The 70,670-nt window shown below is 34.4% G+C and overlaps 9 protein-coding genes, 1 long non-coding RNA gene and 1 other non-coding gene across 12 annotated transcripts; 4 read left to right on the top strand and 7 right to left on the bottom strand.

Moving 5' to 3' along the window:
* Positions 1–4,112: 4,112 nt before the first annotated feature.
* Positions 4,113–5,687, top strand: LOC107796441 (putative acetyltransferase At3g50280). The gene has a single exon (XM_075225954.1). The coding sequence runs from the start codon at positions 4,269–4,271 to the stop codon at positions 5,685–5,687; it is 1,419 nt and encodes a 472-aa protein (XP_075082055.1). The 5' UTR covers positions 4,113–4,268.
* Positions 5,688–8,230: 2,543 nt separating this feature from the next.
* LOC142166592 (putative acetyltransferase At3g50280) lies at positions 8,231–9,847 on the bottom strand. The gene has a single exon (XM_075225955.1). It carries the CDS (start codon positions 9,763–9,765, stop codon positions 8,338–8,340), a length of 1,428 nt encoding a protein of 475 aa, XP_075082056.1. The 5' UTR covers positions 9,766–9,847; the 3' UTR covers positions 8,231–8,337.
* A 1,981-nt stretch (positions 9,848–11,828) lies between these two features.
* On the bottom strand, positions 11,829–18,037 carry LOC107796445 (eukaryotic translation initiation factor 3 subunit F). The gene is made up of 6 exons (XM_016619219.2): positions 17,707–18,037; positions 15,831–15,910; positions 13,350–13,579; positions 12,876–12,997; positions 12,679–12,792; positions 11,829–12,293 (listed from the first exon to the last, which is right to left on the bottom strand). The coding sequence occupies exons 1-6, from the start codon at positions 17,926–17,928 to the stop codon at positions 12,204–12,206; spliced, it is 858 nt and encodes a 285-aa protein (XP_016474705.1). The 5' UTR covers positions 17,929–18,037; the 3' UTR covers positions 11,829–12,203.
* Positions 18,038–25,476: 7,439 nt separating this feature from the next.
* On the top strand, positions 25,477–29,002 carry LOC107796444 (alternative NAD(P)H-ubiquinone oxidoreductase C1, chloroplastic/mitochondrial-like). Its single transcript, XM_016619217.2, has 2 exons — positions 25,477–25,673; positions 27,221–29,002. Exon 2 carries the CDS (start codon positions 27,236–27,238, stop codon positions 28,841–28,843), a length of 1,608 nt encoding a protein of 535 aa, XP_016474703.1. The 5' UTR covers positions 25,477–25,673; positions 27,221–27,235; the 3' UTR covers positions 28,844–29,002.
* A 169-nt stretch (positions 29,003–29,171) lies between these two features.
* On the bottom strand, positions 29,172–32,239 carry LOC107796440 (uncharacterized). 2 transcript variants are annotated; one of them, XM_016619213.2, is made up of 3 exons: positions 31,949–32,239; positions 30,803–31,841; positions 29,172–30,019 (listed from the first exon to the last, which is right to left on the bottom strand). In XM_016619213.2, the coding sequence occupies exons 2-3, from the start codon at positions 31,603–31,605 to the stop codon at positions 29,758–29,760; spliced, it is 1,065 nt and encodes a 354-aa protein (XP_016474699.1). In that variant the 5' UTR covers positions 31,606–31,841; positions 31,949–32,239; the 3' UTR covers positions 29,172–29,757. The 2 variants fall into 2 exon arrangements, with proteins under 2 accessions (XP_016474699.1, XP_016474698.1); XM_016619212.2 differs by having other exon boundaries at positions 30,803–32,224.
* Positions 32,240–41,577: 9,338 nt separating this feature from the next.
* On the top strand, positions 41,578–42,813 carry LOC107796443 (small ribosomal subunit protein bTHXc). The gene is made up of 3 exons (XM_016619216.2): positions 41,578–41,795; positions 41,880–41,944; positions 42,569–42,813. Exons 1-3 carry the CDS (start codon positions 41,648–41,650, stop codon positions 42,689–42,691), a joined length of 336 nt encoding a protein of 111 aa, XP_016474702.1. The 5' UTR covers positions 41,578–41,647; the 3' UTR covers positions 42,692–42,813.
* A 3,831-nt stretch (positions 42,814–46,644) lies between these two features.
* Positions 46,645–47,079, bottom strand: LOC107796442 (pleckstrin homology domain-containing protein 1-like). The gene has a single exon (XM_016619215.2). The coding sequence runs from the start codon at positions 47,077–47,079 to the stop codon at positions 46,645–46,647; it is 435 nt and encodes a 144-aa protein (XP_016474701.1).
* A 1,576-nt stretch (positions 47,080–48,655) lies between these two features.
* Positions 48,656–53,556, bottom strand: LOC107816283 (uncharacterized). Its single transcript, XM_075225722.1, has 5 exons — positions 53,106–53,556; positions 52,512–52,623; positions 51,172–51,286; positions 49,463–50,527; positions 48,656–49,096 (listed from the first exon to the last, which is right to left on the bottom strand). Exons 1-5 carry the CDS (start codon positions 53,293–53,295, stop codon positions 48,839–48,841), a joined length of 1,740 nt encoding a protein of 579 aa, XP_075081823.1. The 5' UTR covers positions 53,296–53,556; the 3' UTR covers positions 48,656–48,838.
* A 1,908-nt stretch (positions 53,557–55,464) lies between these two features.
* Positions 55,465–55,538, bottom strand: TRNAV-AAC (transfer RNA valine (anticodon AAC)). Its single transcript has one exon. It is a non-coding gene; the product is annotated as a tRNA-Val (tRNA).
* Positions 55,539–61,274: 5,736 nt separating this feature from the next.
* LOC142166593 (uncharacterized) lies at positions 61,275–62,256 on the top strand. Its single transcript, XR_012697001.1, has 2 exons — positions 61,275–61,600; positions 61,828–62,256. It is a non-coding gene; the product is annotated as an uncharacterized LOC142166593 (long non-coding RNA).
* Positions 62,257–65,291: 3,035 nt separating this feature from the next.
* On the bottom strand, positions 65,292–67,927 carry LOC107816282 (uncharacterized). Its single transcript, XM_016641988.2, has 4 exons — positions 67,504–67,927; positions 66,583–66,860; positions 65,904–66,037; positions 65,292–65,548 (listed from the first exon to the last, which is right to left on the bottom strand). The coding sequence occupies exons 1-3, from the start codon at positions 67,778–67,780 to the stop codon at positions 65,939–65,941; spliced, it is 654 nt and encodes a 217-aa protein (XP_016497474.1). The 5' UTR covers positions 67,781–67,927; the 3' UTR covers positions 65,292–65,548; positions 65,904–65,938.
* Between the last annotated feature and the right edge of the window lie 2,743 nt (positions 67,928–70,670).

Here is a 70,670-nt window from a genome sequence, read left to right on the forward strand (position 1 = left end):
GCGTAGAATTAAAGTTAGCTTTGGTCCTGACTTCATTACTACTTTCTTGACTGAAAATATTGATCTTGATGTTTTGAGTGATGAATTAGTGTCAATCTATTTAATATGAGAAGACCTTAAGACATACAGTGAAGAAATGAGGTCAATAGATGCTAGTTTTTGAAAATAGGCCATAAAAAGTGAATTAGACTCTATAGTTTCTAATCACAGTTAGGACTTGTCTGATTTGCCCAAAGGTTGTAAACCCATAAGTAGCAAGTGGATATTTCAGAAGAAATTGAGACCTGATGGTACAATTGAGAAATATAAGGCCAAACTTGTTATTAGGGGTTTTAACCAAAAGAAAGACATTGATTACTTTGATACTTATTCTCCTGTGACTAAGATAGTGACTATTAGAACTCTTGTTGCTTTAGTCGCTATTCATAATTTAGTGATACATCAAATGGATGTTAAAATGGCCTTCATAAATAGTGATTTAAAAAAAGAGATCTATATGTCTCAACCTGAGGGATTTGTGATCCAAAGACAAGAGAACAAAGTATGCAAATTGAAAAAGTCTTTGTATAGTCTAAAGCAGGCACCTAAGCAATGGTACGAAAAGTTTAATAGTACATTAGTGGTAATGGTTTTGTTGTTAATGCATCTGATAGTTGTGTTTATTCCAAGATGATAAGATCAGATTTTGTTATTATATGTTTGTATGTGGATGACATATTGATCTTTGGCCCTAATGTGAATGTCATTAATGAGACTAAAAAAATTTTGCCTTCTAAATTTGAAATGAAAGATCTTGGAGAAGCAGATGTGATATTAGAGGTTAAAATCAAAAGAACTTCTGATGATTTTTCATTGTCTCAGTCTCATTATATTGAGAAAATATTGAAAAGGTTCAATAGTTTTGATGTAGCACATGTGAGAACTCATTATGATCCCAGCATACACTTGAAAAGGAATAAGGAATCTAGTATTTCTCAAATTGAGTATGCTAAGATAATTGGTAGTGTAATATTTCTCATGAATTTTACACGACCTGATATTGCTTATGATGTTAGTAGATTGAGTAGATATACTCATAGCCCTAGTAGTGAACACTGGATTGCTCTTCATCTTTTGCTAAGGTATTTGAGAGGTACTATGGATTGATGTTTGCATTTTAATAAATTTCCTGCTGTTTTAGAAGGATTTTGTGATGAAAACTGGGTTACTGACAATGATGAAGTTAGCTCCACTAGTGGCTATATGTTTACTTTGGGTGCAGGTGTTATTTCATGGAAGTTTTCAAAACAGACTTGTATAGAACGATCTACTATGGAGTCTGAATTCATTGCTCTTGAGTTATCAGAGCAAGAAGCCGAGTGGTTGAGAAACTTATTGGCAGACATGCCTTTGTAGGGAAGACAAGCTTCACTAGTTTCTCTATATTATGACTCACAGGCGGCAATTGAAATTGCCAAAAATAGTGTGTACAATGGAAAAAGAAGACATATCCGCATTAGGCATGGTACGGTAAAACACTTGTTGAAACATGGTGTTATTTCCTTGGAATATGTAATATCCGAAAGAAATTTGGCGGATCCTTTAACCAAGGGTTTGGCTAGGAGAGTTAACTTTGAAATGTCGAGGGGGATAGGGCTAAAGCCCATGGATTGAGGAAGTATGGTGGATATCCGTTTATGGTCAAACGAAGTCATATGAGACCTCAATATGCACTACACTTCCTATCCCTATGGCATGTGGTAGTGCTTTATAATATTGAGCTTACTTTGCTCTTAATGATTCCATAGCCTTAAGGTAGTCTATGTGTAGATAGACTTGATGGAATCACTTATCTGAGTGTAATGGTGCGGTCGCCTTTTATGAAAGACTTGGGATATTTTTCTAGAGCACTCATGAGACCCAAGGTATGTGCATGACCATAAAAACACTTTGTTAGTATCGCAGAGTTTGCATAAAATTAAGGATATAGTATGTGTTGTGGGGGTCTCAAATTCAGTTCAAGAGTACTTCACTTTGTGGATGTTAGTTGTTGCCTCATTTCACTACGTGTCAATTCATATCAAAAGATATTGACACTTAAGTACATGTTCCTTTTTTTGCCCAAAATTATTCTATTTTTGTCTTTGCATTAGCGGGGGATTGTTGGTATTATTTATAATGTAAAGTCAAAATTTTCTTTTTGAAAATCCATTTACAACCAATAGCCACGTGTCTTTTTATTTTTCAAGTGTTTCATCTATTTTCAAGTGGCTTCTTGCATGAAGCCTTAAAGCCAAGTGTTGAATGACTTTGATAAATGGCTATGCAAATCTATCATGTGTCTTCATATATGGAAGACTATGTACACTTGTTAATATTGAAGCCAAGTGGACTAATATATTTGGACAAGTGTTAAAAGACTCTCCACACTTGTCATACATGCAACCTCCCTAATTGCCAATAAATAGGATGATCATTAGCCATCAAATTCACTCAATTTCTTAATCAATAATTCATCTTGCTAATTATTATTTTCTTCCTACAATATTTTAATTTCTGTAACAACAACAGAAAATACCTTCATCTTCTCTTCTTTCTGGGCAACTGTTTTGTGCAAATTCTAAACTTCCATCCATGAGTGCACGTGTTTGGAGGTGCTGTAGAACCTTGGGGAGAGACCGGTTTTAACGATTTGCATCCAGTCGGGCCGAAATCGCTTTCAAAGAAGTGGCTTGCCATGACACAGTATTTTTTATAAGTTGTTCTTTCCTTCTTGTTCTTAGTCAATATTATCTACTCATTTTTCTTACCGTTAGATCTTTGGAGATCTTTTTCTCTTTTTTTCTTTGCTCCTTCCTTTTTTGTCTTCCTTCACAAATATTTGACAATCTTCCTTTCCTTTGCTCTTGGATTGTTCCTGCAAGTAGAAATACGTTATTTTTCATCATTAAAACTTGAATCTAACACTTGTTGCATTGCAATGTATGAGTTTCGTTTGGAAGTACAAAATTAAGTAATAGGCCGCAGCCCATTCTATTTGGGCCATTCCTTTTAATTCCTCTGATTAACAGTACTAATAGCTCAACTAATCAAAGAACCTAAGAAAAAGCGTGACTTCATTAGCTCTTCATGTTTGCTCTTGAACTGTCATTCACGTGGATGCTGGAAACAGTCCAAGTACTTTGTCAACTTAATTTGTTGTTAATTAATGAAGAGACTAATCATCAAGTCAGCCTACAAAATCAACCTCTAATTAAGTTATTTCATCCCGTCTACTTTAATTGATTTTTAAGTTGTTTTCACACATATTAAAGAATTTATATTTTAGTATTAATTAATGATAAAATTGACCATATTAACTTTAATTTGCTTATTGTAAATATAACAAATACTCCTAGTCTCATTATTCCAAGAGTAATTTTAAAAAGAAAAAGTTAATTTTTTTTTATATTTGAAAAAATCAAATATTGTAACTCACAAAAATATCAAAAAATCAATTAAAATGGATCGAATGGAGTATATAGTTTATCAACATAAATACATAGTAGTAGTAGTTTAATGAAAATGTGCTGCCATATACTATTGTGCTGTTTGTACATCAAATGTTCCTTGGATTAAAATAATAGCATACGCCGACGAATCTAAAATGCCGGCTTTGAGGATCGATCATCGGCACATTAATGAACCGACCTTTTACAGTGAATAATCTAAAACACAAGCGAAGCTCAAATACTCAAATATACTTTAATTACTAGTGGAATTAATTAATCCATTAATTACCAATATATGATTTGTGTGACAATTCAATTATCAATATTAACGTCTTGTTGTTTATAGTTGGTCACGTGCCAGCCAGTCATCATATGATTAAACCAGCAGTCCCCAATCAAATAATCAAAATGAATTCTGGGTCAACTCCCCAAAATATCAAATTTGCAAAGAGAGTCGGACCATAAGGGTTTATCGTACGCAAATTTATCCGATGCAAATGACTATTTCTCTGGCTCGAATGCGTGAGGCCACATGGCAGTAATGCTCCCTTCCGAGCAAAGCCAGAGAAAATCTCGTGGAAATTAAAGAAGACAGCCAACAAAAATCAAATCAAGAATCTCCATCTCATCAAATTCATGAACACAATCTCATAATATTTCAGTCCCAAAACCTATATAAAGCCCCTCTTACTACTACTACTCTCACTTCATCCTCAGCTCTCACATCATTCCTTATTCCAAGTGAAGCTGCAGCTGAGTACAAAGCCGCCATTAAAACTTAGCTACTGCTAATTAACAATGCCTTGCTCCGCCATGTCAAAGGCTTCTGGAGCTGTAACTTTGGTCAACAAATGCACCATTTTTCCCTCTCAAAAATCATCTTTTCCTAACCTCAAACTCTCTGTTTCTGACCTGCCTATGCTCTCTGTTCACTATATTCAAAAAGGTTGTCTCTTTACTCGTCCTTCTTTTTCCATCACTCACCTCATTTCCCTTCTCAAGCTCAGTCTTTCTCAAACACTCACTCACTTCCCTCCTTTGGCTGGTCGTCTATTGACCGACCAAGATGGTTACGCCTACATTTCTTGTAACGATGCTGGTGTTGATTTTGTACACGCTATTGCCACTGACATTTTCATTCGCGACGTTACTGGCTTTCTTGATGTTCCTGATCATGTTAAAGAGTTCTTCCCTTTTGATCGTACAGTGAGTTATCAAGGTCATTTTAGGCCTCTTCTTGCTGTTCAAGTGACCGAATTAGCTGACGGCGTCTTCATTGGCTGCGCCGTCAACCACTCCGTCACTGACGGCACCTCATTTTGGAACTTTTTAAATACCCTTGCTGAGGATAGTAGAGGTGTGAAAAGGATTACGAAGCAGCCGAATTTCAACCGTAATTCAATTTTGATCTCAAATGCCGTACTAAAACTCCCAGCTAATGGACCCACAGTCACCTTTGACGCTGACGCCCCATTGAGGGAGAGGATATTCAGTTTCAGCAGGGAATCAATTCAAAGACTCAAATCAAAGACGAACAATCAGAAATCGAATTTCGACGAAGAAATTAACATTGTTGAATTAATGGCCAAACAGAGCAACGATCCCTTGATACAATGTTCGCGGACAGAAAAGGCGGCTGTAATCTCAACGGCTGAGATTTCATCATTTCAATCGCTTTGCGCATTGCTATGGCGAGCAGTGACACGTGCGAGAAAATTCCCAGCTTCCAAAATGACGACATTTCGAATGGCTGTAAACTGCCGTCACCGTCTCCAGCCGAAACTTGATCCGTTATATTTCGGCAACGCAATTCAGAGCATTCCAACATACACATCAGCTGGAGACGTTTTATCACACGATTTGCGTTGGTGTGCGGAACAATTGAACAAGAATGTGAAGGCACACGATAATGTTATGGTAAGGAAGTATGTAGAGGATTGGGAGAAGGATCCACGGTGTTTTCCGCTAGGGAATTTCGACGGAGCTATGCTAACAATGGGGAGTTCGCCGAGATTTCCAATGTATGACAATGATTTCGGGTGGGGCAGACCCGTTGCTATTCGGAGCGGGCGGGCGAACAAGTTTGACGGGAAGATATCGGCGTTTCCGGGGAGAGAAGGAGGAGGAAGCGTTGATTTAGAGGTGGTTTTGTCACCGGAAACAATGAACGGGCTAGAGTTGAACACAAAGTACATGCAATACATTTCTGGGTATTGACTGTTGTAATTCTTACGTGAATTGGGACGGTTAAATGGGGAGCTTTGTATTGGGTTTGGGGAGGGGGTATTTTGAAGGTGGTGGTAAATGTGTGGTGAATTATGGAGGATACGGAAATGTGGGGTGAGGGAAGAATGACTCAAATGAGTGTAACATATTAGCTTTTTCTTGTGTTTTCTTCTCTGTTTGGGTTGTTTGATTAATTTTAATTGTATTTAATATGTTTCTTAATCTAAAAGAAATTGTCAACCTTTATAATAATTGCTTTAATTCATCTCTTTTTGTATAGGAAAGCACGTGGATCGTGGTGAAAGTAATTGTCTCTCCGTTTCAGTATATGAAATTATTTGACGGATGCAGTTTAAAAATAAAAGAAAAACTTGAAAATATGGCCTAAACAAAATTGTAGTTATAAATCATCGCATTAAGGAGTTGTTTGGTACAAAGGATAATGATAATAATCTCGGGATAGAATTTGAGATTGTATTTAGCCCATACTTGATTTATAAGTATATTAGTTAATCCCAGAATAAGTTTTACCGCAAAATGATGAAATTAGTTATCTCATATAGAAGGTAGGATAAGTAATTCCACGAGATATCTTATCCTTGTTTATCTCATCGTTGCACCAAACAAAAGGTAAAATACAAAGTTTTAAAATTAACTTGTTATTAAATATAAAATAGAATAGTATTAGTGTTTTTGGCCCGACTAAACAAGAAAATGAATATCACGTAATTTGGGACAGAGTATGTAATTAGCTAAGTACTTACAGAGTGGATATTACATATATGTCCATGTGATCCTTGATTAAAATTTTATTTAGAGTTGGTACTAGGGGTACTCAAACTCAGTCAGAAAACAGCAACGATTCGAAAAGTCAAATCAAACCGATTAAAAATAAGTTTGATTTGATATTGAGTAAAAAAATTCGAACCAACCAAATATATAAATATATAATTTGATTTGGTTTGGTAGGACGCTGCTTCTACTGGCAACTATTAGGACGCTTTTCATAGTGGCGACTAGTCGCCACAAATACTATTATACTTTCTGTGACAACTCTCGCCAGAATAGCCTGTGTTTTCGTGGCGACCAATGCGCCACTAATACTAATTGTTTTGGCGTCACAATAGTTTTTGTTGCAAATTTTTAGTCGCCACTAAAACCAGCTTTTTCAACAACTAAATTCTACATAGATTTCCAAGGGCAACCTAATTTTCCAAAATTAATATGGATGTAATATTTCTATCAACTTCCTGCTAATATTAAAAGCATCTGATATTATTTAACAAATATAAAAATATTTCCCATCTGAATATTATAGATACTTTCAATCGAAAAAACTAATGGGATTCGACCTCTACTATATAATACTCTATCTGTTTCAATTTATGTGAACCTATTTCCTTTTTAGTCCGTACAAAAAAGAATGACCTCTTTCCCTATTTGGAAACAATTTACCTTTATGCAATGATTTATAGTCACATAAAATATATGTGCCTCATTTTACACCACAAGTTTTTCATTTTTTCTTAAACTCCGTATCTAATTAAATAGTTCACATAAATTAAAACGGAGGGAGTATATATTTCACCCCAAAAAGAAACACTAGTATCCAAGTTTTTTGTTACATTAATCTTTCATTGACTAATAAAGAGGTTAAGAGACTAATAGCCTGTTTGGTCAAGCCGCAAAAATCGGCTTATTTTGAGAAGTGTTTTTTCTCAAAAGTACTTTTGGTGAGAAGCAGTGTGTTTGACTAATTAATTTGAAAAGCATTAGCGAAATTAGTGTTTGACAACTTTTAAAAATTACTTTTGAGTGTATTTTTCTCAACAAAAAAAATCAAAAAAGTAGTTTTGAAGATAAGCTACTTTTTCTACTTCTTCAAAGCTGCTTGTGTTTCTCTTCAAAAATACTTTTTTTCTTTCAAAAGTTTGGCGAAACACCTTAATTTTTAGAAAAAAATACTTTCGACTTAAAGAAAATGTACGTTTGGCCCCAAAAAAGCTTAGCCGATCAGGCTATAAACATCAACATTGACCTACTTAGCCAAATTAATATATAGTAATTAATAATGACAGTGTTTGGTTTATATCAAATGTTGACTGGATTAAAATAATAGCATACGCCGACAAATCGAAAAGGACGGCTGAAGATCACCATAGGGTTTAGCGGGCGTGTGGACATAAAAATTGTAAAATTTCAAAATATGGTGAAATTTTTTTTAAGTGAAAATAGTATTTAAAATTTTAAATTTTATTTGGATATAAATATAATTTTAGATTGTTTTTAAAGTTTTGTAAGTGATTTGAATAAAAAATTTTAGTGGATAATTTATAACACAAGCTATGATCAAATCGTTTTTATTAAAATTTTAATTAATTAATTAGTGTAAAAAGTGTGTCTAGCGACTGGTTGACTAGGAATTTTCTATTTTATATTTTAGCATAGCAGATTAGCAGTTATACAGAAGTGAGCTAAAATAAAAATAAAACAAAGAAGAAAACATATTGAATCAATTTTTTTTTTGGATGATATTCTTTTTTATTACGTACCCCTTTTAGCAAACCCACAAATTAGTTTATGAAACAAATTAAACAACAATTAATAATGAATACAAAGCTCACAATTTAGGTTATCCAATTTAATACCCAGAAACATATTGCATGAACTCAGTATCCAACTCAAGGCCGTCCATTGTTTCCGGTGACAAAACCACCTCTAAATCAACGCTTCCTCCTCCTCCTCCTCCTCTCCCCGGAAACGCTGATATCTTCCCGTCAAACTTGTTAGCCCGCCCGCTTCGAATAGCAACGGGTCTGCCCCACCCGAAATCATTGTCGTACATTGGAAATCTCGGCGAACTCCCCATTGTTAGCATAGCTCCGTCGAAATTCCCTAGCGGAAAACACCGTGGATCCTTCTCCCAATCCTCTACATACTTCCGTACCATAGCATTATCGTGCGCCTTCACGTTGTTGTTCAATTGTTCTGCGCACCAACGCAGATCGTGTGATAAAACGTCTCCAGCTGACGTGTATGTTGGAATGCTCTGAATTGCGTTGCCGAAATATAACGGATCGAGTTTCGGTTGGAGACGGTGACGACAGTTTACAGCCATTCGAAACGTCGTCATTTTGGAAGCTGGGAATTTTCTCGCACGTGTCACTGCTCGCCATAGCAATGCGCAAAGCGATTGAAATGATGAAATCTCAGCCGTTGAGATTACAGCCGCCTTTTCTGTCCGCGAACATTGTATCAAGGGATCGTTGCTCTGTTTGGCCATTAATTCAACAATGTTAATTTCTTCGTCGAAATTCGATTTCTGATTGTTCGTCTTTGATTTGAGTCTTTGAATTGATTCCCTGCTGAAACTGAATATCCTCTCCCTCAATGGGGCGTCAGCGTCAAAGGTGACTGTGGGTCCATTAGCTGGGAGTTTTAGTACGGCATTTGAGATCAAAATTGAATTACGGTTGAAATTCGGCTGCTTCGTAATCCTTTTCACACCTCTACTATCCTCAGCAAGGGTATTTAAAAAGTTCCAAAATGAGGTGCCGTCAGTGACGGAGTGGTTGACGGCGCAGCCAATGAAGACGCCGTCAGCTAATTCGGTCACTTGAACAGCAAGAAGAGGCCTAAAATGACCTTGATAACTCACTGTACGATCAAAAGGGAAGAACTCTTTAACATGATCAAGAACATCAATTGAGCCAATAACATCGCGAATGAAAATATCAGTAGCAGTGGCGTGTTCAAAATCAACACCAGCATCGTTGCAAGAAATGTAGACGTAACCATCTTGGTCAGTCAATAGACGACCGGCCAAAGGAGGGAAGTGAGTGAGTGTTTGAGAAAGACTGAGCTTGAGAAGCGAAATGAGGTGAGCGATGGAAAAAGGAGGACGAGTAAAGAGACAACCTTTTTGAATATAGTGAACAGAGAGCATAGGCAGGTCAGAAACAGAGAGTTTGAGGTCAGGAATAGATGATTTTTGAGAGGGAAAAATGGTACATTTCTTGATCAAAGTTACAGCTCCAGAAGCTGCTGTTAACATTGTGGAACAAGGCATTGTTAATTAATTTGCAGTTTGAGTTGGATTAAGGAGTGATGTGTGAAGGCTGAGGATGAAGTGAGAATAAGAAGAAGGGGTTTATATAGGGAGTGAATGGGGACTTGGATTCATGCATTTGAGGTGGCAGTTGCTGTATTGATATGTGTTGGCAAGTTTGAAACATGGGAGAGTTGACCTAAGCGTTCAATTTTTTTATTTTGATTATGATTTGGGGGACTGCTATTTCAAAGATATGACTGGCTGGCACGTGTCCAACAATTTCTTGACATAAACTTAAATTCTAAGATTGTCAACTTGTTGTTGGACCTCAAAATTAAACAATGAAAGTAACAAAAATAGAATGGAACAAGTATTATAATACTGATTCCTCCATCTCCGTTTACGTGAACTTATTTAGACGAGCACGAACTTTAAAAAAAGGAAAAAAATTATATGATCTTATAATATTGTTGCCTAAATTCATCAATTAAGTAAAAATAAAAATTTTAAAATCAATTTTTTTTTTTAGATATTTAAAGATATCTTTCTTTTCTAAACAAGCTAAAAAGAATATAGTGTTACCTCAAACATAGGAGAATATGTAATAAAAGCAACACTACATTTGCAGAGAGAACTATCATTAGTCTACTTAGCAATTATAACAATAACATAAACTATCGCACAAGTGAGATTTGGGAGAGGTAATATATACTTAAATCTCACTCCTGTTTTGGGAAGGGAAAGGAGTTGTTCCGAATAAACTTTTGACTCAAGAAAAATATAGTCACAACATAATTAAAAAAATATAATATAATAATAAAAAAGAAGCAGTAACACCAACATAACAATGATCTACTCAGCAACAAAAAAATTATTTGCATTGCTGTGAGAGATACAGAAAGAGTCAATGAGACAAATCCCTAATAATAATCCATAATTAAGCGCCGTCTTTTAGCGTTCTGTACGTGACCTGTCATTCTCCTTAGGATTAGAAAACTCAGTTTAGAATCTCCTCATTCCTAAAATACGTAACATTAATCAGAATACTTCTGCATATCCAAACTGTCCCCAATCCCATTTTTTAATTAATTAATCCCACTATTAATTTAATACTTGACCTTAGCTTCTAAATTAATTTGCTGACTGAAAAGTCAGCCTATTAATGTCAAGAATGATCCTTAAAACCGTCTTTTTGATTGGTCGGTGTATGCTATTATTTTAAACCAAATACATAATACAGTAGTATCTCATAATACTATATGATGTATTATTTAATGGTTTGACTATGTTTTACCACTTGAATCTATGCTGTCTTTTCATTAATTAGTAGCAACAAATTAAATTAGCAAAAATCTTAGACCTTACTGGCTTTCCAGCTTCCACGTGAACGACAGCTTACGAACAATTGTGAATAATTTAATTATTAAAAAGTCACAAATTATTGTTTGGACTATGCAATTAATCTAACTGTACTACTAAAGTTGAAGCAACAAACATATTGCCTTAGGATGTTAAAAATGCATAATTTTTAATGTACACTGAATGAGCTGAACTATGTACATTTCACTTAGTGAAGTTCCTTCATGTATTAGGACCCCTTTTCATCCTTCTCAGAAATTAAATAGAATTTCTGCAGAAAAAATGACACGAGCTTTAATATATCAAGGGTATATGTCACAGTAAATCGCCACTCATACTTCATTTTATGGGATTTCCTAAGCTAAAATAGAAAATTTGGAAGATTTATAGTAATAAAAGCATAGCATTCATGTTGTATTGTTACATACAATATGGTTTCTATAAGGATTAATTGATTATAAATCCGTATAACAAAATAAAGATATCAATAGGTAGATCCATGTTAAATCTCTAGTCGTTTTCCTTTGTTCCACATCTGATTTCTGTGTAATTCCAATATGCTTTCTTTTTATTTGTAAATTCTTCTGTAAGTTCCGCCTTTATCAAGAAAATCAAATTTGAAGCAATTAAGGTCAACGATAAGTAGGTGAATATGACAAATTTGTCACCTAATAAAGATAGTTTTTTTGTGCGAATTGTAAACTGAGCTAAATTTAAGAAAATTTTGCATATTAAACATACTATTTTATATTTGAAAAAGAAACTTTCGATCCTGCTCCCGTCAAAGCTACTGTCCATTTTCTGTGACTAACTATATTTCTAAAGATAAATACAGCAATCCAACAAACTGGAAGAAGTTATTTCTAGCTTAATTTCTTGAAAGACAGTTACAAAATGCTGGAAACTTACTGCATTCTAACGCGTATGTCAAGTATTCAGTATCTCGCACTACAAGTTGTCCGTCTAGTTCAAAGATCCCCCCCCCCCCCAAACCAAACATCTATAATGAGGATTGATCGCGTTGTGAAAAGTCAGACCAAACAGTCACCCGGACAAAAATCTGGCCTTGCATTACAAGAGCACGAAAGGATAATCAATCACAGGATCTGAGCAGCAGTGTTTAACTTTTCTGCAAAGCTGAGTTGAGTTCTCGTGAGGCTTGCCAAATACAACAAAAGCAATTGGTCCTACAAGTAAAGATTAAATCAGGGTAAGAAAACAGACCCAATATTAAGCTTCATTAAATATCATGATAACCAGCCGCAAGCATATTTTAGGACGCTACTAACAAAATTATTAGGTATGCATGCTATGGAGATCTCGCTTGTTTTCTTATTATCTTGTTGTCGTTACTGCGTTGCTACTGCTTTTTTTTTCACCTTTCCTTGAGCCAAGGGTCTATCCAAAACCGTCTCTCTACCCTCAAGGTAGGGGTAAGGTCTGCGTATACACTACCCTCCCTAGACCTCAACTTGTGAGATTATACTGGATTGTTTGTTGTTGCATGCCATGGAAATCACCAAAAAGGGGAAGGGAAGCAACGGCATAAACATACAAAGGGGAAAATGCTACCTGAAGACCATCATTCACAAGCTTATCAAAGGCTTGGGGTGAGAGTTTAGGAATGGCAGCCACAGTATCAGCTATAAATCTTCCGGTTCTGTTATCCTGGGGTAGACGTCCTTCCTACAAAGGCAAACCAATATGAGAACTTAAAGATGAAAAACACAGAAACTTACTAAATTCAATTATGGAAAAGTTCCTGTTACCACAACATCATCAACATATTTGTAGACATCATCAATAAGAGCAAGTAATCGCTGCATTGATGCTTCCATTCCTTCGAGATCATTCGGAAGTTTGTCTACGGTTGTTTTCTTGAGCTTATCAACTGCATCAAGGGGAAAAAGAATGTCCTAGTAAGAATTTTCATCGCGAATAGGAAATAAAGACTATTGCTCAAACCAAAAAGAATATATAACCAGACTCTACTTTACGACTTAAAATCATTAACATATGGCTACTATTGCACCATATCCTTAAGATAATTAGCTACTTGTTTACGTGAAAGTTACCAGACCAACTATTATTGTTGTTATGAGAATTACCACCAGCAGTTCACAATTACATATCGTCCAACCACACTTCCATCCAAGCTGACCAATGCACATGGACATAGCTAAGTCAATATGCAGTAAAATAGGGCCTATCCTATTTGGTATGGAAGGTAAGTAGAGACATACATCCAACCCTTTCAGCTTCAACCATGCGCAGGTCCAATGGAATTTCCTGAAATTGGGCAGCAAGTGGCTGATCTCCGAGAGACAAATGCACAGAGACAAAGCCTTTTATTGAAGCTTCACCATTTTGAAATCCAGTATCAACGGTCAGATGTATAGGATTAGAAGTTTCTCTAGAATAAAACTCTTGGATCAAAGCACTACCACCAGAGACTCCAAAACCAGTAGAAAACCTGGAAAATTCAAGACAAGTATTCACAATTGCGTCAGCTAGTAACCCATGTATTTGAATGTTGAATACTACACAAAATTGGAGGTCCATAAGTAACCAACCAAAATATAGAGTGGATGTAGTGGATGTTCAAGGAAAAAGAACCTGGAAAAGTCGAAAAGATGCCCCGTGTTTTATAATATATATAAAAGGAGGTACAAAGTATTGTATCTTGACAAATGCAGCCACTAGTTCATGGTTTCTACATGCAAAATATTACTCCCTCTGTCCCAATTTATGTGGTCGAGTTCGACTTTCGAGAGTCAACCGAGTTTTTTTTTACTATATTTTTTCATATGCCTTTTAGATATTTTGAGTTGCTAATTACGACTCGCATCAATATGATAATATGATCTAAATCTATACTATATTAAAAGCACGAAGGCACTTAGCGAAATATCGTTCGTCTTTTTTGCCCGTTTAAAAATAGAGTTCACACTAGACAAAATAGTCATTTAATTATCTTCCTAATATTTAGGAATTTTAATTCAACTAAAATTTTACTAATTAAATCTTTCCTTATTTAAACTATGTGAGAAATCCTAATGTTTTAGGACTTTATATTCCATTATGATTTTAGCTTATATAATAATTACGAAGCATGGACAATAAATATATGGTAAGTTTGAATTATCATAAAAAACTATTATCTCACTCATAGACGAGATTTCATAGGTAAACACTTACTTTTTACCAAGAATATTTTATAATCTTAACATTAATATATTCACAATCTCAAGGACAAAATCAAATACAACCCTCTACTTAACCGTAATAATATTTTTATTATCAATTTAGTAATAGGAAAAAAATTAATGTTTAACAATTATGATGCTATTTCATATTGGACAATCTTATAATTTAATTATTATTTTTAATATTTAGGACTGATTATTAAATTTTTCTTATTTGAAATATGTAGGAAGTCCTAAAATTTAGGACTTTAAAATGAATCAAGATTTTACCTTACTTAAATATTTTCCTTATTCCAACTATATAACATAATTATAACTTCGTCATATCACTTTTCCTAAAATTTGATGCCTTAAATTAACTAAAATTTATTTTATTAAAATTTTCATTATTTACAAAAGCTATAAATTCCACACAAAGTTAGAAAAAGCAACAAGTTCGTGCCAGTTTCAATACAAAGTACTCTTATAAAGGTGTACTTGTTTAAATATAGTACTTATTATTATTTAAATATTAAGTAATAATACATGAAGCAATCCGCCAGTTTCTCAATCAAAATATTATTGATATGAAGAAATCTCATCACATTGATATGTAGCTTTAGTTTTGATAATTATAAAAGTACCCTTATTTGTCAATTTCTTCCAAAACAATGAACTTAAAATATTCAAGCATATATACTTGATAGTACAAAAAACAATCAATTTACCTTTTTTTTACTGCATACATATTAGAAAAATACTTATTAGAAGGTAAATGTAAAACATATTATCAACATTAATATTATTTTAGTGATCACAAAGTATGTGGCTATACGACTGATTAGCCCCACTCGATAAGAAAAATTGCTATACCGAAAAATCATTATGAAGTTGAAGGCTATTAAAATCACCTCGTATCGTCTCGACTAAAAAGCAAGCTGAATGTAATCAAATTAAACAACCAAAAAAAATTATTTACATATAGGAGATTCGTTTTAAGTTTTTATGGGAGTCATGTAGCGTTCATTATTCTTATTAATCAAGACTGGGAGCCATCAAATTCTTTGGCTTCAGAATTGAATCGAGACAGTGAAAATAAAAGGGGTATAACGCAAACAAATCTTTTAAATATTCTATTAATTATATTGTTATTAAAAAGTTTATTCTCATTAATATTGATACACGCGCAACACGCGTACACTAATACTAGTTTTGTTTAAACAAACTTGAAGATTCTATGTCCGAATTTAAGGTCAAAATTGAGAAATTTGACTCTCAAAATCCGAGCTACGCCACATAATTTGGGACAGAGGGAGTAGTAGATGGTACTACTAAGCTATGAAGGCTCAAATCAGTTTATACTATTAAGGAAACATTTGATACAAAAGAATGCTGTCAGTTAAATCAAATGATCTCTCTATTTCATACTTTTCATTCTCTTACAATGTCATCCACCTATTTAACATCTCCCAAGCACTCTATACAGCAAAATGCATTACCCGCCATAACATAAGAAGGCATAAGCATATGGAGAATTACCATCCAACAATCACTTCCTTTGGATTCACCTTCTGATGAGATGACAACATGTTATGATGGTAATCAATATCCAGTGCAACCTTTAAAAGAACGTATGCCAAAAATTTCAGCGAAAGCAATAAAATAAAAACACATTTACAACAAAGGTCTATCACAAATCGGGATATCTTTCAAGAATCATGGAGTTAAGAATACCATCACGAGAGAAGAAACAACAACAACAACGACCCAGTAAAATCCCACTAAGTGGGATCTGGGGAGGGTAGTGTGTACGCAGACCTTACCCCTACCCCGATAGGGCAGAGGTTGTTTCTGATAGACCATTGGCTCAGGAAGATGGAAATAAAACAAGAAAACAAGAAAAGACAATTCATCAGTAACGTCAACATAACCATAGAAATAATGACAGCATCCTAAAAACCATAAAATAGATGACATGCAATAACAATAACCTGCAACTAAGGTCCAGAGCTATGGAAAACAGTAAGGTTAGAGTGAACTCTACATTAACCACAAGCCGTCTAGGACCAACCTACTCAAACTCGCTTCACCCCCGGAATGGAGAAGGAGAAGCTCGACAACCACTCTATCATACAACCCTAATGCTCGACCTCCAGACCTTCCTATCAAGGGCCATGTCCTCGGAAATCTGCAATCGTGCTATGTCATGCCTGATCACCTCTCCCCAATACTTCTTAGGCCGTCCTCTACCTCTTCTCATACCCCCTAAAGCCAGCAGCTCACACCTCTTCACCGAAGCATCCAGGCTTCTCCTCCGCACGTGCCCGAACCATCTGAGTCTCGCTTCCCGCATCTTGTCATCCACAGAGCCCACACCCACCTTCTCCCGAATATCTTCATTCCTAATCTTATCTATCCTAGTGTGCCCGCACATCTACCTGAATATCCTCATCTCAGCTACCTTCATCTTCTGAATATGAGAGTTCTTAACTGGCCAGCACTCAGCCTCATACAACATGGTCGATCTAACCACCGCCCTATAAAACTTACCTTTGAGTATCGGTGGCACTTTCTTGTCACATAAGACTCCAGATGCTAGCCTCCATTTCGTCCACCCCACTCCTATGCGGTGAGTGACGTCCTCGTCAATCTCTCCATCCCTTGAATAACTGACCCAAGGTACTTGAAACTACCTCTCTTGGGGATGACCTGTGATCCAAGCCTCACATCCATGCCTACTTCTCTCGACTCGGCGCTAAACTTGCACTCTAGGTACTCTGTCTTAGTCCTGCTCAATTTAAAACCCTTAGACTCGAGAGTCTGTCTCCAAACCTCCAACCTCTCATTAACACCATCCCGCGTCGAGAGAAGAAACATCAATTTGGCAAAATAAAATGGATTGGAAAAACAGCAAAACAGAGAATAGCCTCTCTTTTTATATGTTCTTCCTTTATTTGTTTGCCTTTGTGAGACAACAAAAATACTACTCCATTATCTATGTTGAAGTATGAGGTTCTGAAGCGACAAAATAAAATTCAAAGTCACACACACTACGTAACAAGTTCAATAAATTGGTACATAGCATAACTAGAATGTATCTATATTTATACAAAATGGATTCCTTTCTTATAGTATTTTCAGTGCATTTCCATGGTTCACACACATTTTATTACGTACAAACACAATGTGCACCCTAATCAACTATCATCTGTACATATTAACAATAAATTAGCAATTTAAGTAACATATAATGTTCTCTAAGTCCGAAGATTTACTCAAAATTGCTCAAAGAGACTTAAACCCTAAATTCAGCTCTTCTTAGACTATTTTGGGCCCAAAAAGGGTCTAACTTTAGCAAAACAAAATAGGAAAAATGACTAAATTTGACAGAATCAGTAATTATGAGAAGCAAAACCTGATCTTGAGACTCGCTGTGAGGAACGGCATAAGAATTGCGAATGTCAACAGTGCCGTCAGGCAATACAGAGCCGAGAAGAGTGCCAATGACCCGCTCGGCTTGGTCAGGTCGTCTTACGTAGCAATCGCAAATGTTGAAAATGACCAAAGGTTGAACCCTAGCTGATAAACTCGCTGAAGATGGTGAAAATTGCAACACAGTTTGATCGCTGGATGCCATTTTGTTTAGCTGTTCTTCGTATGTGAGTGAGCAAAAATTGAAGAAGTGGGCGAAATTGCTAGGGATTTGCTCGAGTCGAAACTCGAAAGTGAGAGGAGACTGAGTGGGCTTTGTTCTGTGCCATGGGCTTTTTTCTCTGAACTAAAAATCGGGCGATGTGCACAAACAGCCGTTTTTAGGACCCATATTTAATGAATAGCCAAATTTACAAAATTCTTAAAGTCTAGCCTATTCAGAACCAAACTCCAAACTACGGGGTTTGAAGCTTCAATCGCGGGTCTGAAGTTACCTAAGCCATTGATCTTTGGCTAGAAAAGTAAATACTTAGAGCTTGAGAAGCTTCTGGTCCAGTAGAGGGGCTTTAGCATCTATATCCGATTTTGGGGTCACAATTGAACTTATATCCACTTTGCAAAAAAAATTGTAAGTCTACACACTTTATAATCAACTTCAGACTTATCGGGTCTGAAGTTAAAAAAAAAATTAGCCTGAAGTGAAAAAATTGTATTTCATATGCACTTAAGGCCAAATAGGTCCGAAGTGCAAACAATGATTTTATGCACTTAAGGCCAAATAAAATCAGTGTTACTCAAGGAAGAAGAAGAAGAAGAAAAAGAAGAAGCTGGAGGAGGAGGAAAAGGCCTCAAGTTGCTTAAATAATGGGTACAAGTTAAAAATAATTTAAAAGTGAGTACATGTTAAATGGGGACGACTAAATATGGCGCCCGTGCAATTTTGGGGCATTTGCATCTATACCTGCTTTTTGGGTCACGTTTTAACTCGTGTCCGCTTTGCAAAAAAGAATTGCAAGCGTACCCACTTTTTCGCGTAACTTCAGTATACGGGGCTGAAGTAGCAAAGGCAATCACGCAAAACTTCAGCATTCTAGTAGACGGGCCTGAAGTAGCAAGTGTGTTGAACCAAGTGTGCTGAAGTTTTTGTTTGTAATTGCTGAACTTAAGCATAGTAGCTGAAGTTTTGTTCTCTATTTGCTGAAATTTTTGTTTGTAATTGCTGAACTTAAGCATAGTAGCTGAAGTTTTGTTCTCTATTTGCTAAAGTTTTTGTTTGTAACTGCACTAAATAAGTTGAAATTTTTTTGTTCTGGATTCTTTAGTTTTGTCATTAAGCTTTTTCAAAAGCTTCAGTAGAAGATGCTTAAGTTATTTAGTTCATTTATAAAAACTTCAGCACTATATAAGCTTAAGTTTTTTTGTCCTGGATAAGCTTTTTCAAAAACTTAAGCAGAAGATGCTGAAGTTATTTAGTTCATTTGTAAAAACTTCAACACTAAATAAGCTGAAGTTTTTTTTGTCCTGGATTCATTAGTTTTGTCATAAAGCTTTTTCAAAAACTTCACCAGAAGATGCTAAAGTTATTTAGTTCATTTGTAAAAATTTCAGCACTATATAAGCTGAAGTTTTTGAAAAAATCTTTCTAACATACTATATAAATAATCAGATTGCCAACAGTATCTAAATCATAAATTTCGGAAACAATAAACGTGAAAAGAACAGAATTATCGTGAAAAGAATCACTAAGTGTGGCCTTAAACTTCCCGTACGTGGAAATATTCACAAATTATTGTCTACTAACTTACGTAATTATTTATAATTTATTTTTAAATAATCTAATAAATATACTTATGGCAATCATCCCATGAACTGATGATTCATAGTAGCACCAACAACAGCAGAAGAAAGAAGAAAGAAGAAGAAGAAGAAGAAGAAGAAGAAGAAGAAGAGAAGGAGAAAGAGAGCTGAAATTGTTTAAAAAGTGGGTACAAGTTAAAACTTTTTTAAAAAATGGGTATAGGTTAAATGGAGGCGACCAAATAAGGCGCCCCGTGCAATTTTTACTCTAGTAGGTCTGTAAAAAAATTCAGATCTACTACTTCAAGTCTGAAAATTTAGCCCGTAGCATATTAACTTTGAGCCGAAACTTCTAAGGACTAAGGTAATAGGAACCCATACAGTTAAAGTCATAATAGACAAAGGCGAACTACTTTGACGGAGGGTTTGTGTATTTTTCTTTCTTAATAGAACGTTCACGCGCTATAATAATGCTTTACTATAATCTGAAACTAATTTTTCATATTATATTATAATATATATTTTCTATAATAGTATTGTTTATAATAATTAAAAAATATCACAACAAATAAAATTATTATAAAAAGGTTTAATTACAATAAGAAATCGAGCGAACCACACTCAAAGGTATTTGCACCTACAGATAAAAGAATGATCGATTAAAATAACTTTTATCGAAAAATTATAAGTTGTTATAAAATAAAGACGGTAAAGTAAAGACAAGTATAGAGAGAAACAGATATATTATTCGAATTCAAACTGATGTACATAATAAACTGAAATCTCTTCTATTTATAGAAGAACGGAAGTTGTTGTGTAAGCTGCTACTGTAAGCTGTTGTGTAAGCTGCTACTATAAGCTGCTACTATACCAGATATGGATAATCTTCTACTGAGAGTAATGTTTATCCATAACGAAATACTAAAAGGATAAGCTCATTGTACCAGGTATAGATAATCTTCTACTGGGGTAATGTTTATCAATAACGGAGTACTGAAAGAATAAGCTCATTGTACCCAGTATGGATAATCTTTTATCGAGGGTAATATTTATCCATAACGGAGTATCGAAAGGATAAGCTTATTATACCCAGTATGGATAATCTTCTACCGGGGGTAATATTTATCCATATCGGGTACCGAATTGATAAGCTTCTTTAGAAGGCTTATTTTCAATAGAGTACTAAATTGATAAACATATTTACGGCGGAGTCCCATATGGATAAGCTTCTTCGAGAAGCTTATTTACAACGGAGTACTAAATGAATATTCATAATATAATATATTTATAACATTCCCCCTTGGATGTTCGTTAAAAGATAATGTATCTCATTAAAACCTTATTAGGGAAAATATATGGGAAAAAAATCCTAGTGAAGGAAAAAGAGTACACATATTTAGTAATACACATTGCTAGGTGCCTCATTAAAAACCTTATAAGAAAAACCCTGTGGGAAAAAACTTTAGTAAGAAAAAAATAGTGCATCGCGTATTTTACTCCCCTTGATGAAAACCTTGTTTCAAATATTTGAGCCTCCGCATTCTAATCTTGTATCTGCAAAACCAATACGATATGCACCACCTATATATGCATAACAATTACATTGAGATAGAGTATTTTCAGGACCAAGGAGTTCATCGTCCTCTTCTAGAGGTCGGAACGGATTTTTATTCACTTCAAGTGATCGAACACCTATTGATATACTTAATGTGTGTGCTTTGTCCATGAAAAAGCGTTTAGGGCCCTTTATGTATAGACAAATTGATGGATAAAGATCTCGTCTGCTAAATATTCAATTTGCAGACCAAAGACAAATTTTTATTTTTCCAAGATCTTTCATCCCAAATTCTTTCTTAAGATATTCAATTGTCTTTTGAAGCTCTTCTGGAGTTCCAACAAATTTTATGTCATCAACATAAACATCAAGTATAACAAATTCTGATGACATTTTCTTTATAAAAATACATGGACAAATAACATCATTTATGTAATCTTCTTTCACCAAATATTTACTGATGCGATTATATATCACACACACACTAATTGCTTTAAACCGTACAAAGATCTTTATAATTTTATCGAGTACATTTCTTAAGACTTTTAATTATATGCTTCAAGTATTTTCAATCCTTCAAGGATCTTCATATAGATTTAATCAAATAAGTCATATAGGTTAAGACTTGTATCTAAATGGTATGACATCTTCAAGTGTCTGGACTGCTGGTCCGATCCTCACAATCTTTTACAATATTGTGCATTATATTGTATCAAATATATCGTCGACGATCATTTTGTGTCAGTTCCTAAGCGACATAACTTGTTGAGATCTCATCACTTTCTTTATTTTTAGGTACCTGAACTTCTTCGTGGGCTCTTCTAAAGCTTATTTCCTCCTTATTATGATCATTAGCTCCTACGATTTTTCAAGAATTGTTACCTTTGGAACCGATTGGTCTACCACGCTTCATGCATACAATAAAATTTATCCTTCAGGAACTTTAATTTTAATAGGAGCATTTGTAGCTGAAATATGATATTAAAGTTTGGATCAGCAAATGCTTTTGGCATTTGACTTGAATTATATTCTAAGTGAGGATCATATTAATGATAATTCGATTCATATAGCATATTTTTCCATCCCTCAAATGTTAGAAAAATTAATATATATCCCCAATGTTTTTTGGGAAACATATCTTTGTGTATTGTGGTAGAGAGATTAATCATATACCACACATCAAAAGATAGTAAAAATATTTGATTTCTGATCCTAAACCAATTGTGAGGGGAGGACTTTATCATATATTGTTGGTCTGATGCATACAAGTGTTGTTGTATGCAATTTAGAATATCTTAGACCAACACATGAAGCTTTGTTCTCATAAGCAATAGTTTAGCCATTAGTAGGAGGTATTCAATGCTAAAGCAGCTTGGATATAAACCAACGTTATCAAGATGAACTGTCTTGATTTCATAATCTAAAAGTTATGCTTTTAATTGAGAAAAGCAATCTCAAATGCTAAACTGCAGGTTGACAATAAACATACATGTAAACATCTTATATATGCATCTATAAGTGGTTCACATGACAGGTGAATGGGCCCATATTCACCTTTTATATATTTCAGAATCAGAAGTCTTAATCCCAACTTTAGTTGGTATAATCAATTTATTATGAGAACAAGCAACACAGGAGAATTCTTGAAGAATCTTCTAGTTCTTCAATATATGCTTATCTGAATTCTTAAATAGCTCATTCAAAAATGGCAAATGAAAACTTCAAGTTTATCATGGCATGTGCTATCTCTTAGTAGACTTCTGATTTACTATGCCATAAACTTTTGCATTAGTAAACTTCTGGTTTACCGTGACTGCTTTTGCATTAGTAAACTTCTGATTTACTATGATACATAATATAATATAAATTGAAGAATAAGGCGGATAACTTCTCACATACATATTATTTTATCCCCTATGATTGTGGAAACATGAAAATTTTCAATCTTCCAGTCATTTGTAGTCTCAATATGATAGTCATTTGTATTAGTAAACTTCAGGTTTAATACAACATATGTTTTGACCATAATCATATAATATGAATGACATATTTGTATATAAGATCTTCGAGAGCCTTCATTTATTATCCACAATCTAAAATTTATCGGACACCACTAGTGTCATGTATCTTCTAGGCAAACAGTTAGCTCTTTAGGAGTTGTTGATACATTTTGTACTATCAAATATTGCTCATACACTTATGGTATTATGAGAGAAAATCACAATCAAATAAACAATGTAAAACAATTGTTTAAGCACAAGAAAACTCTTCTTCATAATATTTTCCTACTTCATGAGGCAATTTCAATTGTGTTACTTCTTGAGAAGCAAATTCAAAATACGAAATATTGAGTATATATTCTCTTAATTATATTACCTCTTCTGGAGGTGAATTGTAATATATTCACATCAAGAGCACATTCATATTTACCAGATTTATTAATATTGTCACATTCACTTTAGGGAATGAATTAATATTATCAAAAGTTTTCATCATTCAGGAAATCGAACATAATTATCTGAATGCGCATTAATCACATCAAATTGTGATGCCTCAACCTCTTTTAAAATATTTACTACTTCAGGAGAAAATCGAGGCGTGCATTTAATATAGAGAATATTTATGTAGCTTATCTTCAATTATAACCATAGAAAGCCTAAATTATCACTTCTGGTGATCATAAGCATATACCACTTCTGGCGGTTAACAAAATTTAATTACAATGAGATATACGAAATATAACCACTTCTAGTGGTTATATATTTCTTGCAAACTCTGCTAGAGTTTAAGTTGATCTAATAATGTTATCCATATTCTTCAAAATGACATAAATAAGATATACTATAGTAAACATCATTATCAAATCATAATTTTTCTTTATGTACAACAATTACATAACCATACCATGATTAAAATTTCTTCCCCGACCACGGTCATGACCATGACTGGGGCCACGACCTCTTCCACGTCTAGCTTGGTGGAAGTTCGTCTCATTCACTTCAGGGAATAGACAAGAACCAGTAGGTCGGCTTTCATGGTTTTTCATTAATAGCCCATTATGTGCTCGGCTATAAGAAGATGTGAGATAAGTTCATAATACCTTTTAAATCTCATCTCTCGATATTGCTGCTGCAAGAGCATATTCGAGGCATGAAAAGTGGTGAAAGTTTTCTCCAACATATCATGATCAATAATATTATCACCACTTAATTTCAATTGGGAAATAATTCTGAACATAGCAGAATTATATTCACTTATAGATTTAAAATCTTGTAGGCTTAGATGAGTCCAATCATAACGTGTCTGTGGAAGAACGACCATCTTCAGGTGGTCATATCTATCTTTCAAATTATTCATAGTATGACTGGATCTTTAATAGTGAAATATTCTATTTTCAGGCCCTCATCAAGATGATGGCGTAGGAATATCATTGCTTTGGCACGGTTTTGGTTTGATGCTTAGTTTTTATCCTTGATGGTGTCTGCTAGACCCATCGCATCAAGATGAATTTCAACATCAAACACCCAAGACATGTAGCTTTTGCCCCCCGATATATCCAGGGCTACAAATTCAAGTTTAGAAAGATCTCACATTATATAGAAAAAGAAAGTTCGTACCTCAGATACTTTCAAAGTATTTGCTCGAGATGACAGAGTCTCGTGGTGATAACGTATTATAAAATAAAGACTGTAAAGTAAAGACAAGTATAGAGAGAAACAAATATATTATTCGAATTCAAACTGATGTACATAATGAACTGAAATTTCTTCTATTTATAGAAGAAAGGAAGCTGCTGTGTCAGCTGCTACTGTAAGCTGTTGTGTATGCCGTTACTATACCAGATATGGATAATCTTCTACTGAGAGTAATGCTTATCCATAACGGAATACTAAAAGGATAAGCTTATTGTACCAAGTATAGATAATGTACCCAGTATAGACAATCTTCTATTAGGGGTAATGATTCCATAACGGAGTACTGAAAGGATAAGCTCATTGTACCCGGTATGGATAATGTTTATCCATAACGGAGTATCGAAAGGATAAACTTATTATACCCGGTATAAATAATCTTCTATCGGGGTAATATTTATCCATAACTGGGTACCGAAGTAATAAGCTTCTTCAGGAGACTTATTTCCAATAGAGTACTAAATTGATAAACATATTTACGGCGGAGTCCCATATGAATAAGCTTCTTTAGGAGGCTTATTTCCAATAGAGTACTAAATAGATAAACATATTTACGGCGGAGTCCCATATGAATAAGCTTCTTCAGAAAACTTATTTACAACGAAGTACTAAATGAACATCCATAATATAATATAAATATTACTTTATAAAAAATAAAAAGCATTACTTTATACAAATGTAATAAATTTTGAACACCTAACACATAATTGAAACAGGTGAGTGGTGACCCAGCGGCCAACGGTGAAGGATGTCAAAATGCCATAAGAGGCGTAAGTTATCTTTTGAAGAAAAAAAAAAAGGAACTTTTCGCCATTGCTCAGCAGGCGCAACTCGCCAGAGCCACTCGAGTCTCGCCGTCGCCGGACTCTGTGAAGCTAGTTCGATTCTCCGGCAGTCTCCGTTGAGGTTCGATTCTATTCTCTCTTTAGGTAGAGATTATACGTTCATCTTGTCTTTCGTAGAGAACCTCACAGTAATATATATTCAATTTGATCCTTTACTTGTTCGCCACAAAATAGAGGAAGTGCCTTTACTGTTGTAATTAACTATTTGTTGCACTTGGAACCATTGGCTTTTCAAGTACAGCTCAACTCTACTTCTTTACTGCTCTAAATATCCACCATAGTTATAAATAAGCTGGTAATTAATTAACAACTAACCCAGGAAATACACCTATCTGAAGTCTTACGAGTTTGATTTGTGGGTGAAATGTGCTTTTACTTTCTTTTTCCTTTTGGTTATCGAACGATATCCTATAAATCAGTTAATTGATAAATGTTGATGGTTCAATAAGAAACTGGTTTACTTGTTAGAGAAAAGGAATTGAGAGCTTGATAAACATTATGCGCTTTATAAGTTATTTCAGTTCGAAGTTTCAATGAACTTGGAGAAACATTATCATAAAGTACCAAAAAACAACAACATACCCAGTAAAACCCACTAGTGGGGTCTGGAGAGTGGAGTGTACGCAGACCTTGCCCCTACCCCGAAAAAGGTAGAGAGACCGTTTCCGGGAGACTCTTGGCTCAACATGAGAGACAATAATATCAGAAAAGAAACAAGAGAAAAGGCATGTAACAACAAAAGATGCCAGAAAGAAAATAACAACAACGAATAAGTGAAAGGACAATAGCACAAAACTACGCAAAACAACAATGTGAACACAACATAGACCGTTAACAAACCTAAACAAAACTCTATCAGACTACCCGGTACAAAGAGAGAAGAACTCTCGACTACCCCCTAGCCTACCACCCTAATGCTCGACCTCCACATGTTCCTATCAAGAGTCATGTCCTCGAAAATCTGAAGCCGCGTCATGTCTTGCCTGCTCACCTCGCCCCAATACTTCTTAGGCCGCCCTCTGCCTCTTCTCATACCTGGCAAAGCAACCGCTCACATCTCCTAACCGGTGCATCTAGGCTTCTCCTCCGCACGTGTCCGAACCATCTAAGCCGCGCTTCCCGCATCTTGTCGTCCACGGGAGCCACACCCACCTTCTCCCGAATATCTTCATAAAGTACCAAAAACAAGTTCGCAATTGCCACTGCATCCATTGAAAGAGCCTTTTTTAAGATGAAGTTATCAAGAATGCCTTGCACAACCGAATGGATAAATAGATTTTTAGACGGTTGTGTAGTGCTTTATGTAAAAAGAAAACCATTTAGTGCTATTTCCAATAAGTCTCATAAATATATTCCAGGAGATAAAACCTCGTTGAGCATACTTGTAAAACATATTTGAATTATGCTTTCACTAGTAGATTTTCCTTTGTTGATTTATATTGTTAGTTCTATTACAAGTGTTTTACGACTTAGCAAAATATTACGCAGTTTGATTTAAAATTGTCAGTGCACCCATTCATCGAAGAAATTTTGTATTTACTTCCTCAAAGTTTGAACCACCTTAGCGAAATTCCTGACTTCGCCACTGTTTGCACATGCTACTATCAGATATCAATTGCTTCAATGGAGTGTGCTCTTGCATGTTCTGCTTCAGCGACAATTGCACTAGTCCGCTGCCGCCAAATGCGATGGGGAAAGACACGTTCACCTAAGTTACCCATGATTTGGAGCAGTTCGTGGTGTTCTGGTAGCTCAAAGAGGAATAGATCACTGCGCACTGTTGCCTTGAGCGCCACCGCAGGATTCGGAAGTACCATGGAAGCTCCTGCTGCAGCTGATGCTCCACGTCTTAATTATATTTGGCCTGATAACAAGCGGCCAAGGGTCTGCATAGTAGGTGGTGGATTTGGAGGTCTTTATACAGCATTGAGGTTAGAATCACTTGTTTGGCCTGATGGCAAGAAACCACAGGTAGTCCTCATAGACCAGTCAGAACGTTTCGTTTTTAAGCCAATGTTGTATGAACTTCTCTCTGGAGAAGTTGAGACATGGGAAATTGCTCCACAGTTCTCAGACTTGCTTGCCAATACAGATGTGCGGTTCCTCAAAGACAGGGTAAAATGCCTATATCCATGTGACCATTTAGGAACTAATGCACCTACAGCAGGGACTGTTCATCTCGAAAGCGGTCTCCTAATAGAATATGACTGGTTGGTCCTTGCTATAGGAGCTGAGGCCAAACTTGATATCGTACCAGGTGCTGCAGACTATGCCTTGCCATTTTATACCCTAGATGATGCTCTTAGGGTTGATAAAAAGCTAAAGGAATTAGAGCGCAAGAACTTTGGTAAGGACTCTGCAGTACGAGTAGCAGTGGTTGGATGTGGTTATGGTGGAGTTGAGTTAGCTGCCACGATATCAGAAAGGTTGAAAGAAAAGGGTATTGTACAAGCAATTAATGTTGAAAAGACAGTCTTGCCAAATGCTCCGGCAGGAAATAGGGAAGCAGCACTAAAAGTACTTTTGTCTAGGAAAGTTCAACTTCTACTTGGTTATTTTGTCCGATGCATAAAAAAGGAAGTTGAGTCTCAGACCTCTGATGCTGAATCTAAGAGCATGGACTCAGCAGCTGATCATTCTGAAAGCATAATACTTGAATTGCAGCCTGCTGAAAGGGGCTTAGAGGGTCAGATCATAACGGCAGATATAGTTTTATGGACTATTGGATCTAAGCCACTACTTCCTGAGTTGGAACCTAGTGATAAACCTTACGACATTCCTCTGAACGCTAGGGGACAAGCAGAAACTGATGAAACTCTTCGTGTCAAGGGTCATCCTCGTATATTTGCTGTTGGTGACTCTTCTGCATTAAGGGACGAAAATGGGAAGGTGCTACCGGCTACTGCACAAGTTGCTTTCCAGCAAGCAGATTTTGCTGGTTGGAATTTGTGGGCCGCAATTAATGACCGTCCACTGTTGCCTTTTAGGTATCAAAATTTAGGTGAGATGATGACTCTTGGCAGGCATGACGCTGCTGTTTCACCAAGCTTCACCGATGGGCTGACCTTAGAAGGTTTTGTTGGTCATACTGCAAGAAAAGTAGCCTATTTGATCAGATTACCAACTGATCAGCACCGCGTGAAAGTAGGAATCAGTTGGTTACTGAAGTCCACTGTGGATTCGGTTGCAACAGTACAGACAATGCTCGCGAAAGCTCAATCAGGATCTTAGATCAAGGTGTTCCGGGTTAGGATCATAATTTTAGAAATTCTGTATAGTATTGTTGATAAAACTGTTGTAAGTTGAACGGGCAATCTAATCAAGATGTTAAATTATGTAGTTACTTCTTGAGATCATTTAGTATTGAAAAAATTGATCATAAATTAAAAATATTTTTTACAGTTGTTATCCTGAGTTGAGCTTAAAGAAAGATGTGATGATTCATATAGCCATAGCCGACCTTAACTTGTCGGGACTGAGGCGTAGTTGTTGTTGTTTAGTTGTTTACTGTTGGTACTTTGAAAAGCCACAAAATTGAAAAGGTAAGCCATATAAAAAGATGAAAATACAATACTATTGTTATAGACTTCACAAGATTGATAAGAGAGATAAATCCACTACTATATATAGACCTCACAAAATTGATACAAAATGGCAAACTCCTAGCCATAGGCTTCACCAGACAACCAGAGAAGTTATGCTCTTTCCATATAACTTGAACTTTTTCTTTCTTCCGTTTCCTGAAGAGTTTAACTACTATACACTGACAGTGTAATACTTACACTATCAAGTCATCTAAAAGATAACTACTGGTGTTCGTACGATCAGGTCATCTAAAAGATAACTATGTTGTGCTAATAAAAGATATTCACGAGAGCATTTATTCAAATTGTAATATACAGGACAAAAACTTCTACTCTCCGTTGCAACACAGACGACGCTGCTTCACCCTTCTATCTGTGTTGTTGTGTTGAGCATCTTCTTCTCCACTCTGTAGTAAACATGTACCATAACACCATAGAAGAATAATAAGATCACCATTTCCTCGTAGTTAATGCATTTTTGTAGCCTCTTCCATCTTCTATGTCATTGGGAGGTTAATAGTATAAACGTGATACAACTTTGGATAATCTATTCTGTTATGATTAAACTTCTTTTCCCATTCTGTCATTGAAGGGGGTTATACTTGGAAGGAAACAGGTCTCTTCACCACCAGTGCTCCACAAGAAATTGGCATATGTAGATGCATAATAAGGATTCCTAGGCTCGGCTGCCACGGCCTGTTGGTATCTTTCTTCTGCTTCCCATAAGTTCTTCCTAACTGTCCACAAGAAGTTCGCGTACTGACATAGGACCTCTGCGTCTGGTGGTTCCACTTGAACTGCGTGTTTGAAGCACTCTTCAGCCCTGTAACAAGAAACAAGCCACTGTCTTAAGATCGTATAAAGGGCAGCCCGGTACGCAAGGCATTCAGTGTTCACGCAGGATCCTAGTTTCAGCATACTCTAGTAATCTTGTTGAGGGATTGCACATATCAAACAACTAACTTTTGACAATTTTAACACATTGTAGTGGTTTGGCTTTTCAATATGAAGAAATCTTCAACATGTTATAAAAGGGCAGGCCGAAGAAAAAGCATCACGCAGGGTATGGGGAAGGGCCGCACCCAAGGGGGTATAATGTAGGTAGTCTACCTTGACGCAAGCATCAATGACTGATCTCATGACTTAAACCCGTGACCTTATAGGTCACACAGAGATAGCTTTACCGTTCATGTAGTAAACTTTACCCTAGACCCTAAACACGTAGTAAAGTTTATCGTTTGCGCATGGAGACAACTTTACCCTTCGAGCGATGTAGTAAACCTATAGGAAATGACACAACCAAATCACAGGGATGAATAGTACTCGTCCATTTTAGCAATGTAGTACAACAACAACAAACTCAGTGTAATCCCACATGTGGGGTCCGGGGACGAATACTACTTGTCCATTTTAGCATTGTAGTACAACAACAACAACAAACTCATTTTAGCAATGTAGTAAAGCTAGCATATCCTCCTCTCCAATTGAATTAAATTACTAGAAACATATTTTACAGTTTTTAATCACTAAATGAAATAGGACAACAACATCCACAGGGTGTAATGCCTGCTACATTATATAACTCGAGAAATATGAAGAAATTTACCTATTATAGTCTCGAGCAGTAACTTGCAGAAACTGTGCATAATTGCATAGTAGAAGCGTGTTATAAGGCTCGTGAGACAGCGCCATCTGGTAAAGAAGATCTGTCTTAAAATACTCAACACTGTTATCTTGATCAATCTCCACAGATAATGGCGAAAAAAATCTTAACATGACTTCATGATCAAGCCCAACATCCCTTAAACCTCTCATATTTAAGGCTTCATCCTCTATCGAGTTCCACAATTCTATCTCTTCATCGTTCCTCAGTTCTTGATCTTCAAATCTTGACAATTCTTGAGAAATATGAGGATATTTGAAGAGTGTCGACGAATTACTCAAATCCCTTGTTTCTATTGTATTGACATGATCATAGGCTATTTCCATTTGTGGCATTGCAATAGCAACATTGTGAGATGTAGAGTATACACTAAAATTGGCCAAAAGGATCATAACATAGATCATTAACACAGGCGTACGACAAAATACTTGTCGAAAAAGCCAAATAAATGATGCATACATTTCTCTCTGTACTTCACCAATAATCATCTCCAAATCTTCATTGCATACTGATTCTCTCATTTGCAATGCATAAGTTTGCAACTCCACAATTATGAAAACAAATGAGGAAAATGCTTTTTTCATTGAGCAAAAACTGTACCGTTTTACGGGTAAATACTGATGTTTCTTTTTTATCATTCTAAGTGATAAAGGAAGTCCAAAACTCTTGGCCTTTTGTTCAATACTTAACCATAAAATAGCCTCTCTTTCTGGCCAATATGGTGGTTCTGGTTTAATACCAAGCATTCTTGGCTCTAGGGACTCAAATTCTGATTGCAAAAATGACCCTTTTTCCCCATATTTACTCTTATATGAACATCCCTCAGAATTTTCTTCTCCAAAATCTGCACATAATCTTGAACTACAACATGGTTGTATACTACTATGACTTTTACAGGAATTTTTGTTTAAGTATTGATACCTCAAGAATTTTCTTGATCTTACAGAAATAGCCAAGTTTACATTTTTAGCACCCCATTTTGCTGAAAAAGAAGATGGTAAACAGAACAGAGAAGTGCATGAATTAGAATTACAACATGGTAGTATACTACTATAACTTTTACAGAAATTTTTGTCTAAGTATTGATACCTTAAGAATTTTCTTGATCTTACAGAAATAGCCAGGTTTACATTTTTAGCACCCCATTTTGCTGAAAAAGAAGAAGGTAAACAGAAAAGAGAAGTAGATGAATGAGTAGATAATGGTTGAAACATAAAATTTTGAGGACATTGTACACTGATAGAAGGAATTTGGAGTTTCATAATTACTATTTTCTGGTCATAAAGAAGAGATGATACAAAATGTAAGTAGAGGAAGTAATGGAAATAATGAGAAGAAAATAGAAAAGAAGTGGTCAAAAGAGAAAACAGAAAGTCCGTGGAAAAGGGTACTTTTAAAAATCTTTTAAAACATATATATTAGTGGAATTTGAATCTAAAGTAGATCTTGAAATGAAAGTCAAAATAAACTCTAGAAGTTGCTGTGATTGCGTTAGATTCAATCCAACCTGTGAAATACAAGTGAAAAATAAATAAATCAAATTACTATAATGAAGACTCCAACGTGGCTGATCCAATTCACATTAGAAAACCAAATCCCAATAGAGAAAGTGTACACAAGATGTTTATACTTAACTATATTAATTTATTATAGTTAAGTAATATAATAAAGCAAAAATATGCAATAATTAACCATATTTAAATTGAAATGTGTATGTGTAAAAACATATCTTGCATCGGTTAGTGTAAAAATTATATGGGGTAGTCACTATTTAAAGTGGTATTTACTTTTTATCCAACATTTTTAATACTGAGCAAAAATAACCACTAGTTTATTAAAATTAATATGAAAGGACGTTGTTACCCTTTCCTTCCCAAACGAAATACAGGTTGGATAGATACGCAATTTTCAGATTCTTTCCTTGCTTCTACTTGTTCCTTTTTCACTTTCTTTCCTCGATATTTCAGTTCTTTTCTAGAATGTGACACTTTAAATGTTCATTTTCATGATCTGTATTCGTAGTAATTAAAGAGTTTTAGAAGAAAGTTGTTCAAGACATAATCTAAGATATGGCTGATCTGGACATTAGGAAAAACTTTTATAGTGAATCCTGATCCTATTCCTCGTGAGCCTTCCACCTAACTATTAGTTAAAGGATACTTGGTCCTTAACTTAGAATTACAAGTTCAAAAGTTAATGACACATGGTACTGAACTTAGACTAACAAACTCAAAAGTTAAGGACAATAGGTCTTGAACTTACAGTTACAAGTTCAAAAGTTAAGGACAATAGGTCCTGAAGTCCTTAACTTAGACTAACAAGCTCAAAAGTTAAGGACAATAGGTCGTGAACTTAGGCTAAGAAGCCCAAAAGTTAAGGACAATAGGTCTTGAACTTAGACTAACAAGTTCAAAAGTTAAGAAGACTTGGTCCTGAACTTAGACTAACAAGCGCAAAAGTTAATGACAATAGGTCCTGAACTTAGACTTACAAGTTCAAAAATTAAGAAGACTTGGTCCTGAACTTAGACTAACAAGCACAAAAGTTAATGACAATAGGTCCTGAACTTAGACTTACAAGTTCAAAAGTTAAGGACATGTAGTCCTTAACTTAGAGTTACAAGCACAGAAATTAAGGACAGGTGGTCCTGAACTTCGAGTTCCAAGTTCAAAAGTTAAGGACATGTAGTCCTGAAGTCCTGAACCTAGAGTTGCAAGTTCAACATGCATAGAAATTAAGGACAGACAATCCTTAACTTAGAGTTACAAGTTCAAAAGTTAAGGACACTTGGTCCTGAACTTAGACTAACAAGCTCAAAAGTTAAGGACAATGGGTCTTGAACTTACAGTTACAAGTTCAAAAGTTAAGGACAATAGGTCCTGAAGTCCTTAACTTAGACTAACAAGCTCAAAAGTTAAGGACAATAGGTCGTGAACTTAGGCTAAGAAGCCCAAAAGTTAAGGACAATAGGTCTTGAACTTAGACTAACAAGTTCAAAAGTTAAGAAGACTTGGTCCTGAACTTAGACTAACAAGCGCAAAAGTTAATGACAATAGGTCCTGAACTTAGACTTACAAGTTCAAAAGTTAAGAAGACTTGGTCCTGAACTTAGACTAATAAGCGCAAAAGTTAATGACAATAGGTCCTAAACTTAGACTTACAAGTTCAAAAGTTAAGGACATGTAGTCCTTAACTTAGAGTTACAAACACAGAAATTAAGGACAGGTGGTCCTGAACTTCGAGTTCCAAGTTCAAAAGTTAAGGACATGTAGTCCTGAAATCCTGAACTTAGAGTTATACGTTCAAAAGTTAAGAACATGTAGTCCTGAAGTCCTTAACTTAGAGTTACAAGTTCAAAAATTAAGGACACTTGGTCCTGAACTTTATGAGCAGAAGGGTGTTTTCGTCCGGACAGGTAAAGTTTATTAATGCAGTGGCTAAAGACTAAAGACATTTTAAACAGTGGCTTAAAAGTAAATACATATGCTATTAGGGGCTAACCGTGCACTTCCCCTCAGTTAGTCTAGTCTGGTGTAGGGGTGGCAATTTGAGCCCAAGCTCATTTAATCCGCACAATCCGCCAAAGGTTGGGCCGATCATTGACCCGCCCATTTGTTGAACTCAATCAATCTTTGACTCAACCCATCTTAGCTTATCTAAAGTTTGGCTAATTTTTAACCCAAATTGATCCATGAGTAACTTTGCTAAATTATCTTTAAAATAACTTTTTTTTTGATATATTATATTTGGCCATAACAAAACAAAAAAATCTTATTTGATAATTAAACAATTCAAAAGAAAATAACATGCATTAATTAAACCTTGGTAAGAGTTGGACGGGTTAGACTATGACCCAAAATTAATTCATTTTAACCCAGTCCATTTCAGCCCGAATAACTTTTGGGGCGGGTCATTTATTCAGTCAGTCCATTTAGACCCGTCCAAAATAAGTCTAACTTGCACATTTGGCACCACGAGTGTGATGCAAACACCCGGTTTGCTAGAGAAGAAGAGGTTATGGGTGCAGAGAGACTGCCATGTGTGACCTCTTCTCTCTTTTTATGCTACTAGTTTTCACGGATGGTTGGAAGACACAGGGCCTCAGCTTTGCTTTGTCACACTTCTTTCTTTTATACGGAAATAATGCACATCTAGATATAACTTTTTTTTTTTGATAATATATCTTGATATAACTTAAATAAAATGATTCTTCCTTTTTCTTTTATTTATCCGGTATGGCAGTATCGGATGCTCATTTTGGAATCCTTACTAATTAGAATTGCACTGTATAAGGTTTATTAAAAGAGGAAACACTCCCTATAAAATTTTCTCCATTCTCATCGATACTACTAGAAATTTAGAAGAACCGACCACGATCGAACGACCAATTTTGATCGGTCAAAAAACTGGTCAAAAAACCGACCAAAGTTGGTCGGTTTTTAGGCAATATTTTTTTTTGAATTTAATCAACTTTGGTCGGTATGCCTTTCCGACATTTAAAATACCGTTCACACATAAATGGTCGCATTTTGGACGGTTATTGGCCATTACCAACCAAAGGGACGGTTTTGCCCGGATTTCTAGTAGTATATCCTTCTCGCTCCCACCTGCCAGCTGATGTAAATAGGCTGACCGGCCCGATACGCGTTTGTTGACAACAACATCGTAGGAATTCTGACATTTCAATAAAGTGGAGGCGAACTAATTAATCAACGAGAAAGAAGCCCTACTCACTACAAACAAATACACCACAAGATCAAACTACATTCGTGTAGCAAAATCGAGCAATGAATTTTAGAAGAATTTCACTTTGAAGCACGACTCATCAAAACTCGAATACGAGACTTTCACTTAAGGCTTGAAGTATCCTAACCATTACACTTACACCAATACCCTTAACGATAAAACAAGGTGATGATTCTAGGAATTTTTACCTCATATAGCAAAGGTTAACACCTTATTTATATTAAATAAATATCATTTAAAAAAATTATATTCTATAAATACCTTTTAAGGTTTATAGCAAAATATTTAATTTTGGTTATCTCCTAGCCCTAAGCCACTAAATACGCTAATCAGTTACACTATTTTTTTCCTCTCTCTACTTTGATACATCCCATTCTCTTCCCCATCCCATTAAAATTTCTTAGTGTAAATAAAATCTCATGCTTCCTCTCTCACGCTTTGTTCCCTAACATACCAGATCCCCCGCCACCATTAACGCCTAGATTGACCCACCTCCGTCATCTACCACCACGGATTCCCTCTTGGACCTGCCACCTCTTCCCACTTCCACCACCAAGGTCCGCCTTTTATGCAGCTACGGTGATTGCAAGTAAACATCCACATTAACTAGAAGACATTATTCACGATTCAATGTTCTGTTTTGCTAAAGAACGGGGAGGAAAAGGAGCAGGAGGGACGATTCTAGGAAAATGCCTTTTTACCTGCCAACCTACACCCCTGCTGAGTACGGATGGTGGCAAGGGAGTAGCACTTGCATATCTCATAATTGCAATAAAACCACCAGTGGACTGGAAAAAAAATCAACCATTAGAAGGGAGTCGGTTCCAGGCTTGTCTAGCCCAGGTATCTTTTTCTTCATAAAAATTAGCAATCAAAAGACAAGGCCTCAATAGAAGTGGAAGACGATATAGTAGACCGGATACTAGGTGGATTATTTCGTTGCTCGACGACGGATTCGCCGGAAATTAGGGTTTGTTCTTGAACAAAGACGACGGAGTTTGGGGCTAAGCAACTTGATTTTCTGTTAATATATTTCAATGTATTTTCAATGTATCATGATGTATTTTCATGTATTTCATTGTATTCACTAGTCTTTTTTTTCCATTGTATTTCAATGTATCCCGCTATATTATATGTATTTTATTATATTCATTGTCTTATTCCATGAATGTATTCGTATATTTTTTTTAATTAATATAATTTATGTATTCAGATGTATTATATAATTTCTCTGAAGATTGCTATGTTTTTGGGGTATTTTTTGGTTGAGAATCTTCTTTATAAATGAAAATACAAAATTTGTGTGTTATAATTGAGTTTGTTGAGTTATATTAGGAGTCTATTATGTTAATTGATTCACTTTCCCTTTTAAAAACAGTGTAATCCCCTATTTCACGCCGTGAATACAGTCGAATACAATAATCTGTCCAGCTGTAATCCCATGTTTCACTCCATGAATACAGTCGAATACACTCGAATACAACAACTGATTAGCTGGACTTCCCTGATTCACGCCTATTTTTGCTACTGTATTCATGAATACAATAGCTTAAATACATCAAATACATCTTATAACCACATAAAAGGTATCTATAATCCGTAATATAGCAAATGGTATCTATAGATGACTAATTACTACCAAAAGATAGTGCTTTAGAAAAATTTGTCATGATTCTACTATAGGCAAAGGAAGCATAAAGCTCACCGTAAAAATTTAGCCGCAAATACGATCAAATCAAATAGTTTAATTTGATTAATTAAAATTAGAATGATGACATGCATATATCTTGCATTAATTTGGTGTAAACTTGCCACGACGTCTCTCTCTATATATATACTAATATTAGCACCCGTGCGGATACACGAACACTAATCATGTCAAATATTTATTTATTTGAATTATGTGTCAATAGTCTTAGAATTTAAACCTTCTTGATAAATATAGATAATTATTGGATACTCCTATAAATTAAGAAATACTACATGAAAAAGATTAACCATTTTTCAAATTTCCTAGTTATAATTCTATTTTCTTTTTTGGTACCATTCTTCGCGGTGTCATTGGATCCTGAAAATAGTCAGGAAGCAAAATAATAACTCATATCTATGGCAAAACAATCAAAGGTTGAGACTATGAAGGATTCTTTGGATATAACTCGACTCTTGTATTACTACTTGAACTCTTATTTGGTCTGTTGATATCTTTCAAAAAATATTTCTATTTTAAAATTTCAATTTCTAAAATTTTATTTTTCAATAATAATTATGTTTATAATAATGGAAGTAAAAATATTATCCTTAATTCAAAAACTCAGTTTAGTCAGCTATCTAAAAATTTAAATAATTCTTTAGCCAGTGATTTATTTTTTTCAGTATGACTCCATTTTGATATTTGACACTGACCATATTAAACATCTGAGTTATTTGAATTATATATAAATAACCTTAAAATTTAAACCTTCTATATAATTATAGATAATCGTTAGATATTAATTAAGAAATACTACATGGAAAAAAAACTAATATTTTTTCAAATCTCGTAGTGATTTTTTTTTTTTGCACCATTCTTATTGAAATCATTAGAACCTAAAAATAGTCACGAAGCGAAATAATAACTCGTATTTATAGCAAAACACAAAGGGTGACACAATATGAACGACTTCTTAGTTACGACATGACTCTTTTACTATGATTTGAACTCTTCTTTGGTATGTTGTTATCTTTCAAAAAATATTATATTTTGAAATTCTAATTTTATTTTGGTATGTTTTTATCTTTCAATAATGATTAGCTTTATAATGATACAAGTGAAGATATCATCCTTAATTTAATATCCACTTTAATAGACTATCTACAAATTTAAATATATGAAAAATCTAAGAACCAGAATAGAGATAACAACGAATTTCTTCTTCTCTTTATCTGTTGAGTATAAAAAATTTGGAAGCTGATCTCATCGATTTAAAATATTTTTTTCAACTCAAATACATAGATTATAAGATAAAGATATCTTAGAATATATTTTTTCTAATTTACATTGTGTGTCGTTTTCAAAAAATTACTATTACTAACAAACTGATATGATATTCAAATCTGAATTTAGATGCAATTTGAGTAGTATGCATTGATGTAAAGCCATGTATAGTGTCGAGAAAAAACTACTTGATAATTTTAAGACAATATCTGCAATGTTATATAATAACAATCAGCTAATTTAACATTTAATGATTCAAAGAAAAAAATTATATATAAAAGTTATTCAAAATTTAAAATCTGTGGCTAGAGATATCAATAAACTCAAAATAGAGCCATACTGAAACAAAATTTCGCCGGCTAAAAAATTATTTTTTCTATATTTATTTTCTTATGTCTTTCTTTCTTTTGTAACAAAAAATTAATTTATTTCGCTATAAAAGGATGATTTTTAATAGAAATTGTATACATAAGAAATTTATTTATATTTTTAGTCTTTGGTTAAAATTATTTTATATTTTTCTTTTGGCTTTATCTAATCAACCTAAATATATGCTCACCTAACCACTTAAATTAAAAAATTAAAGAATGTGTAATTTATATATAATACGTGTATAATCATGTATAATCATGTATCGTCAGTATATCATTTATGTATATCAGCTATAAAAGATCAACGATAAATCTGGCCGGATATTTATTTAAATATTCCATAAGATTTCTGTTACTTGATTTCATCCATGATATGACTTCTATTATAATAATTTAAAAATTCTCTACTAAAATTCAAAAATATCTTATCCTTTTATTTTTAAAATTACATTATATTTTAAAAAATAATCACATTTTGAAATAATTTTTTACATTTTAAAAAAAAATATTTGGTGTCATACCATTTATTTTCAAAATATACTTTTTGTTATACTTGAAAATCGATATAGAAACTACCAATTAGAAACCAATATTCCTCTTGTGAAATTCGAGAAACCTTTCATATAATTTAATGATTCAAAACTAATATTCTTCAACAAAAAAAATATCATACCCCTGCAATGTTGGCTTGACTGCAGCTAAATGAAAAGGTTTCAACTTATACCCTTTAATTCCTAAAAGATGCTAAATTAAAAGTAATGATAGCAATTGTATAACCAATATTTTGTTATTTTTTTTTATGTCCATTTTTACAATTTGACTCTTCAAACAAACATTCTTCAAAAAAAAAAAAAAATTTTTTTTTTGAATATTAACACATTATTGTGATGTTTCTTTCTATACCATGTAGCTTTACTTCATTATATATGTAAGTAAACTTTTATTTGATTTTTAAACTCTTTTTGTTATTTGAATAAATATAGACATGTACCATATATATTATATTTATTTTAAGAGAAATCTGCATTATTCAAATCTAGCTATAGTGTTTTAAAGAACTATAATTATAGGGTTTTTGATGTGAAAGAGTTTAGAATTATATGAAGATTTTTTTTTTCCTTTTTGCCCGAGGAAAAGTAATATTTAAATAATTATAAAAAATTAACAAAAGTTCTTAACATGATTGCATATGATCATTAACTGAATTAAGCATGATAACATGATAACAAAAGACAAATTTCTTTTTATTTTTATTTTAATTCAAATTCAATTATATATATATATATTTGTATTTGACTAACATAATCAAATATAGAATAAAGTTACCATACATTATTAACATTTATTAGCTTGCCACTTGGCTTAACCACAATGCTAATTTATATTTGGTAACTTTATTCCTTTAATATATATATGGATTAGCATTTATTAGCTTGTCACTTGGCTTAACCACAGTACTAATTATATATGGTAACTTTATTCCTTTAATATATATATATATATATATATATATATATATATATATATATATATATATATATATATATATATATATATAAGCTGTATTCGATATAGTATTACCTAATACGCTAAGTAATTTAAGGACCGTCCAACTTATGCAAAAACAAATTTTTACATGGATGATAACGGGAAATCCATAGTGCAGGGTCATTCCGAGGTCCAACAAAGAATTGTTTAATAGTAATTATTTTTGTAAATGCGACAAACTCCAAGAAAAATACTCTCTTGCAGGAAAGTTTTTGTTGTTCATGTCTTTTTTCCATGTTTTTAATCTTCATAAATGATGTCTAATTTCCTAAAATTAGTCTATTATTCTTTACTTTTTGAGTACTATACCATTTCAAAACCTACAAAAAAATTCTACATTCATAAATGAAAAACCCAAGATGGGAAAAAAAGTAATTTTTTGTTCTACGTTGCTCTTTTTCACTCAATTATTTTTTTGAACGCGACAAAAGAATCCCTACTTCCATTTAAAATGGAGTAATACTTCTTTCAATCCATATTTATCTATTTCTTTTCAAGTTTTTGCAAACATAATATTGTCTAAACTACTCTTTCTCTTTCTTTAAACATCACACCTAATTAATAATTCACTAATTATTAACAAATAAATAATATTTAAATGTTTTAATACGATCAAATACTTTAAAAGAAATTTAACTTTTCAAAAGATTAAATTTTGGGAGCATTAGTAGTAATTTTTTTTTTAATTTTAAAGACATTAGTTTCCAGGGCCATTGAATAACAACTGCCTATCGTTTTATGTGAAAATAGCACGAGCTAGTCAGTTTCAGTAATCGAAAAATAGTTAGCGTTTGCAAAATTATTGAAAAATAACCATTGTTTTACTGAAACTCGAAAAATTCCAGCCTAATATGCGGGATTATGGAGCTCCTGCCTATAAACTTCCTGCATATTATGTTGGAACTCCAGCACATTATGAAATTCCATATTATGCTGGAATATTTCCGAATTTTTAAGGATATTTTTGTTCAGATTTTATCTTTACATGAAAAAATGACTAAATTTCGATTACTTTTAAAACTGTGGCTATTTCTCAATTACCCGTCATAAATCAGGCTATGGCTTTATCCCTTTACACATTATCCATAAAAAATAAAGGTTTTGAAGGCCACAACCTTAATCCTATCTCACTCTATCACTTCAACTGCAATGGCGTCGTCGTTACTTGGAGCAGTTCCTATGGCTTTCTTTCCTAATCTATCTTTCTCTCGTTCTCTTTCCATATCCGGCGCCTCAGTTTCAGCAACTTCTTCAGCATCAGTATCTTTAGATGTCACCTTTGCAAATCTTCCATTGAGTATGGAGCACTTGTAAAACCAAATATTTTACTACTATGCAATTTGACTCAGGATAATGATATTCTTATGCTATTTGATTTCAGTTTACTGTGGCAGAGGAGACAAGAAAACTGCAAAAGGCAAGCGTTTTAATTACTCCTTTGGGAATGTGAGTTTGGCTTCACTCTTACAATTTTACTTTGTTTTTTACAGTACCCTTTTGCTAATTTTGTTGAAAACTTGTGTGCTTTTGTAAGGATGTAGGTAACCCCTTTAATTTAATTAAAACAATCATTTACTAGTATTGAAATGAAAGTAACCTTAATAGAGAAAGAGATAAGAGGGTTTATATGGATGTACTAAGGATCAAAGGCTTATTTACTTATATACCCAACATCTTCTCAGTGTTTTGTCGATGTGAGATTCGCTTAGGATGTTGCATTCACCTTCCTTAGGGACTCAGCGTCCTCGCTAAGGTTGCACGTGGAGTAGCTCTGATACTATATGTAACAGCCCAGCCCATCAGTGATATTATTCGCTTTGGGCTCCAATTAAATCTAGATTTGCACCGGAAAGTCCCACATTTGAGGGTAAAATGCTCTCCAGCAAAGGCAACTCCATACCCAAGTTTCAAACCCGAGACAACACACTCGAGAGCCTAGTTAAGCAGTGACCTTTAGTTTTAGATTGCGGCATAACTGATTGGATGAAGTTTTTAAACTTGGAGATTTCAATATTTTGATGTCTATTTTAAACTGATATTAACTCTTTGCGCCTCTATGAATTCGTTTAGGCAAGGCCAAGGAATAAGAAGAAGGGAAGAGGGCCACCTAGGGTTGCAGCACCACCAGCAGCTCCAAAAAGAGATCCATTTGATGATGGACAAGTCGTTAAAATTGAGATTGTTGAGTCCTAATTTACTGAGTTAGCAATTTTGCCTGCAATTTTGTAGCTCAAATCTCTGCAATTTGTTAATTTCTGTGAGTTACCAAAATTTAAGGTCGATTAGTTTACTTGTTGAACTGATATTTTTAGTTTGCCTGAATGTTCTAAGTTAAATGTTCCTTTCATTCAAATTATGTATGGAGAGATAGCACTGTTTTGAGAAAAAGAGAACAAAAGAAAAGAAGAGTTCCAATTCTATAACCCAAGAGTTCGAGTTTGGTGAAGAAGCGATTGCAAAGGCACTGAGCTAAAGCCGGGTTACTTAAAAGAAGACAAAAACAACAACATACACGTGTAAAGTGAGGTCTGGGGAGGGTAATGTGTACGCAGACCTTGCCCCTACCTTGCAAAGGTAGAGAAGTTGTTTCCGATAAGACCCTCGGCTCAATGAAAGCAGTTATCCAAAACAAGGCAGTGAACTAAAACAGGCAACACGCAACAGTTTGATGCTAAATATTGTTATAATGAACATGAAAGGAGCATTCTCTGATGATCTTTTGTTTCTTTTGGCAAGATGTCTTTCATAGGAAATCATTTGTTTTGCAAGAAAGTCCGTCTTCACTATTGTCCGATTTTCAAAGGACAATGGAATTAGGCTTTATCCGATGTAAGAGCTTATACTTCTTTCGCCCTCTAGTCTTCTTTTAAAAGGAGGAATGCCCAAGCACGATGTTGTGCTACGGAATCCTCTCTCCATACCGTATACTCAATACAAGCTCATGGTGAAGTTACAGTTGTTCGATAATGCAGTTCCCACATGGGAAAGACCTCCCATAAAGATTAAATTTCTCTCTTCTTTTTTTTCTGAACTGAAGTTTCTTTACTTCACGATTGGTGGATCGACTATGTAGGTTCATTTTCCCGGGGGCTTAGCAAATCTCTCTCTGTTGTATGCCAATCTAAGTAAAAACAATGGCGAGAAAAGGAGAAGGTTGGGTGACTGATATTCATATGCAATCACCTACTCTCCGGCACCATGATTATCGGCAACCAGTAAATGAACATAGCTTTCTAACTGCCACAGCGTGCAGGACACCAAAGAAAAGTAAAAAGTAAACTGAGGGTGCTGATTGCTGGATAAGTAAAAATGAAAAAAATGTGTAAAAAGAGAATCAAACACTCATTGTCCATCAGCGCAACGTCGATACAATAACTGTCATAAAAAAATATATATACACAAACACACAACAGAAATATCTCATCGTCCAAACACTTCTTGGTTAAAGCTTCACCCCAAATCACTCATATTTAGCTATCCAATATCAATCAGTTTGGGTTAGAGCTCACTTTAGGTTAAAAAAACTGGCTTCTCGGTTTCGTTTTCCAGGAAAAAGGACAAACCAAAACAAAATTTCAAATTTAGTTTTTGGGTTTTGAAGGACTTCTGAAAAACTTCTCAAACCAAACGTGTCCGTCAAGCATTTCCTTGTTGTATAAGGATTCATTATTTGGTCATGTTCTCTAGAATGTATCGCATATGATCTAGACTTATCCTTTAGAAATTTCAAGGCCGATCTAGACTTGTTCTCTTACAAAGTTTAGGTAAGTTAAATGCAGAATATTCAGAAGGCATCTTACCCAGACAGCATGAGCATTAAAATTTAAGCTACAATAAACCGACCACTCCTCCCTATTACTTTATTGGGTAAGCAAGCTCATTTTAGTGTATGTTCACATAATAAAATGCCAAAAAATGGCAAAGGTGCAGCCAACAAGTATGTTGATTCAAAGATCGACAGTCCATTTCTGGCAGCAGAACTATGCCAATGTTGGATATGGTATTAGATAAAATATATATTGGTTGACGAAAATGCTGAATTTGATGTACATAAGCTAAAGGACACATTAGAAAACAACTTCTTGAAAACCATTAATGTAGAGACTGATTTCTTTTTTCTAACGAAACTAAGTCAAAATGACAAAATTATCAGCAGAAAGTTGGTGGAAGAGAAATTCTATTTTTCTGAAGGAGAAACAAGTTTCTTCTGAACTCCAGTGAGCATTGACATTAAGAAACACTATTGGATTATCAGTATAGTGGTATTGGATTAGATTAGCTCTAGTTTCCATTGATTAGTTTCAGTTTTACCAAACAACACTTATAACTACTAAATATCCTGAAATTCCTAACTTGGCAAGTGCTCAGATCTAGCACAACACCAAAATCTCTAGATATTCAAAAGGCTCCCATCTATAGCATACTTTATCTTAAAAAGCCCCAGTTTTTTAACTCCATGTGAGAAAGTAAATAGAGATTTTTACCGCCATGTCATGCGAAATTTTGTAGGATAATAAGACACAATTGTTAATAAAACTCTGGATTTTTCTTTTTCTTTTATAAAGAACTTCAGGGCTTTAATGATAATAACTAGAGGGAAAGCTACCTACAAATCATCTCAGCAATATAATGCAACTTTGGTTGTATGTAAGACAAGCTTTCTTTTGGTTTTCTGAAGTCATAACCAGCCAACCTGCCCAGTGCACAACTGAGATTTTATGGACGGGGAGAAAGAAGCAGCAGTCTGACTATCAACGGAAAGGACCGCGGAAAGGAAAATGCTTATGGAACATGAGAATGAGGCCACGGAAATGTAAGAATAGGAGGTTAAACCTCACTGACAAAAGAATATGGATCCACCGAAGCATGACCAATCTAAACGAGCTCTATAAAATGATCCAAATAAATATATCACCACAGAGCTTAAGTAGCAAATGTTAAGGTAACTTTGACTCAACCAAGACCGCCAAAATGTGATAGGATTTATTATTAAGAGGATGCATTTATACAAGTTGAAATCCATGAAACAGAAAAAAATGAAGGTGTAACTCAACCAAGACTACCAAAATTTCACTTGCGTGAATTAGGAACCAAAAGATGCATTTGCATAAGCTGAAATCCACAAAAGAGAAAAACGAAAGAGTAACTAACGAGGGACGCCCCCTGGTCTAGTGGCAAGAGCACAACACATGATGTGTGAGTTAGGAGTATGTCACGGGTTCAAATCCTGCCCCAGACATAAGACTGGTATTTAAGTGGAGAAGAGCAGCGGGGCGGACCCATTATCCACCGAATTTCAAACCGTGCACCACTATCTCTCGGAGATTTCTCGGTTATCAAAATAAAAGCCTAAGACAGAAGGCTGTCTCAAACGCTATAAATGATGGTTGAACATGTTGGGAGGCCGACGGAATATCAACAGAAAAAAAAAATTGGGTAGTAGCTCAAAGAATGCAAGAACAAGTACAGCTTGATAGCAAAATAGAAACTTCATGGTACAGTAGCAAGTCCCAGAATTCCTATTCGAAAAAAATAAATTAGAGAATCCATTTTGTTTGTTTTCACTTCACTCTAATATCATTCCAAAAAACTCATTCCTTGATGATTTCGGACATTCCTCTATGACTGAACTTTAAGTCGAGAGGATTGAAGGTTAGCTGATCTCATCTCCATTTACTTTAAATATTCTTTTAATTGCATTTCTTCAACCATAATTGTCAACAGTAGGCTCTATTCAGTTAATCACCATCACTAACAAGTAACAATTCAAAGCCTTAACTAATCAAGTTAACAACATCGCTAAATAACAGTCATTAACAATAAAAGACAAGCTCTTTTATGGAACAAATTTTCATGTTATGTTATAATATATGTTCTCTATAAGCACTTCGCTATAACAGCCAAAAAGTTTCGAATGAGGTTGTTATAGAGAGGTTTGAGTGTATTTGAAAAAGGTACATATGCATTTCAACGCAGCAAATATACGGCATTCACAATTTAACAATGACTTAAACAAAGTACTTACTGCTTCAAATGCGAAAAACTATATACATTCACACTACACACAGAGACAAAACAAATAAAATAGTTATTTCCAAAAAACAAAAAAGGATAGGCGTACCAAAATTAGGTTGTGGCAATATTAATTATTTCCGGCTATCATAGTCCAGAATTTCATCATGAGTAACAGACCTAGAGTGCTGCACTATGCACCGTCCGATCGAATTGATCCAATCCTCCTTCTCTTTCTCCGAATCAGCAATAAAATACATAGTATCAGAGCGAGTAGAAAGCTCGAAAGCAAACTGTTTGTTTAAAACATCTTCAGCTCCTTTAACTGTGAGGCAATTAGCCACTGGAATCACACCACGTGATTTCGATCCGCGCGTGATGTTCGCTTCCTTGAACCAGAAGAGTTTTCCTTGTTTCAACACGAACCACCGGCGACGCCACGTTTTTATGTACTCGCCTTGTTTAGTGAGCCAGCCGGTTCGCTCTGGGTTCGTCCAGAACTCGACTCCGTCGTAGTCGTCGTTCGACTGAGTCGAGCTTCCCATTGCTGCTCGCCATAGACTGGCCATGGGTGAAGAGAGAGAAAGAGGAGAGAGAAAGAGGAGAGAGAAGGCAGAAAAAGTGTGAACTCTAGACAGGTGGTTGCTTGTTTTATTCGTTTTTTAATGTTTTTCTCTCTAACTTCAATTCCAATTTAAATACGGAATATCATATTTTTAATTTATGCCCTTTTGAGTAATACTGTACTACTATTTCAGTACATGTATTAACTTTTTAAGTCCAGTGCATTAAAGTTCTGCTATTGTATTGAGGCAGTATTTTAGGGGAAAATAAAAAATAATTTGATTTTTAATCTGTAACTAAAAAATAAGTGCAATTTCAAAAGTAATCGAAATTTAGCCATATTTTTATATAAAAATAAAATTTGAAGAAAAATACCCTTAAAAATTCTAGAAAATATGTTGAAGTTCGAATTTTTTATATATGATATTCTAGCATAATATGCTGGAATTTCGTAATGTGTTGGAGTTCCAATATAATAATGCCGGAAGTTTTATACGCATGAGCTTCATAATCTAGCATAGTATGTTGGAATTTTCCGTGTTTCGGGGTATTTTTATCTAAATTTTATTTTCGCATAAAATAATGACTATTTTTCAATAACTTTGCAAATGTTGGTTATTTTTCGATTATTGGTCCGAAAACTGGTTAGCACACACTATTTTTTCCCCTACAAATTGTCAACATTTATAAACGTATTTTTCTTGTAGTTCATGTCAAACTTTTTTCAACTTCAAATACTAATATTTTATTGTCCAAACACCTAGATATTTAAAATTTCATAAGTAACAATAAAATACTAGTAAATCAATAGTTTACACAATTTGATTAAAAAATTAGTATAACAAAATCGAAATTGAGTAGATTTAAAATAAAGATATTTCTTGGATTAAAAGAATAATGTTAAATATTTAAGACTGTCTTGGAAAGGGTCATTTGCCAGCTGCATTTACACCACCAATAAGTGCTACTCAGTATAGTGTAATGAGACAGTAATGGGACCACAACCATTTCCTCCAATGTGGAATAAAACATTAATAACACAATATCTCTGCAAAATTTATGTCCTCATTTAGTACCTTGTAGACTTTGATTGATATTCTGCAACTAGAAATTAGAATGAGGTACATCCCCTTATTAGTAATGAAGAGATTAGTAATACATGTGTTAGTAATGCAAGCATTAGTTATACAGAGATTATTTCTTATCAATTGTTTGGTGTAGTGTATTAAAAACTAAAATGCATTTGTATAATTTTTAAGAAAATTAGTTGTTTAGAAAAATGCCCACCATATTCTTTAGCTTTGAGGGACTTGGTAATTTTGTCTTTAACCATGCTAATGCATGCATTAATAGCCTTGGTATTGCTAATACCATGGTTTGCTATGTATAACTAATATCAAATAGGTTGTATAACTAATACTTGCATTAGTAATAGAAAAAATGTACCAAACAAGGGATTAGTAATGCCAAAAGCTAATGCATCCTACCAAACAACCCCTTAGTCGTGTCCCCACAAATTAAGAACTTGAAAGTGGAACGAAAATAGTGCAGAAAATTGGTTCAAGCACACAACACAACTAATGAGATAAAGGCTGGCTTCAAATAATATAAGCTAACTAACCGTGCATCAATCTTTACATAATGAGCGAACCATATGCCTCAGTCCTTCCCAGGAAACAATCATAATTCAGGGACCAAAACCCTTAATCCGGCACTGAATCGAAGCTATAATTTCTTTCATCCCACATCAGGGAAGGGCAATCATCACCTTCCACGCATACTGGCAGGAGACCGAACACCTTTATCGCTGCTAATAGCATCATCAGCTTCACTCCCATCAACACACACCGCATTGTTATTGATACTCACTTCAGAACTAGCATTACTACTCGTATGAAGTGGGGAGTCGGATACACTCACTGTCCTGCTTCTGTTAGGTCCTGATCTCACACTGTACATAGAGGATGCTGGAATGTTAGTCATCGATGGACGCAGGTTACCTGGGATGCTTCGCCTTATATCCTGTTTGAGAGGAATGTCGTCAATTAAGCAAAACCCTGAAGTATAAAGAGAATAAGAAGGCTGTGTGTGTGTGGTGGGGGGAGGGGGGGGGGGGAGGGGGGTTCTTAGAGCTCTGGAAAAACCAAGAGCATATTTACAAACTTTAAAAAGCTTAAGAAAGCGATAGATGCTTTCAAACTACAGAAACTTATCTCAAAAAAGAAGTCTTCAATCTGAAGAGCACTATGTTGCATTAATACAGAAATGACAATTTCTAGAGATGCTGTATAGATAACATTCATGACCATCATCTAGCTTATCCAAGTGAATTTAGTGTACTATCTTTTTTGCAAAAATAGCAGCATGAAGTGAAAAGAATATACATACCATATGCCTCATAGCCATATCCAAGGATTTCTTTGACAATGTCCTTCCAAAACCCGAGCTGTCAGGTGATGGAGAGTTTGCAGATAAGTTACTACGGGGAGAATATTTGTTATCATGCTTTGCAGGAGGTGCCAGCTTCCGCATATTTACTACCCTTTCAACCATCTTAGTTCCAATCAGACCAGGGCTTACATTATCATTAGCTTTAGCATGTAATCGACTCATAGCTGGGATCGGAACAGAGCTTCCACTGCTACGCACAACACCATTAGGAGGACGTCCTCTCGCTGGAGAGCAAGATTGTCGTCTAATCCTTCCATTTGTAACTGGCTCGATGGATGAAGATCTAACATTTGGTGCTCCAGGTCTACCCCTTGTAGCTGAAATTGGCCTGTCAGATAGTGATGTCCGTAAATTGGGTGGAGCATCAAGGGAGAACCCTGGAATGTCTGAAGGCTTCCAAGGTCTGGGTTTTACAGTTGGAGAACTAGCACGTGAGTATCCAGGATTTCTTGCCGTAGTGGTAGCTGTGGTAGCTGATGACGGGGATTTAACAGGAGGAGCAGTAGCATTAGCTGTACTTGAAACTGAAGTAGGCCGCCGAGTTGGAGTTGCTGCCCTTGATGTGGACCTTGATCCAGGAACAGAGGCCCTGGTTGTGGGCGTTGAGGAGGCTCTGGTTGTTGGAATAGAGGACCTTGCACTAGACCTGGCAGTAGGTGTTGAAGATCTTGGAGGAACTGTGGATTTAGTAGAAGGCAAGGTGGCACGAGAAGTTGGGGTTGAAGACCTTGATGGCCGAGACGAGGTAGTGGTATACACTGTTCTAGAGGTTACAGTGGATGTCATTGATTTTGATGCTGCAGTAGATGTGCGTCTAGATGCTGATGTCAAAGCAGATATTGCGCTTAATGTGGGTCGTCCTGTTGGAGTTGAAGGTCTTGATCCACCTGATGAAGATGGTCTTCGAAGTCCTGAAGTTGAAGTATTTAATCCATGAGTGGAAGCAGGCTGTCTAGATGCTAAAATGCTTCTACCAGAGGGCTCAGGCTGGGGATTTGCTAACTGCATCCACAATAACAAGTTGCACCGTAAAATCAGTCCATGGTTCCCAACAAACTCAAGTTAAGACTGCCTAGCCGGAGGTTCCAACATTCCATCTGAAATTCCTAATTTTACGTGGGAGAATTCGCAATTTGTTATTAAAGGTTGACTTGGGCTTACTATCCAACAACTATGCACTCTCTAGAATTTAGTACATCTGCAAAAGGTGGTGATATTTTTTAGAGATTGAGCAATGGTAATTCCACATGCTCACAAGGAACTTCTGTAAGAAAATGCAAATGAGTACAATCATATATTGCTCTCAGAAACTCGAGAGTAAAGACAATTGTGAAATATCAATAAAGATGATTTCATTGCCAATAGCATTTGACTAAATAATGGAGCCCCCACGTGTGTTTCACTGTTTTGAACTAAAAGGCCTGCAAGGTCCTTTCTACCTAATTATAGAAATTTCCCTTTTATTATGCTTCCTGCACATCTCTACATCCCCTCTACTGGATGGACGTGAAGCGAAATAATGTTCAAGTCATTACGATAACATTTCATGTAATTTAGTACATATCATATAAAAAAACTCATCGTAATTATAGAAAATGCATTACTTCAGCAAATCATGGGGTAAGAAAAGTTTAGTATTTTCTTACTCTAGATTTTAATGCAGTTGGACGAGCTTTAGCTGTTCCCAGCTGACTCATCATTGATTTTTCCGACTCCATCTCAAGTGAAGGAAAAAGAGGAGTACTGGGAGGTGTTAGAAGCCTGAAACACAAAAATATCACCTCAGAATAAAGAATTAAACATTAGATATAAGACATAAGCAGAAATTCTTTTGATACTGAATGATTGTATAAGTGTGACAAAAGATCATCCAATATCAAAGGTCTGGAGGAGCCTTTTCTCTTCTACTTTTGAGCCTTTTAGCAAGTGGGTTAATAACACCTACTCGTTTACTTGTTTGCATCAACATTTTGATGTATGGGATTCATTAGTTTGATTAGTTAAACTTCGAAATATAACTAAGAGCTTTATATACTGTATATTGTTGTCTAGTTATTCAAGATCTTTCAATGAACACTGATTATCGAATGCTCCTTCTGTCCCGAATAGTTTGGCATATTACCTCTGACGGAATGCAAGTACAGAGGAATAACTTAACTGCAAAGCTGTGACGTGCATGACTGGAGGCTGTGATGTAAATAGTAGGGCTTGATGCTTAAGATAGCAAGTTTATTTAATTGTCAGTTAGCTTGTTAGTTAGGTGTTAATATGCAGATGTTCGTTATTAGTGCACTTTGTAATAGCATAAGAATTGCTAATCTGAAGCAGTTAGATTTCTCTCCCACTAGCTGGGTTTTCCTTACTCTAACTTAGCTGAGCTCCTCCTTTAGGAACGCGAATCACCAACTAATGGTTCGAGACGGAAAGGCTCACCAATAGCACCCTCACTCCTCAATATATATAAAATTATAATTGCTTATCCACTTCTTTTTGCCCCCTCATTTTCAAAGTCTTTTGTTTTGTGTACTACACTACTATAAAGGGTGCTTTTGATATTGAGACATTATGTCTGCTCAAATATCAGTAGTCCTATCTACTGAAGATAATTAGAGCAAAACTGTGCATGTTGCAAAAGCTATCATCAAATGATCCAAAAGGGGAACAATAAAAACTGAAGTTTTGAACAGGAAGACATAATGTCGGCAGGGGCGGAGCTAGAGTGCCGGGAGTGGATGCCAAACCCAGTAGCTTTGGTTCGAACACTATATTTATCTTTAAAAATCCATTGAATATGTATAAATTATTAATTTAGAACCCAGTAACTAAAAAGGATTACAATCCTGAAATGTCGGTGACATGATGCAGACATTTCACTGGATAGAGGAACTTATGACAATATACCGAACCAGCTAAAAATAATAATTAGGCGAATACGCAGAGTCGCTCAGCGGATGCTCGAGCAGCACGAAAAAACTAAAGAAATTACCATTCATAGTCATTTTTATCATTCTCAGCATTGAGGAAATCATCAGCACCATTCTTCCTAACAGTTGTGGCTGATCCAATGTTAAATAAAGGTGAACCGCCTGCATTTGATCCTATAAGAAATAAAGTATTGCGAAAAGTTATGAGCTTAGCTTATGAAGTAATGTTTAATAGAAAGCCCAAATTCACTACAAGTTTTACATACTATTGTATTGTTTTGCTTCTATAGTACCCAAATATATAACATTCTTTAATAAACATAAACCATCATATTACAACAAAGAAAAGGCAAAACCATAATGAAATTCAACCATAATCTCAAACAGATACTAATATTGTTCCATTTTATATGACAATCTTTCCTTCTTTAGCATGTTCCAGAAATAAAAACATATTTTTATATTTGAAAATAATTTAACTTTAAAATTTTCCATTTTACCTTAATGATATATTTTATAACCAGGCAAATATTTATATCATAAACCACAAGTTTTAAAAGTCTCTATTTCTTAAACTCGTGCTCAGTCAAATATCATCACATAAATTGAGATAAATGAAATAATAAAAAGGAAAACTGAATTATTATTTTTCTCACCAAGCTGAGCATCAAATTCGTCGCCGTTTTGAAAAAGAAGAAGATCATTTCTATCCTTTTCCCTTCTACGCATTTCGAGAAACAAAGCTAACTCCTCTTCCTTCTCCTTCATTACTGAATTCCTAAAACTTCCCATTTGCTGTTGTAACTGCCTCATTGCCGATTCCTCTGCCCTAAAACTTCCATTCATTGCCAAAATAAATTACAAAAAAAAAAAAAAAATTACAAAACAAAATCTGCTCTGTTTTGTACAGACAGCTTAATGGAGAAAAAAATGTGAGCTGAAAATTGGAGAGAGAAAATCAAAGGGGATGAACTGAAGATGATCGAAGAGAGGAAATTTGAGTGGCAAGGAATGTTATTTAGGGGAAGAATGAGGGATAAAAAGGGAATAATAAAATAATTGAGAGGGGAAGTCATGAGTGTGGGGCATGTTAAATGCAACTAACATAGCTGATGCTTTCTTCACTTGAAGGGTACGTTATCAGAATTCCAATGGTAGCTCTTACACTAATTTGTAATTACAAAAATAGCCCCACTTCTTACGATTGTGGTTAATTTTGATTTATATTTTTGACATTTCATCTTGTCCTTTTGTGAGGGAAAAAGACGTTATGGTGGTTAGTTGTCTTTATAAAAGTCTTAATTTTGCATTTTAGATGGTGGAAAACTGGATATTCTAACCAGGGAAAAAAAAAGGAAATTCACAATACTTATAAAACTGCTATAGCAACAACAAATACAAAGCCTTAAATCTACCTTTATATATTTTTTGTTTTACTAATATTATGTATTTTACCTAATATAAAATAATTTCGTGGTGTAGTTGATTGTTGTTTACCTAATGTTATTAATTTTTTATATTTTATGTTACTTTTTTATAAAATATTTAATAATTTACGAGTTAGATATGTTGGAAATTTTTTAACATTGTTTTTTTTACTTTTAAAATTACTTTTCTTATTTTTTATTATATATATATATATATATATATATATATATAATAATTATTTTTCAAAAGATTATTTACTGTAAATTTAAATTCTTTATAAATAGTAATATCATAACAAAATTAATTTTTCTAATATTAGAAATTATTTCCTTACATTTTCTTTTGATATATAAATCTCTAATACGATGAAAGATTCCTATCAAACATTACCAAAACTGATATGATTAAAATTTAATGCCGACTAATATTAAAAAATGTATAAGCAGTAGTATTTTTATTGGGCAGATTTACATGATACTCTGTTTTTATTTGAGTTAATACCCTAAAATTCCCTTAAACTGTCAAATTTTTGTCAGTTTAAGGAGGTTTTAGGGTATTAATTCTTTTTATTTTGAAATATTTGGAAATCTTATCTAACTTTTCCCTGGAACTATATATGGTCAAATTGGGTATTTTGAAGCGTACAGCATACGTATAATACCATAGTAAAGTAGTTGGGTAAGTACCTAATCAATTTAAAAATTCCTTAAGCATTATCCACTCCATGCCTCTATTTTATTTTTCAGTTTTGTTGTAGAATATAAGTTAACCTAAGTTTTGGGTAATTTAAGTTGAGCTTCACAACTACAGTCAAACCTCTTTATAACAGCCTCGTTTGTTCCGAATATTTTTGAATGTTATAGTGAAGTGTTGTAACATAACATGAAATTGGTTCCGAAAAATCATGACTTTTATAGTGAAGTGTTGTTATATAGGGATGATGTTATAGAGAGGTCTGACCGTACATATTGATCTCATATGTGGTCATCACATCAAACGAGTAATAGTCTGTCTGGCCAAGCTTCTAATCAGCTTATTTTGAGAAGTGTTTTTTCTTAAAGTGTTTTTCTCAAAAGTACTTTCGATGAGAAATAATTTGTGTTTGGTTAATTAATTTCAAAAGCACTTCTGAGCAGCAATTAGCGTTTCGTCAAGCTTCTAAAAAGTGCTTCTAATTGTATTTTTCTCGAAAGTGTTTTTCATAAAAGTGTTTTAGGGGAGAATTTACTTATTCTGCTTCTTCTCAAAAGCACCTTTTTTCCTTTCAAGAGTTTGGCCAAACGCTTCAACTTTGAAAAAAAAACACTAGATTTAAAGAAGCTTGGCCAAACGGGCTAAAAAATAATGGAGAAAAGTTCAAGAATGGATTTTCACCTGATTCGATCGAATCCGCACCAAAATAAACAGTTCATTACTAAGCGGAGTCGGTTGTTGTACACATTCAATGAATTTTTTTTTTTTTTATAAAGTCTTATCATATTTCCTATAACTGAGAGAACAGACCCGTCTCTTTCTTCTCTGCTGAATCAAAAAGGCAACAGTTGGAATTTGGAGGAGATAAGTGACAAAAAAATAAAGTACTACACTTGGCTTCGCCCGGACTCGAACCGGAGACCTTCAGTGTGTTAGACTGACGTGATAACCAACTACACCACGAAACCATTTGATGACAATATTATGCTCAGTAAACTATTTAAGGATGTTTCAGCTGACTTTACTAACAATAATAGCGACATCTAAATTTAAAAATATTATAAATTAGATGCAGAATCTCATTTTTCACTTTAATACTACGAGCATCACTTCATTACTTTGAATTTGTCTTATATTTTCATAATCATTTTGTCATACATTATTTCCCAACAACCGGAATAATTAGCAAAATGTTGATCCTGACCAATCAGCATTTTTTACGAGTGAATTATCATGTTAAGTTAAAAAAATGGAAAGAGGTGTAATACCTTTGTAATTATCCTATCAAAGGACAATTAATGAACAGATCACAGATGCTTTGTGTGTGACTGTGTGTTTCTTAAATAATTAATTTTACTTTGTCCCCGGGGTGGGTGGTGGGGGGTGTGGGGATTTTGGAAGCTTATCATTTTGGAGGTATTTAGACTAATATATACTAGATCTTTTTTGTCACATTCATCGGCTTTAATGATTTATTTTGGACATATTCACTTTGGACTTATTACACATTATTAGATATGAGCTAATTCAATTTAATCACTAAATTTAATCCAGAGCTTTGTCTCTTCACATAACTCATAATGTTCAATCTTTTTAATCCAAAAGATAAACAGATCACTATATGATAATATTGTTTTCTTTAGTTTGAAAGTGTTAACCGTATAATTCAGTTGGCAAACCTACAGTAGTTCTTGCTGCTATATATGTTCGATCATACTAATTAATTACTACGTAATAATAATGCTAAGTTAAATAGTGAATAACATAATCAATATTACTATTATGTATATCATTTCATTATTGTGATAATGGGTATATAATGAAACTTGAACTGAGGACCTCTCTATTTGCGAAGTTTGATTGATGGACTGGAAGGCGAAACAAGTTCGGCCGCCTAATTGGATATGCACATTTTCGTAACTACAACTTGTAAGCACGTGATTTTTGCTCCACGAACAATCACTCCAAAAGAAATCAAAAAAAATAATAAATGGCATCGCGGTACAATTTTCACGTGACATGTGCTGGTAGTCATTTGTGTTTCTGTCCATTTTTCATTGAATCTTATCGAACAAAATACAAAATATGTATGCCATGTGTAATTAAGCCATAATTCGGTCATTAAAAGAAAATTCACAAAAAATATGCATCTTTTATTCTAGGCTGTGATTTAACCATTTAAAGAATTTTTAATATGTGTGTGATAATTGTGTTAAGTGTTGATTAATGTGTGTTTTAAATTCATTTTAATTTAGTTGTATTTTAAAGTTAGAAAACAAAGGAAAAGAGTGCAAATTATTTAGAAAATCGGATTGGGCCTATTTGTTTCAAAAATTTTGAGGCCCAGAAGCAGCCCAAGTCAGCCAGCCCAAGACCCATCCTCAGGCCACCAAAACGACGTAGTTCAACCCCAAAACTACGCCGTTTCAGAGACGGTTCATCTCAGCCGTTCCAACCAGTCCAATCCAACGGCCAGGATCATACCCCAGATCCGTGTAACATGACCCGGTCCATCCCCCTTACCCGGTCAACCCAACCCCTCACTTAAACCAAAACGACCCCGTTCCCATACCAAACGACCCCGTCCTGTCACTCACCAGTAGATCCAAGCCGTTGAGATCACTTGATCTAACGGCCCTGATCTATCTTCCCCTTCCGTATATAAACCCTCCATCACACCCCACGCCCCCTATCCAAACACCCCCCGGTTCCATCGTCCCCAAGAGCCCAACCCTAATGTCCTAAACCCTAGCCGCCACCCTTCACCTTCACTGTAAAGCCGGCGGCAAGGATGCCGGTGACTGCCAAAACAACACCCCCGATACATCCAACCACCCTGGACACGAATCCACCAACCATGTACCTCGAATCACACTCCATCATCTCGAATCTTGATTTGAAGATTCGAGACCAAACCCCGATCTACACCAAACCAACCCAAACTCACACTGGACAACCCCCTGACCTCCCTCGTGACCAAACCAAGCTTGGTTTGGTCCGAATCTACCCACAAATCTTAAAATCCCAAATCTGAAGATTCAAACTCTGGAATACAAGAACCTGGGGAATCCGGTCAGTTTCATGGGGATTTTGGGACATAATAGGCTTTAATCAAGGTGTTCTCGGTCGAGAACACCCCGATTAAGGTTTGTTCGGCCTCAAATGGTCAAAACTGGTTCAGGTCTGGTCCGTTCTTGGTTAAGCTCCCACAGTAAGTTTTCCTTTTTCTTTTCTGTTTTATTTGAGTACTGGTTAAGTTTGTTAGCATGTTCTGTTGTGATTATCTAGTATTTCTGGTATTTTCGTTCCAATTTCTTCCGTCTTTGTAAGGCCTTTTATTTGGTCGATTGTTTTCTGTGCATGTTTGAATATATTCTGTGATATATATGTTCGATTAGATTAGTCGTCGCATAAATAATTCATATGACCTCCCAGTATTGTGCAATGTTGTCTGAAGTTATTCAGGACCCCGTACGTATTGTTTATTTAATCGACTAATTATGCCTTGTTATAATTAGTGTGGTCGACTTGATAAACGTCGTCGATTAGTTTCCTATAACTGAAGGTTCAAATATTCTAATTCATACAACTTCACATGAGTGAACGAACCTGCTGTTGTTAATTGATTGCTTGACATTGTTTGAAAGTAGTTTGTAACTGCATTATAAACCACTAAAAGACTCACGCTAGGGCAGTTTTGAATTTGAACTTTCAGAAGTTCAAAATGCCCTGATGCTGCAATGGTTTAGGACAGTAATAATCAGGGTTTAACAAGGGTAATTTGGGTGTAAAAAAGAACAGAAATGATTAGTTTAAATGAGCTGACAAATAGGGTACTGGATTAGGATTAAAATAATGTAATAGTGGGGAGCCAAACTTGTTAGCATGGGGCTGATTGAATAAAAAAAGGGGTGCCCATGTTTTTTGGCAGAAAATACAGGCTAAAGGCCTGTCGAATGGATGGGCATGGGGAATATTCTGATTAGTTTAAAAAGAAGTTAGGGGCAGGAAAAAGGGGAAGGGTTGAAGGCCGCTTAGTGCTTGCCATTTCTGCCTATAAATAGGACTGTTTCAGAACATAAAAGAGGCTGGATATTTTTTTAGTCTTGAGAGAAAGAAAGAAACATAAAGAAATTTCCAGAATATTGTAACCAAACACTGTCTGAAAACTGCCTAGGAGTTCAAGTTGGCCAAGCTGTCTTTGCTAATTATTGTTGGTTATTTACCGAGCTGTTTGTGATTGTTGAACTGTTGGTGCTGTTACATTGAATACTCTGGTTTTCTGTTGGTTCATCATTCTGTTTCTGGGACTGCTTGTTTGTTGCTCGACCACTTGTGAGCTTCATCATTGTGGCTGGTTGTTGTTGTTGTGTTGTTGATGTTTATCTGCTGTTGCTGTATTTGCTGCATACTACTCAGCTGACCATTCTCCTTCTTCTTTTGCTTTGCTATACCAGGTACACGATTAATAGTGTCAATGTAACTTGAAAGTTGAGCATGAATATAAAAGAGAAGAGTTGAAGGTGTTTATTTCATACATAGACTGTTATATTGAACATCATGTAATGTATAATAGTTTACATTCTTGTTTGGATACTGAAGGTAGCCTGCACGCCTAGTAGATATCAATGTATGGTGATTGAATGTTAGTTTGTATATGTAGGCTGATAGATAAAAGTATTCCCAATGCAATGGGTTGTATCTTAGACTTTATCTAATTATGTTTAGCATGTCCTTAAATGCATAAAACTATCCATGTTAGTTAATTTCATTTCCTTTGGATAAATTGCCTCCTTATAATTGGCAAACCATTGCTTTAAAACAAACAACGCAAGTCTGCACTTCTCAACCTCACGAAGGTCGAGCCCGAATCGAACGGACCCAGCAGGCTTTCGTCAGAAAGGCAGTGGCCCAGGCCCAGCCGATACTGTGTGGGCTGGGTTTGGTGGTATTAACACCTTGTTGTGCTCATTCCATTGGGGGGGAGGAAAACTAAAAAAGATATTGCCATTTTTTGTTAATATCGTAATAATAAAAATTATAAGGCATTCCCTTGAATATTTCTTTGCAATTATTTTTGTGTTTAAATTTGAATTAGAAGATTTTAGTCACAATTATATAATATAATTTATAAGAAATTGCCTTAGATAACAAAAATTTCAAAATATCTTATATAAGGCAATATACTATATACGACAATTTATATATAATTTATAAGAAATTGCCTTAGATAAAAAAATTCAAAAAAAAAGGCCGAAACACTTAGGCTCGTGGGCCCGACCCATTTAACCCGGACCATGTGGGCTTAGGCCCACATTGGGCCGGTTCTACCCTACAGGACCGTTAAGCCCGGGACCATTTGGCCCGGCCTGTTTAACCCATTTAGGCCCGGGACCGGACCACAATACAGCCTTACCCATAGTAAGAAATCTCGCTTACCAAAATCTTGCTTACCTAAAGTTATCCCCCCCCCAATTGTAGATTCTTTTCTTCTTCCAAAGACTTTGAAGTTCAATTTCTCTCTTTCTTACTAATGACCCAAAATCTCTATTTTTCATTGATACAATAAATTCAAAAAATTGCTCTAGAATCAAGTTGTGGGGTAAGTTTTGAATGTTTTTTTCTTTCTTTCTAAAATCTTTATTATATGTGACTTGTATATGATATATCAATACCCAAAATAATACTCATTAATACAATTATAATACGATTATATTAAATTTTAGTGTAGAGTTGTGATAGAAATTTGAAGAAAAGACGAAGATCGTAATTGTGTCACAATTTTTCAGAATGTATCGTAATTGTATTATGTATCATAAATGTTGCAGGAATTGTATTACAAATATATGATAATTGTATATTCAATGTATATTGTTACGAGCAGTTGTGCGTTCGTGACGAATTTCACAGTTTATATCACAAGTATGATAATTGTATATTAATTTATTACTATTGTATCAGGTATTATTTTGGATATTAATATTCCGGATACAAGTTAGATAGAATTGTGATACAAGTATGATACATTTATGTTTTAGGCATTGATGTATCTGATACAATTCAAATACATGTATGATAATTATCATAAAATTTCAGAATATTTTTTAACAATATAAAGCTCTCGGTAATGGCGGAAAGAGAGGAGATGAAGATTATGGGCGTAGATTAAGGGATTTTGATGTAAAGAAAAAGGAGAGAGAAGAGGAGAGGGAAAAAAAAGAAAGGATATAATTGAATCACTTAATTGAAGACACTAATAATGGGGTGAGAGTCTTTTAAAAAGCAATATATAGAATTTGTAAGAGAAACCTAGATACTTATTAAAAACTTCAAAACATAGAGAGTATAGGTAAATAAGTTTCTAGTATAATATCTCTAGGTAAAAATTCTCATTCTATGTATATTATGATCTGCAAAGTCTGGACTCGCGATTGTTGGGCTAGGCTCACCTTGTAACAGTCTAGCCCAACCTTCTTCATTTTTCAGGCGGAGTCCCTTTTGGTGCTTTTCCTGTCTTTGTGTGACAACAACGTACAAACCTTGCAATTAGTAAAGAAAATGATTAGTTACCTCCTATAGCAAAGGTTGATACATTATTTATTTTAAATAAATATCATTTTAAAAAATTATATTCCATAACTACCTTTTAATTTTTATAGCCAAATATCTATTTATGGTTACCGCTACCCTTAAGCCATAAAATACGCCGCCCTCTCTCTCATAAAATAGTTGCCTCTCTTTCTACCATTCCCTTCTCGGAACCAAACAGAAAATCCATGCTTCCGGTCGGCGACGCAACAGCTCCCGCCGGCGAAGGCGCATGAATCGGGCCGGAATTCAACTACAACAACGAAAGAGAGTGTGTGAGGAGGAGAGAGAGAGAGAGAGAGAGAGAGAGAGAGAGAGAGAGAGAGAGAGATGGTGTCACTGAAATTACTGAAGTGGCTGGCCGCCAGCGTCCTCAAGTGTAGGAGGAGAAAAATCTGGCTTGACCCTAATGAAGGCAAAAAAATTTCCATGGCCAACTCCAGTATGTTTCTTCTTCTTCTTCTTCCTTTTATTTAAGATCTGCTTCCGATTCTGATTGTTTTAGATTATTTTCACTAAACCCTTTTAAGTTTTCTGTGATTTTTGTCACTTGACTGTTTGTTGAATTAATGTTCTTCGTGCTGTAGCGAATAGGGTACTTGATGTCTTGTCATTCTTACATACTTTGTTTTTTTTTAAATTTATAATTTGGGTTTTTGTCGTGAACAGCCGGTGATGCAACATCTCCCGCCGGTGGAGACGCATGAATCAGACCGGAATTCAACGTATCAACAAACCTATCCTTCTTTGATTTCGAATCCTCAATCTAGCTGGTTTAGGCGAAGATCTATAAAGATTATCATGCTCGACGACGGCACTCCACTTCAAATGCTCGATGGCGGATTCGCTGGAAATTAGGGTTTATTCTTGAACAAAGACGACAAAGTTTGAGGCTAGCAACTTGAATTTTCTGTTAATATATTTCAATGTATCAGGCTGTATTTTTTATGTATTTCATTGTATTCACTGTCTTTTTTTATTGTATTTCAATGTATCCCGCTGTATTCTATGTATTTCATTGTATTCACTGTCTCGCTATATGCCATGAATGTATTCATATGTTTTTTTTAATTAATATAATTTATGTATTCAGATGTATTATATAATTTCTTTGAAGATTGCTATATTTTTGGAGTATTTTTCAGTTGAGAATCTTTTTTATAACTGAAAATACAAAATTTGTGTATTATAATTGAGTTTGTTGAGTTATATTAGGAGTCTATTATGTTAATTAGTTCACTTTCCGTTTAAAAAAGTGTAATCCCTTGTTTCACGCCGTGAATACAGTCGAATTCAATAATCTGTCCAGCTGTAATCCCATATTTCACGTCATGAATACAGTCGAATACACTCGAATACAAAAATTTGTTTAGCTGTAATCCCATGTTTCACGCCTAAAAATGCTACTGTATTAATGAATACAGTTGCTTAAATACATCGAATACACTCTAAAAATCCTAAACATAGCTATAAAAAGTAATATAGTAAATATTAGTTACAACTAGCTAATAACCACTAAAACATAGTGGTTTCTGAAAGTTTCTCTAAACAAAACAACAATATCAATTGTAACACAATCCCAGACTAATTTCAAGTATTATAAGTTCCAAAGTGGCGTAAGTGGTGTGTGGACTATTCTATCAAATCTTCGAAATGGGGCCTAATAATGCTTGGACATCTTGTAAGTAAATAGGTATATAACATTTCAACCAGCAAAGTCTTTTTTTTTTTTTGCGAATATTAATCTGTAATATTTTATTTTATCTTGGTGATGAATGAATACCTTCGAATAACGGTAAAATTATCTTCGTGTGATTTTTTTTTGTGATTTTTTTTTTTTGAGAAATCTACCAATCTATACTAAAATAAAAATTTATTTATCAATTTTATTTAGGATCGTACTTAATTACTTTCTAAATCTATATTTATCATTTATGAACAAATCATAAAAGAAGAAAATAGAATAATCCTTTTAGCATCTCGTTCTCTATCCTTCATCAGCCCCCTCTTAAAAATGAATTTCATCTAGTTTTCAAAGATTTCATATCCCATTCTTTCCCCCTCATACGTATCATCCAAAATCGGTATTTCTCTAACAATGTAAATAAAAATGACGAAAATTTGCCTCTAAAATTCAGCAGCAAAGGGTTCTCCATCGACATCCATTAAAAAACTTTTAAACTTTGAATTCAATATTTAAATTTTTCGAATTTGTAATTTGTTTGGATTGGGTGTTCTTCCAAATGGTGGAGAATATACTTTGTAGTTTATATCTCAATTTTAAGAAAAATTGATTAAGTTTAGAGTTAGTTTTACGTAAAATTTCAAACTGAAACTCAAAAAAAATGAAGTTGCAGGAATCGTATGATAAATGTATCTCGATTGTTTTAGAATTGTATCACAATTATATTAAAACTGTATATTACTTGTATCTGATACATTAATACCTAAAATAATATCGAATAAAATACTAATACAATTATAATATTATATTATATTTTAAGTTTGGAGTTGTGATTCAAACTTAGAAGAAGATGAAGATCATACTTGTATCACAATTATTTTCAAAAATGTGTCGCGGTTTGTATCACAAATGTATGAGAGTTGTGTTAGTATTGTATCAGGTATTATTTTATATATTAATGTATCAAATACAAGTTAGATATAATTGTGATACAAGTATGATCATTTATGATACAATTATGTTTTAAGTATTGATGTATCAGATACAATTATGATACAATTAATATACAATTAATTATCATACAATTCCAACAACTTCTTTGAGTTTCAATCTTAATTTTCACCTAAAATCAACTCTATACTTAACCAATCTTCCTCAAAATTGATATATAAACTCCAAAGGATATTCTCATTCACTAGCAAGAATATCCAATCCACATAAATCACAAATCTGAAAACTCGAAATTGTATGTATGCATGCTCGAGAATCATATGTATTTTTGGTCTTCGAATGGACCAATTTATGGATGACTGTGTTAGACAAACAAACTGAAAAAATTAGGAAAAGGATTAAAAAAAAGGAGAAATGAGAGAGGAGGAAAAAAAGAGAGGAAAGAATTTAATTGAAGACACTAATAATGAGGGTAAGAGCCTTTTAAGGGGGAATATATACACAATTTGTAAAAAAATAATCTAAATACTTATTGAAAACTACAAAATCTAAAGAAAATAGGTAAAGAAATCTCTATTATAGTATATATACTAAGGGAGAAATTAAAAAATAGCCCGATTTACAAGTGTTCATTCAAAAATCGCCACAGTTTCAAAAGTAATCGAAATTTAGCCATTTTTCATGTAAAGATAAATCTGAACGAAAACACTATTCAAAATCCGAAAAATACTCCAATATAATATACTGGAGTTCCAGTATAATATACCGGTCGAGCATAATATACTAAAGATTAGAGCACCGGTGCTCCAATCTCCAGTATATTATACTAGAACTTTTCGCGTATTGGAGTTCCAGCATGAAGTTTATACAGAGGTGCACCGATTTCCAGTATATTATGCCGGAACTTTTCGTGTTGCGGCAAAATAGTGGCTATTTTTCAATGACTTTACAAACGCTAGCTATTTTTGAATAACCAGTCCGAAAACTCCTTAACCCGTGCTATTTCTACAAAAAAAACTCCCTATTTTTTTTCCCTCTCTTCTCTAGAGTAGCATAGCTATTGGTGGTGTGCAAATTGCAATCATTTATCAATGGTGGGTCGATAGTTGTTCATTTTTTAGGCCCTATACAGCCTTGCCCTTCTTTACTTTTGAATTGTCTTGCAAAAAGTTATTCTCAAAGGAATTATACATCAAAAGTGGTTAATAGATTCTCCCAATTGAATAGACTAATATTTGATTTCTTCAAAGTTCAAATGGGTAAGTGTCTTTAGAATATGTTTTCATAACTCTTTTAGTAGTTAGTTCTATTATATTGGTTCAGGGGCGGATCTAATTTTAAGCTTATGATTCCCGTGAATCTAGTAGTTTTTGCCTAAATATTGTATTTATAAATTTTGTGAATGCAGTATTAAAGCATAGTAATTAATGTTAAATAAAGTTTTTCACTTCTGATGCATGAAAAATATAAGAAAGCCACTGCTAATTTGTAAAAAAAAAAAAAGAAAAAAAAAATTGGCATTAAACAGAAGAGATATCTGTACAAGTTGCCTAAGTAGAGCAATGGGTGCTGAATCATGTCCTTTTCCTATATCACTATATCTCTAAATAAGCTAATTGCTGATACAGAAAACACCACAATTGCACATATACATAATCTTGTATTATATATCTTTACACTGTGTATATCACTTAAATCCTTTTGTAATAGACCAATACTCTGGCCAATCAGGGTTCAGATCTCCTTTGGATATACCTGTAAAAGCAGAACAGTTAGTTATAGAAGAGTTACTAATAGGTAAAAGTTAGTGGTAATCTGAGTATGAAATTAGGTGGCAGCACATGGCTGATGAAGAGCAGCCCAGTACATTAAGCTCCCGCTATGTACGGAATTCTGAGAAGGATCGGGCAACAAAGGTCTATCATACGGAGCCTAACCCTATATTTTTACAAGAGGATATTTTCACGGTCCGAACCCGTGACTTTCTGGTCGCATGACAACAACTTTACCAGTTATACTAACACTCCCCTTCTGGGGGCACATGGCTTATGACACACCAATAGAATAATAGAATATTTTTCAAAAGCAAAGATGATATAGCAATAGTTACCTGAAACCCTGCTTTGTGGAAACTGGATTATAATTTCATGTGCAAATGGATTGTAGATTTGTGTTTAACTTTAGTCTTTCTTGTGGGAGTACTTTAATATATCTATAAAATGATCCCATCTTGCATGCTGAGACCTGCATTTGTGATAATATGTTAGTTAAAAACCAGAAAATAGAACAAGATGGCCTAATACATAAATGAGTGATTTTTTATTTTTATTTTTAAAACTAGGGAACTCGCAACTACTATCCTTCGGATGCACTCTGGGTAAACCTCGTTCCAGTGCAATAGCTCATAAATTACACTGAAGAGGGGCCCCCTGTTTGCTCGATGGACAGAACTTCAAGGTCAAAAATTAGAAGTTTTGCCCAAGTAACAAACGATGAACAACACTTGTTAAATTTGAAGTTCTATCACGGAAACAAGCAGGGACAAAAATTTAAGACTGTCCACTTGTTGTCTTCCTTTCTCAACCTATGGACCCAAGCAACTTGCTCTAATATATGATTTTCCTAGGCCCCATCATTCAAATTGGTTGTAATATCTCTATTTAAAAATCAAATTGGTGACTTTTCTTAAAGCCTAGTTGAACTGGCCATGTGACTCTTAGCATGTAACCAAATCTTGAAATTGCTTATATCAAGGAGAAAATAAAGGGATGAGATAAACATTGACTTACAGCTTCAATATCAATTTTGTAAACAAGTAGCTTTCTTCTTTCCCTGCAGCTAATTCTATATGCCACAACTACATGTGCAATGGCCAATGCTAATGAACATATAAATAGTGCCATTTCCATTGCTTTAACGTAGCCTCCTCGATCAGAGCTCGAAGTGTTTGCAAATACATAAGAAGCTTTTAAGGAGACAAACACCAAAGATGATATTGAACATATTGTTGCAATTCCCAAATATGGTCCTCTTGATAGTCTTGGACCATCACATAAGCTATATACGCCTACATTCAAATTCATAAAATACAATCTTTTTAGTTTTCAATTCATAACCCTTTTGACAAAATATTTAAATTTCCAAAAAAATTGTCCAATTTGAGTAAAAGAAGTCAGTCTAGTGCACGAAGTATTTCGTATAGGGCCGCACCCTGATGCAGGGGCGCACCTGATGTAGACAGCCTACCCCGATGCAACCAATTAAAAATATTTAAGACAACAAGTGAAAGGGTTAAGACAGTAGGTGATTTCTTTTTATATGTCTAAACCTTGAGTTACTCAATACATGTACTGTATCGAGGTGTGCGTAAGGTGGTCCAAATATTACCACCGTTAGAAAAAGGGTTAATTTGGTCACTGAACATGGAAAAAAGGACAGCCTGGTGCATAAGGTATTCCGTATTCATGCAGAATCCGGAGAAGGAATACACCCCAAAAGGTGTGATGTAGATAGTATATCCTAATACAAGAAGTAGTGGCTGGCTGCCCCTAATCTATACTGTTGCTTCAAGATTCCCTTTCTTGCCACTAATTACTATAACAGTAAAACTACAAAATTATTTTTGGTCACATTAACTGAACTATGTGTGAATTGCTCAGAAAATACAAATGATCAGAATATCAAATGTTGCTTTATAAAAATATACTTACATAAGATGATGACAGACCTAATGATGGAGATAAGAGGAATATCAACAAGTGAATACCGAAAATCATAGTTACTCAGATGGGAAGAAAGAGTTTGAACAGAAAAAGAAGATGGGGAAAGAGAAGCAGACAATAAGGCTGAAGGGATAAGTGTATCTGCAATTACAAGAACAATAGGGGCAGAAAAAAGTAGAAGTGATATGATCATAGAAATCAAGAAAAAAAGAGTTTTGACCCATCTTAAAACTCTGGTTTTTCTATCTTCTTTTAAAAATCCCATCTCTGTATTTTCTTCTGGTTTGCTTTGAATTCTGATTGGAGATTTTGGACTTGGTTTTTGTTGTGTTTTTTGGTGTTGAGAAATGGTGGGAAAAGGGCTTAAAAGAAGAGAATAAATTTACAGGGAAAGAAGGGGCTAAGTGTTTGATGATTTGACTTGAGAAAATGAGGTGAAATTTCAAGGCAGAAGGTATCGGTCAAATATAGGAAGCTGCCCTCTGCTTCTTGGTATTTGAGGTTGTTTCCTTTTCCTTTTTGTTTTAGGTTTTTCGGATTTTTCGTATCCGTTTTGGAACTCGACTAACCTAGATTAAAAGAAAAGGCGACTTCTATTAGGATTATTTTTCATTCATTGAGCTTAAACTTTAAATCTCATTTAATCCTATCTATTTTACGACAAATTTTTGCCAGGGGCGAAGCCACCCTTAAGTCGTAAGGGTGTTCATTTGACCACCCTTTGTCAAATAATTACATTATATATATAGGCACAATATAACGTTTTAAAGGTATATAACATATACTAAGCACTCTTTGTCGGATTTTTTTTTCTTTTAAATTTGAACACTCTTAGGAAAATTCTTAACTTCGTCACTGGGGGCAAAGCCAGGGTATGGGATGCGAATTTGCTCGAATCCAGTAGCTTTTGTTCAAACTCTATTTTTGTCTTAAGAAATTCATTAAATATATATATATTATTAATTTTGAATATAGTAACTAAGAAGAATTACGATTCCGAGCCTATAAATTTAAATCTTGGCTCCGCCTCTATTTTTGATGATAGAAGTTGTGTCTTATTGTGTCATTGTGTGCGCAAAAAGTTTGGCTTTCTTACGTGGACTAACGGCAATTACCGAATTAACTTTCTTACCGACAATCAACTGTCTCAATAATTTAATACTCCTCTTTGGATCACGAGTATAATAGATTAAATTTACTTTTTTTTTAAATCTAAAAAATTTGGCTTTCTTACGTGGACTAGTTGTTTTTGTCAGATAAAATTCATTTCAAAATATTTAATATTTTAAACAACAAAAAGTTACTTATTAAGTACATTTTTTCAGATTTACTTAATCTTTAAATTAATAAAATATTAATCAAATAAGATGATTAAAGAGTAATAAAGGATAATTTTGACACATACATCTATATTGATATTATTAAATTTATTTTAAGGTTGGGCCAAAAAAATCTTAATACATACCCAGAGAGTGAAAAATAGTTGAAAGATTAGTTTAATAAAAAAGCTGCGTGTAAGTTGAAATGTTGTATAACTTATAAATGATTTTGAATCTTTAAAATTATAAAAATGTGAAAAATAGAGTAACATTAAACATTTTGAGATGTACTAAAACCATACAAATTGATATAGAAAAGTATTAGCGTGTACATATTTTTCTAAAATATTAGTCAATTTTGATGGTGGCGTAATTGCACGTAATAGTGTTAGGTGCTTTCACTGTTGCCAAGTTTCTGCTGAGGAGATTTTTTTTTTATATATAAAAAAATCATGAGTGGGGTCAGTTAATATTGAGATGAGAACTTCTGCTACAGGTTATGTGAAATGAATTTAGAATTACAAAATTTGAAAATAAATCACAGCAAGTGGAATCACAAAATTATAAATAAATATACAGATATATTTTTATATATCTAGTGCCCGTTTGGACATAAGATTTGATGGAAGATTTTTTCAAAAAACTTTTACTTTTTTTTCGAAATCAGCGTTTGTTCATAAAATTTTCAATTTTCACTTGAAGATGCATTTTGGAAATTTTTGAAAATTTGAAAAACTGCAAAAAGCTGTTTTTCAAAATTCACTCAAATCACTCACAAAACTTCAAACACAACTCTTAAATTTGAAATACCATCACTTGAAAAAAAAAATCACCATTTTTTCGAATTTTACAATTCTTATGTCCAAACGCCTACTTATTAGAAAGAGAATATGTGCAAATTATGCACAGAAGTCTCTGGAGGGAGTTGGCCTTGGCAGTCTTAGGAGAGGTAGAGGTAGGCCAAAAAAATATCAAGACAAGGCCATGCTTCAGCTGTTCGAGGACATGACCCTTGATAGGAGGGTGTGGGGGTCAAGAATTAGGGTAGAAGGTTAGATAGTCGAGCGTTTCTTGGTTCGTACTACTAGTAATGGTGTTAGTCTTGTATTTTTTATTTGTAGATTTTTATTACTACTTGTTGTCAGACGCGGAGGTAGAATTTGAACCTTATGGATTCGCGATTGTAATCTTTTTAAGTTACTGGGTTCTAAATTAATAATTTGTACATACTCATTAGATTTTTTAATACAAATACAAGGTTTGAACAAAAGCTACTGGGTCCGGCCGAACCTGCAAGTAACACTGTGCTCCGCCCCTGCTTGTTGTCTCATTCTCTTTGATGTTCTTATTGGACTGCTGATGTTATTGTTTGTTGCTACTGCTTCTTTTTCCTCTTTTTTTGAGCCGAGGTCTACCGGAAGCATCCTCTTTAGCTACCTTCTCAAGGTATACAAAAGGTCAGCATATATATTATCTTTCGCAAACCCCACTTATGAAATTTTAATTGGTTGTTGTTGTGGAATATATGCAAATCATTTTGCCAAGATGACTTTCACAAAGATTGCTACACTTCTTTCTTGAAACTTCTCATTCGGGCTTTGTGAAAAACTCAATGGACAAAATAATAATAATTTTAATTGTAGCATCACAAGTTTGAATCCTATTGTTTTTCTTACCATAGATTAACCCTATAATCAAATTCATTATTCCCTATTTATTTTATTTCCTCACAACTAATAATTACCCTCAGAATATCAGGTCTAAACCACCACTCGTGAACCTGAAATTAGTTGAAAAGAAAATCATTGAAGATAGGAAATCAGTAATCATACGCTT

Source organism: Nicotiana tabacum, chromosome 11, assembly GCF_000715075.1.
Source record: "Nicotiana tabacum cultivar K326 chromosome 11, ASM71507v2, whole genome shotgun sequence".
Taxonomy (NCBI): Eukaryota; Viridiplantae; Streptophyta; class Magnoliopsida; order Solanales; family Solanaceae; genus Nicotiana; species Nicotiana tabacum.

Bases quoted from the DNA above. Each gene is read 5' to 3' on its own strand.
- LOC107796441 (XM_075225954.1), top strand. From the start codon at position 4,269: ATGCCTTGCTCCGCCATGTCAAAGGCTTCTGGAGCTGTAACTTTGGTC.
- LOC142166592 (XM_075225955.1), bottom strand. From the start codon at position 9,765: ATGCCTTGTTCCACAATGTTAACAGCAGCTTCTGGAGCTGTAACTTTG.
- LOC107796440 (XM_016619212.2), bottom strand. From the start codon at position 32,121: ATGAAACTCCAAATTCCTTCTATCAGTGTACAATGTCCTCAAAATTTT. The intron at 30,020-30,802 runs GTAAATTTCTTC...TTCTTGTTACAG, and splicing joins ACTGCTCGAGACTATAATAG to GGCTGAAGAGTGCTTCAAAC.
- LOC107796443 (XM_016619216.2), top strand. From the start codon at position 41,648: ATGGCGTCGTCGTTACTTGGAGCAGTTCCTATGGCTTTCTTTCCTAAT. The intron at 41,796-41,879 runs GTATGGAGCACT...ATTTGATTTCAG, and splicing joins CTTTGCAAATCTTCCATTGA to TTTACTGTGGCAGAGGAGAC. The intron at 41,945-42,568 runs GTGAGTTTGGCT...GAATTCGTTTAG, and splicing joins TTAATTACTCCTTTGGGAAT to GCAAGGCCAAGGAATAAGAA.
- LOC107796445 (XM_016619219.2), bottom strand. From the start codon at position 17,928: ATGGCATCCAGCGATCAAACTGTGTTGCAATTTTCACCATCTTCAGCG. The intron at 12,998-13,349 runs GTATGTCTCTAC...CCCTTGATGCAG, and splicing joins TGAAGCTGAAAGGGTTGGAT to TTGATAAGCTCAAGAAAACA. The intron at 12,793-12,875 runs GTAACAGGAACT...TTGCCTTTGTAG, and splicing joins AATATGTTGATGATGTTGTG to GAAGGACGTCTACCCCAGGA.
- LOC107816283 (XM_075225722.1), bottom strand. From the start codon at position 53,295: ATGAATGGAAGTTTTAGGGCAGAGGAATCGGCAATGAGGCAGTTACAA. The intron at 51,287-52,511 runs GTAATTTCTTTA...TTTGTGTTTCAG, and splicing joins GATAAAAATGACTATGAATG to GCTTCTAACACCTCCCAGTA. The intron at 49,097-49,462 runs GTATGTATATTC...CCTCTCAAACAG, and splicing joins ATATGGCTATGAGGCATATG to GATATAAGGCGAAGCATCCC.
- LOC107796444 (XM_016619217.2), top strand. From the start codon at position 27,236: ATGGAGTGTGCTCTTGCATGTTCTGCTTCAGCGACAATTGCACTAGTC.
- LOC107796442 (XM_016619215.2), bottom strand. From the start codon at position 47,079: ATGGCCAGTCTATGGCGAGCAGCAATGGGAAGCTCGACTCAGTCGAAC.
- LOC107816282 (XM_016641988.2), bottom strand. From the start codon at position 67,780: ATGGGATTTTTAAAAGAAGATAGAAAAACCAGAGTTTTAAGATGGGTC. The intron at 66,861-67,503 runs GTAAGTATATTT...ATTTGAATGTAG, and splicing joins TAGGTCTGTCATCATCTTAT to GCGTATATAGCTTATGTGAT. The intron at 66,038-66,582 runs GTAAGTCAATGT...TCACAAATGCAG, and splicing joins ACAAAATTGATATTGAAGCT to GTCTCAGCATGCAAGATGGG.